The sequence below is a fragment of the Chionomys nivalis genome, chromosome 5 (assembly GCF_950005125.1).
Source record: "Chionomys nivalis chromosome 5, mChiNiv1.1, whole genome shotgun sequence".
NCBI classification, from domain to species: domain Eukaryota; kingdom Metazoa; phylum Chordata; class Mammalia; order Rodentia; family Cricetidae; genus Chionomys; species Chionomys nivalis.
The window spans coordinates 88,469,616-88,541,704 of NC_080090.1; the positions used below are offsets into that span (position 1 = coordinate 88,469,616).

A 72,089-nucleotide genomic window follows, 5' to 3' on the forward strand; every position below is an offset into this window, starting at 1 on the left:
CTACCTTCTAACTCATCAAAGTGATGGCCACATTGTCCTAGAGATGCCTCCAACTTCTCTCTGTTACTACTATGTCTACACTTGGTTTCCATTTTAAAATAAAGTATTCTGGACCCACCATGTTAGATTTGAGAGCAACACTTACCACATAGGGAGCCGCTTCCAGAAGCCTTACACTTATCTCTCCATATAGAATTAACTGGTCTTCTGAGTAAGTTCCTGGGGTATATTATGCCAATAGAAGCTGCTGTGTGTTGTAAATATTTGTATTCGATATGTTTTCTTGTAGACTCAGTTACAATTCTTTGAAGACAGTTCCTATGTTATTTTCAGCGTCTGACCAATGACTATGAGTTTTCCTGGTAGAAGCATCCTGGAAAGGCATCAGATCATGTGCTCTCCAAGAGCTTCGCATCCACTCACCAAGAGCTCCACCCTCGGCAGAAAGGGGGTAAAGACAGCTTGGTCCTTCCTAGAACTGTGGAGAACCTCTCATTCAATTCTCTTCCAACTGACCTTGGCCACAGTTCTGATGGCTCCTGTTCTTGGTAAGTAATGGATAAGGGTGGGGGAGAGGGGGGACAAGCCAGATGTCACTACACCATGAGTCCGTCACATACCTGCCTTAAGCAGTGTCTAGTGGAAACACATTTTTTACATTGTAGAGTATATTAGATGTCTTGGGATTTCGGAAAATTTGCTATAATCCTGACTAAAGATGGTTTCATAGGTGCTTTCGATATTTATTTAGATCTACAAATAATCTAAATTCAAAGCAACTATGACCAGAAATAAATATATATTATGTGCCAGTCTGACCACAAAAATTCCCCACTGTTTAATTGACTATTTATATAGAATAAATACAGATAATTCCACTGGGCCATGTAAAAGGTATTTTATTTAATAATTTTTACTAAGAAAGTAGGATTAAGACTATTTTTTACCTATGGGTTTATTGTAGTCTTCACATTGTGACGATTTAGAAAAGCATTTTTGAAGCAGACAATTCATACAAAATTCAAAAGCTCCAAGAGAACAGAAATGAAACACTTCCTTCTCATCTCTGCTTCCTGAGACAGCTTATCTTGCATAATTAAATATATTCTTACAAAGTCAGCAAGAAATATGATTTGGCATGACATAGATGACTATATTTTGAATAGGCAGATGTAAACAATGAAAAAATAATAAGTTTACTTATACTACTGAATAGGAAAGAGTGGGTGAAATTTCTATGCCTTCTTCATTGTCATCACTATTGTTGGAAAGCACATGTCAGTGGTTATCTGTTATGTTCCTTGAGATTTGGGGTAGTGAGAGTCAAGATGAAAAAGAAACACGGTCCTTGCTTTGTAAACATTACTACTCAAATGCTGAGGGTGTGTCTCCCAAGATGCAGCTTGTGGTGTCCCTTGTATTTTGGTCCAGGTGATTGTGGACTCCCACCAAATTTACCATTTGCTGCTCCAATCAACCAGTTGTATGGGACAACCTTCTCCACTGGAACTGTTCTGAAATATGCCTGCCGTCATGGCTTCAGGAAAATCAATTCAAGCCATCTTACTTGTGATGAGAATGGTTCGTGGGTCTACGCTGTCTTCTGTGCCAGTGAGTATCCACCTGGATCCTCACCTGTACTTACTCTTCTCAGGAAGTGCTTGTAGAAATGTAATAAATCCCTCAAGTCGGAAAAAAAAACATTTGAACAAAATTATGTTAAAAATTAATATTGCCTGAGGCTGGAGAGGTGGCACAGCCTTCAAAAGGATTGGGGTGGATCCCAGCACTGGTATAACAAGCCTGGTGCCCAGTTAATACCTCTAACTCTAATTCCTAGGACACTCCACCATCTTCTCTTAGCCTCAATGTACATTGTTGTGTACATCATGCACACACGTGCGTGCACACACACACATGTTGTAATAAGAGCGGCGTGGCTGCGTCCCCGGCACCCAGCTGCCCGCATGGCTTTACCCAAAATAATTACATGGAAACTGTATTCTTTTAAACACTGCCTGGCCCATTAGTTCCATCCTCTTATTGGCTAGCTCTTACATATTGATCTAACCCATTTCTAATATTCTATGTAGCACCACGAGCTGGTGACTTACCAGGGAGGATCTTAACCTACGTCTGTCTGGAGTGAGAGAATCATGGTGACTCCTGACTCGGCTCCTTTCTCCCAGCATTCTGTTCTGTTTACTCTGCCTATCTAAATTCTACCCTACAGAGGCAAAGCAGTTTCTTTATTAATTAACCAATGAAAGCAACAGACAGATACAAGTCCCACCTCCATCACACACACACTACTGAAATGATTGAAATAAATACTTTTAAAGATAAACATTAACTATACTATTTGGTAAAAGGAAGTTGGGAGTGTTCCATATCCTATTTGTAAAACACTAAGGATTTAAAATTCTATTTTCCATTTTCTTCTGACTGTGAATAAGGGTAAACATTTTAAGTATATATTCAGGTATAAAACCCACCAAATGTGTTATATTCTATATTACATTAGTGGTTTAATAAAGCAAATTAAACCAGTACAATTTTTTCTTTTCAATGTGTCTCATAACAATTGGCAATATATTCGTTTTTATTTTTCCTCAAAATAACAATTCAGTGAGTCAGGGAAAGAAACAAGCATTGGAATATACTATCAGTGCTATCTGGAAACAGGAGCTGAAATTAATTAAGTAGCCTTCTACATTTATTTTATTCTCTGAGTTTTGTATATGGCTACCCTGGGGTCACATCCACCCCAGTTCCTCTCGAGAGTTCCCATTTCCCTCCCACAGCTCGCTCATCTTCCTGTCATCTTTTCTACAACCCATGGAGCCCAGTTATCTCTGTATGTGCACGTGTGTGAGGCGTGGACTGATGTATGAGAACTTATCAATGGACACCACCCAGAGTAAAATGGTTCCCCTTGCCTCACTAGCCATAAACTTCCTCAGTCAGGGTGGAGCAACTCCATACTGGATTTTTTTTAACTGGCATCTATCTATCTATCTATCTATCTATCTATCTATCTATCTATCTATCTATCTATTTATGTATTTTTGGGTTTTTCAAGACAAGCTTTCTCTGTAGCTTTAAAGTCAGTCCTGGAACTAGCTCTTGCAGACCAGGCTGGCCTCAAACTCACAGAGATCCACCTGCCTCTGCCTCCCGAGTGTTGGGATTAAAGGCGTGTGTCATCACCGCCCCCGGCAACTGGCTTAATCTTGTGCAGGTCACCATAGCTGCTATGAGTTCATGTGTCCAATAGCTATCATGTCAAGAAGATAGACTTTCACAGTCCTCTTCCCTGTCCTCCAGCTCTTACATTCTTTCTGACATTTCTTTACTAATGTCCCCTAAGTCTTTTTCAAGACAGGGTTTCTCTGTAGCTTTGGAGTTGGAGCCCATCTTGGAACTAGCTCTTGTAGACCAGGATGGCCTTGAACTTACAGAGATCTGCCTGCTTCTGCCTCCTGAGTGCTGGGATTAAAGGCGTGTGTCACTACTGCCCGACGATCCCCTAAGTTTTAAGGGGTGAGTTTGTAGGCTGATATAAATGCTCCATCTATCATAAATGGAGACTACTTCTTTGTTTCCCGACCGCCAGACCCAAATAATCACATAGAAACTATATTAATTACAACACTGTTTGGCCAATAGCTTAGGTGTATTTCTAGCTAGCTCTTATATATTAAATTAACCCATTTCTATTAGTTTGTGTATCACCATGCTGTTGTGGCCTACCAGTAAGGTTCTAGTGTCTTTCTCTTTTGGCAGCTACATGGTGTCTCCCTGACTCTGCCTTCTTTCTCCCAGCAATCAGTTTAGTTTTCCCACTTAGTTCTATTCTGCCCTTCCCTATGCCAAAGCAGCTTCTTTATTAACCAACAGTAATAAAACATATTCACAGCATCCAGAGGGTCATCTCACATCAGCCAGGCACTCACACTCATTTACTGTTAATACTTCACACAGTTATGAGTCTCTGTATTAACCACTTCCCTCTTCAACAAAAAGCTCCTCTGATCACAGTTCAGAGTAGCACAAGTTTATGGGTATAAACATAAGTATTTAGAAAGCAGTTTGACAACATGACTATTTAGCCAAAAAACAATAGTAGATTCTACCCTATAACTCTCTCCTAGCCATGGACTTTTAACCAAGTTTACAATACCAGGGATGAAGTCTCTTCTGGAGAGTAGAACTCAGATCCACTTTATCTAGGTTACCCCCTAACAGTCATGCTATTTTTATAGTAGTGGGCAAATCATGCCTACTGCAAGGCCAGTACTACAGTCCCAGTGCTGGGAAAGAGAAGCAATGTCTTCTCTGTATAGCACCTTGAAAGCTAGCCAGCAGGGAAGAAGTTTCCTACTTTATTTGAGATTTATTTCTTTTATATCCTGTTGCCAGTGTGTGTGGTATCTTCAGCAATAGGGTCTTGGTTATGGTGGGCCTATATTGTTTAGGACGCCTCTGGGATTTTCTAACCTATAACTCACAGGAAGTTTCACTCAGCCTGGCGTTGAGATGTTCACCTAATAACCCATGTGTTCTGGGGACAGCATTGTCCACTCACTTGGGGTAATTCTGTTTAAGCTCCTTTAAAGTTATGTTCACTTACAAATTAGTGGGGTTTTGCAAGGCTTCTCCATACGTCCTTAGTTACGATTAAACTACTCCATAGCCCTTCTTTCCTCCACCCACTGGTCACCACCTGCACTTGAACCATTTGCTCCCAGAATACCTGTTCTTTCCCTAGCATGTGTTATACTGTTTTCCTTGATTATATTTTTACTTGGGTTGCGAGGTCATAGTTTCCCGTGTAATTCCTCCATGCACTCTTCACTTTGGTTAACCCTCCCTTGACTTCCCCACTCCCATCACTCACTAGCCACTGGGACCTTTCTGTCCCTATTACTTCCCCCTTCTTTCACTACCTGTATTCTACTATCATCCTCCCTAAATGCATCCCTCAGTGGTCTGTTTCTGGTTTCCTGGCTTCCACATGTACTTGGACTAAACACACATGAGAGCACATCTGATACTAGCACATGCATTTGAGAGAAGACATGTTTCGTTTTTTGGGGAAGGAGACTTGGCAAACTTCACTCGGTAGGATTTTTCCCAGTTCCACGCGTTTAACTGCAAATCTCATCACTTTGTTTTTCTCTACAGCTGAGTAACATCCCGTGGTGTATATGTACTACACTTTCATTATCCTTTCAGCAGCTGATGGATGTCAAGGTTGATTCTGCTTCCTTGCTGCTGTGCATAGAGAGACACTGAATGCGGTTGTGACTGTATCTCTGCAGGAAGATAGAAAAGTGTGTGGGGTGTATGCCTGAGAGTGACAGAACTGAGTCCTTTGCTCACCCTGTTTCTAGTTCTATGACAAAACCCAACACTGATATCCAAAACTAAGTCCTCCCTTTCCCCTAATTTTATATCTTGTGGGTATTTCAAACCACTAATCACCAGCTTAATTTTCCTCCAGAGAAACGGTGCAGAAACCCGGGCGAGTTGGCCAATGGGAACGTAGAAATCACGACTGATCTTTTCTTAGGTTCGACCGTAGATTTCAGCTGTGGAAAGGGGTAAGTGAGAATAAGGCAAGTTGGAAGCAATGTTTTTAATTAGTATTTTAAGGCATAAGTGTATACATCTAGAAAGTTCTTGCTTCAACTCAGTGGTATTTATCCTTTCTTCTCTGTCTCCTGACAAGAAATGACTTTGGCTAGTTTGTGATTGTCTTTTCAGTATTTATTATATGAACACAACTGAGGACAAATACTTTCACCAATGTCTTGTCCCCTTTTATACACTGTTACTTGACTTTACATGCTGTTTTGAACTTTGGCTTCCCTCCTCTTAACTGCATTGCTTTGTGCTGAATGTGACTTGACTTACGCACACCCATATCTTCATTTGCAAGATTTTTGGAGATGAGTCCCTCTGGATGTAGGCCCCCTCCCTGCTTAAAAGAAGATGTATGTGAGAACTGGTTTCCTCTGTATTTTTTTGCAACCTGGGAAGCCACTAGAACTCAGCCCCAGCTCCTAAGCTTCCAGCCTCCAGAACCATAAGAATGAAATATTTATTAAGCCATAGGGCATATTATGAAGCTAAATATATACCAGAGATACTTGCTCCTCCTGTTCCCACTGTTTGCTCATTCCCTGTTTGTAATTTGTGTTTGCTTGTGTGTAGTACATGAGTTTTCCATTGTTGTGACAGAAAAAACTGTGATTAACAATTTAAAAGGAGGAAAGAGCTGTTTGGCATTGACTCTAGAGGCTTCAGTTTATAGTCTCTAGGCATCATCATCATGGTGTGCTGGGTGTGTGCAGAAAACTGGTCACCCCATAGTGTGAGAAGGGATTAGGTGTTCATATATCCTTCAAGGGCCTGGCACTATGGACCTATATACTCCCATTAGATTCTAAATTATCCATCTCTCCTAGTAGATCGACCAGCTCAGAACCACACCTTCAATATACTGTTCTCAGATTCACTTTTCTCTAGATATGACATCACACACACACACACACACACACACACACACACACACACACACACTTCTAAAGGTTACAGCTCCCAGAATGGGATGGTTGTTCTAAACTAGTGCTTCTTAACCCATGGGACGTTACCCCTTTGGGGGCAAAACAACCCTTTTACAGGGGTTGCCTAAGGCTATTGGAAAGCACCAATATTTACATTATGATTCATAACAGTAACAAAATTAGAGTTATGAAGTAGCAAAGGAAATAATTTGGGGTTTGAGGGTCAGCACAATATGAGGAACTGTATTAAAGTTTGCAGCGTTAGGGAGTTTGAGAACCACTGTTTCTACACAAAAGACACACTGACATTGGATAAAGCTTGGCAAGGGACTCTTCATAGACTGTTAACATTTTTATAATGAAAATCAATGTCTAGGGCTGGAGAGATGGCTCAGTGGTTAAGAGCATTGCGTGCTCTTCCAAAGGACCCGAGTTCTATTCCCAGCAACCACATGGTGGCTCATAACCATCTGTAATGAGGTCTGGTGTCCTCTTCTAGCCTGCAGGCATATATGCAAACAGAATATTGTATCCATAATAAATAAATAAATATTAAAAAAAGGAAAATCAATGTCTATTTATAAGACAAGCTTCCAATTCACTTCTCAGAGTGAACATTTCATACAAGTTTAGAATGTTTGCTTACTGAGGTGATAAAGCCAAACACTCATCCACTCAAACCATTTGTTTATAAGAAATGACAGTACAAAATTTTCATATACTGTTTTCACTGCCTCCCAAAGTTACATTCCCAACAGGAAAATAAACTTTCGTCTAATCTGTTGGACACATTGAGTCCACCTCCTTTACATGCACGTTTCTGGGAGAACATGGCTCATAACTTCTGACAAATGTGTGCACTTGTGTAACCATTGCACAGTCAAGGGATGGATGGCTATGTCGTAATTGTCAGCCCCTTGTCTCCAGCACTCACCCTCCCTTCTCCCCCTCTTCCTCACTTCTGCCATCTGCTGATGTCTGTGTCTTCAATTGCATCATTTCAAGAATCACATAGTATGTAATCTTTCGAGGCTGCTTTTAGTATGAAGGATAATTCTCTGGACACCCACCAAGGTTATTTTGTGCACGCACACTTCCCCCGTCCTGCTGCGGAGGTAGTATTCCACAGCCTAGAAGGGCTATCACTACCCGACCATTGATGGACACTTGACTGTTTGTTTCCCTCAATGAAGAAAGTTATGTAACCATTCATACATATATTTGTTTGTTTTTGGCTTGAACTTGGGTGTTCTATCTCTTGAATACAATTCTAGGTTAACAATATAGTGTTTAAGTTTTAAGTCACCATTATTATCCACACCAGCATTTGTTGGTGCCATGGCATTGTATTGTTACAAGTGTCATAGGGCTTTAAACGTGCATTTCTGTAGGAGGTAATGGTCTTTTTTTTCTCTGCTACGTCCCATGGGCATATTTCAGTAAAGTATCTGGCTATCTCTCTCTCCCATTTTCCAATGGGATTGTTTGATGCTTTCCTTTTATGCTCAGAATTCTTTGCATATTCCAGAATTTACTATGTAAAATTTGAAGTTTCCTTCCAGATTCTGAGGTCCCCCCCCCCATCCTTTTCACAAGATCTTTTACAAAGAATGGGATTTTAATTTTGTTGAGATCCAGTTTAGCAATGTTTCTTTCACGAAACAGTATTTTGGTATCAATTTTGAATTCTTCCCTCAGATCTACCTTACCCAGTAGGACCTAAGGCACAGACTGCCTGTCTTTTGAGCTGTACTGAGAACTTTGCACAGGAAACCAGGGGTACTTCCAGCACCACATGGACAAAAAGTACCATGTAACCCAGTGGCCTGCCACTCCCACCCAGAGCTGCAAAACAGAGCTTTGGTCCACTATCTTCTGGGTCCAAATGTGTACTTGTGGCTCTCCATATGTTTCTTGTTTTTCCTAAACATTCTATAGGTTTATATTTTACAGTTAATTTTATGATGATAATTTTTGGAGAAGTTGATGTTATGGAGTTACACTCCCCAAAAGTAATAGATTTTGTGATATTTTTATGTATATTTGTATCGATATCTTTTTCTAATATGTCTACAGAACCAACATGGTAGAAGGACAGAGCTTATTCCTGAAAGTTGTCCTCTTATCTCCAGATTTATATGCATGATTCCCCACAGATAAATAAATAAAATGTTTTCTAAAAGTAAACATTTATTTTAATAATATAAAATGAAACCTTTTAAGACAATATCTTAACTTTAAGATATATCCGGGCCTACTTAGAGGCTTCTTATTCAACAATTTTAGTGTGTTTATATAGTCACACAATAAGTTTCTTGTTTTTATTTTTATAATTCTTGTTTTCACATTCATTTCCTCATACTCTTCCTCCTACTATCACTTACGTGCAAATAAAATATATGGGATATTTGTGTTTCTGAGGCTTAATTTGCATATTGCTTAATTTAACGTTCTTCATTTCAATCTAATTTCCTGCAATTGAAATAATTCCAATCATTAGGACTGATTAAAACTCAATTTGTTGAACACACACACACTTCCTCACTATAACAGTTATTCTCATTAGGATGGGGTGGAATCTTAGTGTAGTTTTAATTGGTATTTCTCGATGGTTAAGCATGTGGGACAAGCTCTCATAGCTATTGATTATTTGTACTTCATCCTTTGAAGATGAATTTATTTGCCCATTTATGGATTTGAATCCCCTATTGAATGTACAATTGCCCGAGATCCTCTCACATCCTCTCTTCAGCCAGCTGTCTGTACTATACTGCCGTCACTGTACAGCATAAAGTTGATTAAAACTACACTAAAGTTGATTATTGTCTTCTCCAGATCTGTGAAGAATTTTGATGGGATTTTGATGGGGATTGCATTGAATCTATAGACTGCTTTTGGTAGAATTGCCATTTTTACTACGTTGATCCTCCCAATCCAAGAGCAAGGGAGGTCCTTCCATTTTCTGGTGTCCTCTTCAATTTCTTTCTTCAAAGACTTAAAATTCTTGTCAAATAGATTTTTCACTTCCTTGGTCAGAGTTACCCCAAGATATTTTATGCTATTTGTGGCTATCGTGAAAGGTGATGCTTCTCTGATTTCCCTCTCTGCTTCCTTATCTTAGTGTATAGGAATCAACTGATATTTTGGAGTTGATCTTGTATCCTGCCATATTACTAAAGGTGTTTATCAGCTGTAGGAGTTCTTTGGTAGAGTTTTTGGGGTTGCTTATATATACTATCATATCATTTGCAAATAATGAAAGCTTAACTTCTTCCTTTCCAATACGAATCCCCTTGATCCCCTTATGTTGTCTTATTGCTATTGCTAGAACTTCAAGCACTATATTGAAGAGGTATGGAGAGAGTTGACAGCCTTGTCGTGTTCCTGATTTTAGTGGGATGACTTTGAGTTTTTCTCCGTTTAATTTAATGTTAGTTGTCGGCTTGCTGTAAATAGCTTTTATTATATTTAGGTATGACCCTTGTATCCCTAATCTCTCCAAGACCTTTATCATAAAGGGGTGTTGAATTTTGTCGAATGCTTTTTCAGCATCTAATGAAATGATCATATGTTTTTTTTCTTTATATGGTGGATTACATTGGTAGATTTGCATATGTTGAACCAGCCCTGCATCTCTGGGATGAAGCCTACTTGATCATAATGGATAATTTTTCTAATGTGTTCTTGGATTCGGTTTGCCAGTATTTTATTGAGAATTTTTGCGTCCATGTTCATGAGTGAGATAGGCCTGTAATTCTCTTTCTTGGTTGGGTCTTTGTGTGGTTTTGGTATCAGGGTAACTGTAGCTTCATAAAAGGAATTTGGTAATAACTCTTCTATTTCTATATTGTGAAATACATTAAGGAGTATAGGTATTAGCTCTTCTTGGAAGTTCTGGTAGAATTCTGCATTGAAACCATCTGGTCCTGGGCTTTTTTTAGAAAGGAGGTTTTTGATAACAATTTCTAATTCTTCGCAACTAACAGGTCTATTTAGATCGTTCACCTGGTCTTGGTTTATTTTTGGTATATGGTACTTATCTAAAAAAAATGTCCATTTCTTTTGCATTTTCCAGTTTTGTGGCATACAGGCTTTTGTAGTAAGATCTAATGATTCTCTGAATTTCCTCTGTGTCTGTGGTTATGTCCCCGTTTTCATTTCTGATCTTATTTGTTTGCGCGTTCTCTCTCTGTCGTTTAATTAGTTTGGATAGGTGTTTGTCGATCTTGTTGATTTTCTCCAAGAACCAACTTTTTGTTTCATTGATTCTTTGGACTTTTTTCTGTGTTTCTATTTTGTTGATTTCCACCCTCAGTTTGATTATTTCCAGTCTGCTACTCCTCCTGGGCGCGTCTGCTTTTTTTTTTTCTAGAGCTTTCAGGTGTGCTGTTAAGTCCCCAATGTATGCTTTCTCCGTTTTCTTTAAGTAGGCACTTAGTGCTATGAACTTTCCTCTTAGCACTGCTTTCATCGTGTCCCATAGGTTTGAATATATTGTCTCTTTATTTTCATTAAATTCAAGGAAGACTTTAATTTCTTTCTTAATTTCTTCCTTGACCCAGGTGTGGTTCAGTATCTGACTGTTCAGTTTCCATGAGCTTGTCAGCTTTCTGGGGGTAGCATTGTTGTTGCCTTCTAACTTTAATCTGTGGTGACCTGATAAGACACAGGTGGACACTGATATATATATATATATTTTTTTGTATCTGTGGAGGTTTCCTTTGTTTCCGAGTATGTGGTCAATTTTTGAGAAGGTTCCATGAGCTGCAGAGAAGAAGGTATATTCTTTCCTATTTGGGTGGAGTATTCTATAGATGTCTGTTAAGTCCATTTGCTTCATTACCTCCAACAAGTCTCTTAATTCTCTATTAGGTTTCTGTCTGATTGACTTGTCCATTGGTGAGAGAGGTGTGTTGAAGTCACCTACTACTAGTGTGTGTGGTTTGATGTCTGCCTTAAGTTCTAGTAATATTTCTTTTACGTAAGTGGGTGCTTTTATATTAGGGGCATAGATATTCAGGATTGAGACTTCATCCTGATGAATTGTTCCTGTTATGAGTATAAAGTGTCCATCTCTTCTGATTGATTTTAGTTTGAAGTCAGTTTTGTTAGAAATTAGTATGACCACACCTGCTTTTTTCTTAGGACCATTTGCTTGAAAAACCTTTTCCCAACCCTTTACTCTAAGTAGATGCCTGTCTTTGTGGTTGAGATGTGTTTCTTGCAAACAACAGAATGTTGGATCCTGTTTTCGTATCCAATCTCTTAGCCTGTGCCTTTTTATAGGTGAATTGGGACCATTAATATTAAGTGATATTAATGACCAGTGGTTGTTTACTCCGGTTATTCCTATTATTTTTGGTAGTAGAGTTTGTGTGTCTCCCTTCTTTGAGTCGTGCTGGTGAAGGGTCACTAGATGCCTGGGTTATTGTAGGCAGTGTTGGCTATGTTGGATTCCTTGGGTTGTGATTTTCCTTCTATTACTTTCTGTAGGGCTGCATTTGTGGCTATGTATTGTTTAAATTTGTTCTTATCCTGGAATGTCTTGTTTTCTCTATTGATAGTGAACGATAGCTTGGCTGAGTATAGTAGTTTGGGTTTGCATCCATGGTCTCTTAGTTTCTGCAGTATCTCTATCCAGGACCTTCTGGCTTTCATGGTTTCCATAGAGAAGTCAGGTGTAAGTCTGATCGGTTTACCTTTATAAGTTACTTGCCCTTTTTCCTTTGCAGCTCTTAATATTCTTTCTTTAATCTGTATATTTTGTGTTTTGATTATTATATGGTGAGGGGATTTTTTTTTGATCCAGTCTGTTTGGTGTTCTGTATGTTTCATGAATATTCAAAGGAATATCTTTCTATAATTTTGTTAAAAATATTTTCTGGGCCTTTGAGCTGTGACTCTTCTCCTTCTTCTATCCCTATTATTCTTAGGTTTGGTCTTTTTATTGTGTCCCATATTTCCTGAATGTTTTGTGATGAGAATTTGTTGGCTTTGCTGTTTTCTTTGATCAGTGCGTTTATTTTCTCTATGGTGTCCTCAGAATCTGAGATTCTTTCTTCTATCTCTTGTATTCTATTGATTATGTTTGTTTCTGTAGTCTCTGCTCGTTGACCTAGATTTCCCACATCCAGCTGGTCCTCAGTTTGTGTTTTCTTCCTTGCTTCCATTTCAGCTTTCAATTCTTGAACTGTTTCCATTACCTGTTTGATCGTTTTTTCTTGGTTTCCCAGGTTATAATTTACGTATTTATTCATTTCTTCAAACTTTTTGTTATACTTCTCATCCATTTCTATAATGGTGTTTTTTACATGTTTAAGGGACTCTATTGCTTTCATAAAGTCAATTTTTTCCACTTCTTCTGTGTTAGAGTGTTCAAGTCCTTCTGTTGTAAGATCATTGGGTTCTGGTGTTTTCATGTTGTTTTTCAGAGTGTTGGGTGAATTCTTGCCTTGGCACCTGCCCATCTCCTCCTATCGATGCTATCTAATGGGTCTTTTAAAGCAGGATCAGGTTTCCCTGCTGGCCAAGGGCCCCACTTACAAAGTGCCTTCGGTCAGTTTCCTGGCTCCCACTGTGGGCTGAGATCCCTCTTACCACTCAGAAGGGTCTTCAGGAACAGGACCAGGCTCCCCATTCGCCAGGGACCTCGTCCAACAAAAGGTCTACTACTCTGCAAGCCAGCCACCAAAACAGAGAAACTCCCGCTGCCCTCTGTCCCGAGCTCCCGACCCAGAGCCCAAGCAGGCTAAACTGGGTGATCCCGCAGCCCCACTGAAGGGAGGGAGAGTAAAGGAGGCCCCTGGCCACAAGCTGGGATGGGCCAGGGAGAGAGAGGTCGCAGCAGAGGAGGAGCAGCACCAGCAGAGTGGACCAGCCCTGGCAGACTAACCAGAGGGTCAAGGGGTCGGGTAATGCCCCTGCTCCGTTTCCTGTGTCCCGCTGCGGGCTAAGAACACTCTCCCCACCAAGGAAGGTCTTCAGGGACGGACCAGTCTTCCCGTTCGCCAGAGGACCTCGCCAATAAAAGGCCTCCCACTCTGCAGGTTAGGCCCCAAGAAACCTACTTGATTTAATTATAGTGGGGCGATCTGCTCACAGTGTGGGCTTCACTGTTTCATGCTTGGACTATCCCACATCAGCCACGTCTGCACGCCGGTCTCCGACGCATGCGTGCGTCTGCCAGCCGGTCCTGCTTTTGGTTTTAAAAGACATACTTTTGGTTTTCTCCCTTTTAATAAGATGTTGGCTGCAGATTTCCCACACATAGACTTCATTCACTGAAATATGCTCTTTGTATTTTTAGTTTCTTTTGATGTTTTTATTATTAAGGAAAGTCAAGAACATTTTTAGCATCTTTTGAGACAATCATATGATTTCTGTTCTTGGTTCCCTTCTGTATTTAATTGCATTTATTGATTTATGTATGTTGAACCAGCCTTTAATTCCTGAAATGAAACCAATGTGGCCATGATGTTGGATATTTAATGTGTTTTCAATTTCATTTATGAATGTTTTATTGAGGAAAATTTCACCTAAGTTCAACAAGGGAATTGGTCCCTAGATTCTTTTGTGTGTCTTTTGCTGGGTTTAGTATCCCATCTTTTAAGTTTTACTGTATGATATTTGTCAGTATTCATAGAAATAATTTACTTGTTCTCTTTTCTATGTAACTTTTAAATTGGTTGCTTTCTTCTTTTGAAGAATAAATACATTGTGATGTTCAGTTTTTGTAGTCAAAAGTTAGCTATGTCCATTTTTCTAGCCTAATTTTTTGTTTGTGTTTGTATGTGTTTCAGAATAATTTAAAAAGATTTCTCTACATCTATTCTGCAGTTTTCACATACCTATGCTGGTTCTATAATTTAATTGTTATGAATAGTGATGCTCTAGACATTGATGTAAAAATATCACTGTATGTTGACTTGGAGACTTTTGGGTAAATACCCAGTAGTGATACAGCTGGGTGGTGTGACAGTTTGAGGAATTGTCTACACTGATTGTCATGGTGGCTGGGGCAGCTGATGTTCCCACTGATGTATTTTCATCTTCATCCACATTGGTTTTTTTTCTTTTCTTGACAATACCCCTTTTGACCAGGAAGAGATGAAATCTCAGTGTAGCTTCAATTTGCATTTCCCTGATTGCTAGTGATGCTGGACATTTTTTTTCACTTGATTATTGTCTTGGCTTCTTATAAAGACCTTAATCTTGTTGGTTTAAAACTCTTATCCTCATGGATCATAATTGCTTGGTTATTCAAACTCACCAATAATTGCCTGCACCATGTGACGATGAGGGACAGGCCTGTACATTTAGTTTGTGATACTGTAATACAGAATTCTCTTTCCTACTTTTTTTCTTTTTATTGATTTTTATTGAGCTCTACAATTTTCTCTGCTCCCCTCCCTGTCTCATCCCTTTCCACTTCAAACCTCCCCCAAAGTCCCCATGCTCTCAATTTACTCAGGATATCTTGTCTTTTTCTACTTCCCATGTAGATTAGATATATCTAAGTCTTTCTTAGTGTCCTCATTGTTGTCTTACTTCTCTGGGATTGTAGTTTGTAGGCTGGTTTTCTTTGCTTTATGTTTAAAAAACACCTATGAGTGAGTACATGTGATAATTGTCTTTTCTGTGTCTGGGTTACCTCACTCAAAAAAATGTTTTCTAGCTCCATCCATTTTCCTGCAAATTTCAAGATATCGTTATTTTTTTCTGCTGTGTAGTATTCCATTGTGTAAATATACCACATTTTCCTTATCCATTCTTTGGTCAAGGGGCATTTAGTTTGTTTCCAGGTTCTGGCTATGACAAACAAAGCTGCTATGAACATAGTTGATCACATGTCCTTGTGACATGATTGAGTATCCTTTGGATATATACCCAAAAGTGGTATTACTGGGTCTTGAGGAAGGTTGTTTCCTAATTTTCTGAGAAATCGCCACACTGACATCCACTCTTTCCTACTTTTAAACCTCTGCCTTATCCTCAAAATAAACCCATTTAGTCATAGTATACTTTTCTTTCAAAGCAGTTCTCCTTTCTGGTGGATAATATTTTGTTCATAAAAGTTCATTGATATTCAGGGTAAATGGACGTTTTCAATGTCTTAAAGGAGTAGGAATTGTCAAGAGCAAACATGATGTGATAACAACTATAAAGTAAATGGTTTATAAGGGTATGTGAAACTTCAAAATCAGAAAATTCAAATCATCTGTCAAAATAGTTTATATCAGTGATATGTTTTGTTCATGTATTACAAAGGAAATATTTAGCAAGCATAACTAAACTATGCATCTATTATACACCGTTTGATTTGCAGCTTGTTCTTAAACAAATGTATGATAAGCAAAATATTAAGATTTTAGGTGCAGGCTACACAGATACCGTCAGTAGGCTGGCCTTCAACTTGGATGGCAGCCCGGTCACTACTGCCCCCACGAACATTTGCATGAGGTCCTGGGACACCAGGAACATGTGCTTCCGTAGGAAGGGTAAGGGCTCCTCAGGAAAGCTCCTGGACCTGACAGATAGGCAACAGCCTGAGCATGCAGTCGAGGGCCTGCAACCTCCTCTAACGGCCAGACTCACACGGAAAGTGAGGAACACTACATTTTTTATCAAGGTGGCAGAGTGAAGAGGACAATGGCCTCTGGCCACATCCCAGACCATACTGAGACTGGACCATTGATTACAAAAGAACTCTCCTTCCTACTTCCTCCAGAGAACTTGCTAAAGAGTATCCTTCTCTCCTCCCCCCACTCCTGCCTTCTCCAGGGCCCTTGCTCTGTTCTACCTTGCATGGAGCCCAGTGTACAGGACACCTGGTAAGAACCAGGGTACTCTTAAAGAAAACATAAAATTCTCTGACAAAAGAGAAGTCACAAGATAGTTATGGCGAGTTTTAAATTCCTGATGCTTGGATGGAGCTTTTTGTTATTTCGCTCCCTCCTTTCACTACAGTTTAATGAAACTGTGAAGGAATCAAGATCCTGTACACATACATATCAAACTATGCTCTGAGAACAAATTATGTTCTAATGTGTGGGAAAATTTCAATATTTTTTAAGTTTCTAGCTAGTTGTACTTCGTTTAAAAACAATTCTAGCAACAAAACTGACATGTGGTCTTTCATTGGCTGCATTATAAACACTTAGAAAACTTAGTGTCACAAATGGGTGAGAGAAGGTTTAGCATGAGAAGATGAACCCCTGTTCCATATGATGAAATTGAGGAGCCTCGAGATGGCTCTAATGGCGATTAGTGATCAATAGAACAACCATTGCTTTATTTTAAAATGACGAATAAAATTGTATTTGTTCAAAACCTTGAGTCTAGAGTAAACTAAAGATTCCAGATAAACCTTTGACCTGTCTTTCAGATACCTTTTGATTGGCTCAGCAACTAGTCGGTGTGTGGTCCAAGGTAAAGGAGTTGACTGGAGTGATCCTCTCCCAGAATGTGTAAGTAAGTAAAGACTTTTTTTTCTGGCAAGATGATACGACACTTACACTGCATTATACACTAACTGCTGTGTCTCTGTGGCCCCCCTGACCTCCATTTGCAATTGACAGACTTTTGGATGTACAGTGAAACCTTTCCTGATCACTCCTTTCTCTCTCCTTATTCATCTAAGTTGTCACGTGTGAGTCCCCTCCAGACATCAGCAATGGGAAACACAGCGGCCGAGATGACGATCTTTACACATTTGGCTCCTCCGTCACCTACAGCTGTGACCCCAACTTCACACTCCTTGGCAATGCCTCCATAGTCTGCTCTGTGGTCAACAAAACAGTAGGTGTTTGGAGCCCAAGCCCTCCCGCCTGTCAAAGTAAGTCCTGGGTGAATCCTACACTCAGCTGTTCTCGTTTATTTATAAGAATAAGAAACATCTATGGGGGTAGTGACAGTCATTAAATATAAAGTAATGATTGGAAGAATGAGGCAATTCATTTGTTCAGCCATTATGTTACGTTCATCAGAATGATATAGATTATATGATAATAATCTACATTACAATCCTGTACCTTTTACAGAAAAAGATTTCTGCAGAACCTCTATTACTGCATTGCTAACCCAGGGAAACTTCTTACACAAGCTCACATTTACATAGTGACCAGCCTTCTTTAGATGATTCTCAGGCCTCGATGGCAAAACTTCCACAACCAAATACAATCAGAACACTGCAGAAGGAGAACAGACAGAAGCTGAGACTGCAAGTGTTGGCAAGAAGCAGATGAGGAGACGCCTGGTGTGTCACAGAGTTGTACAGACACACATTTGTTCACCCCAGATGGGCACCAATGGACACAAAATGTGACTTCACCAACATCAAACTCTGTGGAACCAATAGGAGCTTACTAGGCGTGCTTACAGAGTGGCTACAGAGCCTTGGGAAGAAGTTACCCATAGAGGGCCATTGTCCCCATAACAGCTGTATCACGACCAAGTCCCACCCCATTCTGAATGGCGACCTCATGGAAGCCAGGTCACGCAGTACTGTTTTCAATTAATCGTTCACTTCCTATATCCTCTATCTGCAAGATCACGTGCAGCTGGGGAGGGGACCCAGGAACAGCGGCTGGAGTCTCCAGCGAGTCTTGTGACCTTGTACTTGAGCGTGTCAATAGCTCCTTCACTACCACCTCTGTATGTTCTGCTCTAGTTCCACCATGGGGCGCGAAGTCAGATATGGGGTTGTGTTAAGTCATCAGCAAAGCATCTCTCTAGAGCCCACTCTCTGAAGGTGAAGGGAAGGCATGACAGGGACAGTTGGAAGTGGGACAGAATGCGGCTGACAGACGTCTGTCACCATCACCTAAAAGAGAAGGGGCTTCTGTTGCATCCCTGCGGTGGTATGGAGAGAATAGGGAGGCATAGGTGGCAGAAATGACAGGATTTGGTTGGGTGGGGACTGGGATGTGGGGTGGTGTTTGTCCTCTGCTGTGAGGGGCAGGTGTCTGATGCTCTGTCACTTCCTGACCTGTGCCATCACTATAGGCTGGTGATCTCCCACCAAGACATTCTGGAAACAACACTATATACCACAATATGGGAAAGATTTGAAAACTTGGAGTCTAAGCTTCAATATTTAGCTATTTCTAAACTTTTTTTTTAATTGAGAAAATCAACTATCACAATAACTAGCAAGGTGGGCTCTCAGTTCTTTTTTAGGTGCCTAGAGAATATATAATTTTTAAACATGTTCCTTGCATGTATCTGACATAAACTTATATTATAAACTGAGTTAAAATGTTATAGACCAGAGCCATATTATCTTGGGCTATCTTTAGTCCTTTGAAAGCCATCCATTGCCCACCCTATGTCTGACTTAGCATTCTTGTGACTATCAGAAACAGTATCCTTAGCAAACAGCTAGCTTTCATGAATTTAGAGTTTAAGAATTTCATCGGATATTATATAAAGTCCACAGCATAGTTTCCCCACTGTGATCATCTACCTGTGGCCCCACCAGCATGTTTGGTAAGTACATTGATCTATGACTTTCTTTGTTCGGTCACTGACAAAATCTCCCATAATCACTTCCACAGTGGAGCATGGTGTATAGGGAGGCCTGAGTCTGTGTTCCCAGGGCTTGCTCACCCATACTGGGCTCCAGAGAGGAACTGTCTTTTATTTCTTTTAAGGTGAGAACTGGGTCAACCACTTTTCGGGGAACTGTAACACTCCCCTCCCCCCTCGCCACCTCTCAACTATCATTTCTCTTTCGCAGCCTAGATGTCTTTTCCTGTGCTTCTCTAGAAATCATCTGTCATCAGCCACAGATTCCGGGGGGAGGGGACTTGGCCCCTGGATTTCGACAGTTCTATATTTATAAAGACTCTGTTGAGATCAGATGCAAGAAGGGTTCTGTTCTCAGAGGCAGCAGCGTCATCCGCTGTGAAGCTAATAGCGAGTGGTGCCCTTCTGTCCCCACTTGTGAGGCCAGTGAGTAAGGACCTTGAAGGGGCTGCAGTGTTTGCAACTAAGGTTATCCAGAATATGGGTGGGATACGTTTATAGGTACAAGCCCACTTTGAATTTCATGTGTTTATTTGGTTGCACACACACACACGCACACACACACACACACCACTGTACACAACTTCCTGGAGCTTGTTTTCTTTTGTCATATGGGTCTAGGGAATGGAACTCAGGTTTTTAGTCTTAGTAGCAAGCACCTGAGCCCACGGAACAGTCTCAGTGACTCCCCAAACCTACCTTAATGCAATAATTGCACACGTTAAATTTCTATTATACTTTTCTCCCCCACTTTTTTGTTAGAAGGAAGACATTCGTGTCAGTAATATTTTACTGTTATTTAACATGTGTATTAAATAGATTTCATGCCCTGAGTCCATTGGTAATAAGAATTAAGTAATTGCTCTAAGAATAAATGGTGGGATTGCCAGCAGGATGGCTCAGTGACTAAATGTGCCTGCCTCCAAACATATTGAATGACGTTTGATCTCCAAAACTCACTTTCCAGAAGGTGTTAGAAACAGCTCTCATCTCAAAGGAATGCAGGTGACAGTTTACTCTAGGGCTGTCTATGAGTGACCATGGCCTGAGAACACAGATGTTAGTTTCCTCAAATCCCATGTTCTAATGAGGCAACAGTTCCATTAAGTTATTATAGAAACAGAAGGGCATAAATCATGCCGGTTGTTCCCTCTGGTAGTCCAGTTCCATCGAAATGGGAAACCTCTGTTACTGTCTTGGATGCTGTAGGATTGCATCCCCAGCCCTTTAGAAGGTATGGAACTAGGGATCTGTTGAGCTGTGGAGTTGACCATGATTGCATTTCAGGTATCAGCTTTATTAAGAGAAAGGGACTTTAGGGGAGAGAGCATTAGAGAGGGACAGTATACTCAATTAAAAACAGTATGGCAGTACCTTAAGGGACAGAAAAGTTTTTCAATTAAAACTAGAGAGGGGCTTCTTTACGAGGAATAGTGTAAAATGTGTGTGTGTGAGACACACACAGAGAGAGAGAGAGAGAGAGAGAGAGAGAGGAAGAGACAGACAGACACAGTGATAAATGATAGATGATAATAGAGATATAGAGATAGATAGGTAGATGATAAGTAGATAGAAAGATAGATGATAGGGATAGATTATAGAGACAGACAGATGATAGAGATAGAGAGATGGGTAGATATATAGATACTAGATATATGATAGAGATAAATAATAGATAGGTAGACAGATGAAAAAGATAGATGGATGGATGATATAGATAGAGATGGATAAATAGAGATGGATGGATAGACAGACAGACAGACAGACAGATAGATATGGATGGAGAGAGAGAGAGCTGCAATGAGAGGGATGGAACAGCGAGGCACAGATGCATTTTTTATAAGTCCTAGGGGTTTTGTGGGAAGTTGTACACCTTGTGATTTAGTTTGGGACCCTTTATATGACAAGGAGCATGGAGGAGCCAGGCACTGCTCAGGACCAAATATTAGGAGTTGTAAAATCATAGCACTACAAGGTCTCTGAACTCCTAAGAAGAAAGGTGCCACAGATGAAGTGGTAAGGCTGATTTCTCAGACTGTGGGATCACGGGAGCAGGCCATGAGATAACATTTCCAAAAAGAATGAATTTATACATAAAGAAATCAGAGGAGGAGACATGAAGAATAATGGACAATGGACATCAAATTTGAGTCTCTGGTTTCCTCAAGCTGACTAGAAACAGAGGACTGGATTGTAGCCTCCTCCATTGAGCTGTAGTCAGGGGTGGGCTTTGGGGCAGAGGCTGACATCTGCTAGACTCATGTATCAGGAAGACATGGCCCATTCAAGTCTGTGTAGTGTGTCAAACAGCAGTTCGGGTGAATGAGTCAACAGGCAGAATACAGAGGATACGAACATAAGGATGCCATGTCTGGGGATCTATGAAGAGCTTTAAAATCCATTTTAAAAATGAATTTGATAAGACGAGGTGAACTTCATAGTTTGGTGAACGGTATATTTTTGATATTTTAAGGTAGGTTAGGAAAGACTGTTGAGAAGGCATCAGAGGATAAAGGCAGGCTTTAGTATGATTGGGCTTGTTCCAGATGTGTCTAAAGTTAATGTTATTAAGTAGTTTTAGAGCCCCAGTCACAAGAATGCTGTCACACACAGAGGAAGGTAATAGCTTAACAAATGTTTTTAAAAGGGCTAAAATATTCATCCCAGAATAACTTTGGCTTTGGATCTGTAATGTTGTAATTCTTAGAGATGCCTGTCACAGACATTCTACCTGCATAGGTAGAGCTTGTTGAAGCTTTGGCACAGATGTGGCCTCTTACTGGTGACATCACATTTTTCTGTGCATAGCACTATTATCTTACATCTCACATGGTCAGGAGCTGACCCCAGCCCTCATGACTGAGGCTGAGGAACCAGGAAAGTCTTCAGAAAGAGAAATGATACCAGAACCATTGAGGAAGAAATTCCTGGATCATATGAATCTATTAATCATTATGACCTGGTGTGATTTTTTTTTGTCCTCTTCATTTCAAATAACATTTTATATGTGAAATTTAAAAATTAGAATAATCCAGAGCTCAATACGTCCTAAAGAAGTAATCAACAAAGGAAACAAGTATTTAGAATTAAATATAGAAGAGACCTAATCTAATTGTCTGTACCAAGTAATACAGGAAGTTTGGTAAGCACTTGTATAGATGAATGTCCCAGGGAGGATTAATTCTGTAAATAAAACTTTCTGCTGTCCATCAGGCAAAGGCTATGCAGCAGGTGTTTTACCCTGTAGAAAGAGATATAAAAATTCACCTAAATATTATGAAGGCACAGCTCAACTCTTTAAAAAAATTCAATAACCTTAGCGTGGCATTTAGAAATAGCTCAGACACAATGCCCAGACAATTTTCCATAGATCTCAAATTTGACGATTTCCCAGGAAGCAATCTTGATTGAACTGGTTCAGATCTCCTAGACTAGTGTTTGCTGGTCACAGTGATCAAACCAAAATGACCTTTAATCCTCTAAAGAATTCCAACTCAGCCTCAGTTACTGCAGCATGGACCCTCCACCCTTTGCTTGGGCTTTCTGATTCTAGCTTAGGACAGTCTTGTCATGCTCCTTTTGTAACCATTTCCTTGTTCTTACATCATGCTAACATCGAACTTTCTGGTTTTATTTTGTTTTGTTTTGTTTTGTTTTGTCTTAACATCATGAGATACTAAAAATAAAATTTACCAACCTGGTAAGAGAGAATTACACTCAAATTACATTTGTAGCTCTAGTTGTAAGGGAGCGGTTAGGTGATTTTAGATCCTAAATTTTCCCACTAACTAAGGTTTTAGATCATAAAATTTCCCAAGAAAGGCAGAAAACTTTGTCTGTTAACCCTTTAACCGCTGGTTACTTTTAATACACTGTAAGCAACTGTTCTGAATAAAATTATGTTTAAAGGGAAACCCAAGAAGTTTGTTCTGAATCACAAACATGTGCCGGTCATCACAATAAGTTACTCTTGCTAAGTAAAGCTGTGACAGCCATCTTAAATCCCATTCTCATGGCTCTCTTTGCCAGTTCCAATAACATTCTTCATAATGTTTTTCATGGCCAGATGGTTGTACTGACGTACCAGATATTCCCTATGCTTCCTGGGAGGGCAATAAGTTTCCCTTAAGAAATTTTGAAATATTTGAGATTGGGACCAAATTGAAATACCGGTGCAAGCCTGGCTACCGACCGGTTCTCATGGAGCCCCAGATCGTGACATGTCAAGAGAATCTGACGTGGACGCCTTCCAAAGGCTGTGAACGTAAGTGACCTTGAGCTAGAAAAAGCCGTTTGTTGCACACGTCTTTCAGGTTATCTATTGAATGGGTTGAGCACAATCTTTGAAATTTCTTGGGGCCCATTTCAGAACATAAGATATGATTAGTTTTTATAAAAATTCAGTGCACATTTGAATATATGCCTTATTTTGTGATTATTAAGTGTTCTATGTTTGTCAATTACTTCTGATTCTGTGATTGTGAGGTTAGGATTGAAATCTCTATACCGTTTCCACTGAAGGACCGATGACATGTTTATGCTTTATCTTTTAATCTTTAAAATATTTTTTGGTATCTTGAGATGACATTAATAAATGTGTACATGTTTGAAATGGCATATCTTACTGATGTATTTCACATTTATTATTATGAAATGACCCTTTACAGCTGTAGTTTTTTGTCTTTAAGTTATATTTTTATATCAATACAGCTCACAGCTAATTTAAATTTGTATTGAATGACTTAGTTTTAAGATTTCTATTGTTCAATATTTTAAATATGTTTTTCAAGCAGGTGAATGTGCAATTGATGTAATTAGTATTGCACTTGAAATTATAACATAGTTGTATGACATATCATAGTAAAATATGTTTTCTGCCTTTTGTATTGTTATCTCCTTGACTTCTTTTGAATTAGTAATTTCTTTGTGTGTCTCTCCCTTTGTTTATTTTTCTACACACACAGAGACACAGACACACACACACACACACACACACATACACATACCTAGCTTTTATTTGCTTTAGTATACAATGAAAATTATAGCATGCATTTTTAGTTTTTGCTATAATGCCTTCACCTCTTTCAAGGTTAGAAAGACATAGAGCTCTAATTAACTTATACTCCATTTAGATGCTATTTTTAATACATTTTAACTCTATGTAAGTTTTCAATGCCACGTAACTATTTTTATTGATACCTGCCATTGAATCTCTTCTGATTCTTTTTTTGTGTGTGTTAATGAATTTTATTTGCAAATTAAAAACAATGTTTCAAAGCCATTATCTCCTGTATGTGTTCAAAAACAAAATTAACTATTTATGTCCTTTTAACCTCCTAAAATCACTAGTTTCTTTTTTCTGAATTAATTTCTTTTTCTTTTTTTTTTCTATTAAAAATTTTCACCTCCTCCCATTTCCCTCCTCCTCCCTCCCTTCCCCTCCCTCTCCAGTCCAAAGAGCAGTCAGGTTTCCCTGTGGGCAGTCCAAGGTCCTCCCCCCTCCATCCAGGTCTAGGAAGGTGAGCATCCAAACAGACTAGGCTCTCACAAAGCCAGTACCTGCAGTAGAACCAAAACCCAGTGCCATTGTCCTTGGTTTCTCAGTCAGCCCTCATTGTCAGCCACGTTCAGAGCATGTGATCAAACCGGACTCTCTTCAGATTCTTTAGATAACTTACCATGCCATATTCCTTTCCCCAACGGATACTCTAGTCTCCTTTAGGAAGGATCTACTGGTGATGAAATGTCCTTTGTCTGTCTCTTGCTACGTCTTCACCTTACTATTTGGGGATATGTTTTAAGGGCAGACAAGTCTAGACAGACAACTGTTTTCTTCGGTCATATAAATTTTATTCCATCTTGGTTTATTTTTGACATGAATTTTACTATTGTTTACACTCATGATTATTTCAAAGGCTTTTTTCCTTACTACTTGCTAGAAGCTTCCTTTCCTCAGTTTTTCAACACTTTTTCTAGGTGTGTATGCTTCTGCTGCACAAACCTGGTGATCTGCATTGAACCCCTGGAACCAACAAAGGTGAAAGAGAAAAACTGACTTCCTTGAGTCTCAGGGGCTAATTTTAGATTATTAGGTTTGTGCATCAAATGCCTTTACTCACTGAGCTTTCTCTCTGGAACCCAAGCATATTGATTTTAACCGATAACCTTTTACCTCTTGTCCCTGCACGCTCTTGGTAACCTCAGAATACAAAACCCAACTTTAAATTATAGAAAACCACAGCTAATCAAAATGCAGGGTTGTTGAGCCCAGTCCCAGTGGATATATCTACAAAACACTCCCACACTTAAGGCTCTGGGAACATTGCCAAGAAGGCAGGGTGGAAAGAGTGTAAGAGCAAGAGGATCAGGGACTGTGCTGTGAGATTGTGTCTCCTAGGGATGTAAGAGGCTACACCCATAAAGTCTCTCCCACATGACTGCCTACACATGAGCGGAAGAAGGAAAATACTGACGGACATGCCAAGAAGGGACAGTGAAAATCCCATGAGGTCTCAACACTACACAAAGATCTACAGGCAACTAAGGAATGCTGCCAATGGAATAGGTAGTCTTCCCCAGGGAAAAACACACCGATTGGTTATCTAATATCAAATGGTCAGCCTTGATAACACCACACACACACACACACACACACACATGCTTGTAACAATTATTAATGACAAAAGAGGCCCCAAATTTAAAAAACAGCAAAGAAAGGTATATGGGAGTGTTTGGAGAGAGAAAAGGAAAGGGAGAAATGATGTAAGTACATTCTCAAAAATAAAAGAAAACAAGAAGTCTCCTCGTCTTTAACAGCTTCAATTTCAACACTCTTTCAAAGTCTAAGCCCAGAATCCAGGCAGTCTTTCAACTGTGAGCCCCTGTAAGATATAAGTGACTTGGTTCTAATATCAATGGCACATAATAATAATTTCCGTTTTAAATGGAGAAAACAGAGATGTCGAAAGGAAAGATTAGAGTCACGTGAGACTGAGACCCAGTATTGGAAACACTAAATCTCGTAGCTGTGCGTCTGGCATCTGGGACACATGAAGGAATCAGCTGGGCTCCCAGGGGCTTCATCCTCACCGTTTCACACAGGGGCCTCTCAGTGAACTCCTCGTAGAGACTCCAGCCCTGTTACATACTGACCGACCTTAGTGACTCCCTGAAACTTCTAAACAAGTCTTGCATCTGTCGTGTTTCGAAACAAATGCCACGTGGATGCTGCTGCTAAGTTTATGTTTGTGAAGGATGGAGCGTGGCCTTTTGGACCACAGCTATTGTGGGTTTTGCTGCTTTGTTGGCTAAATCAGCCACTTTCCTAAGCAGTCAGTTTAGATGGGGGCCCCTGAGGCTGCAGTGTTGGATCCCAACATCTCATTTCACGTGCATTTGCATTTTCACAAATTGGCTCCTTTGATGGGTGTGGTCTTGCTTCCCAGGAGCCTTTCCTATTATTCCAATGGAAAGAGCGGGGTTTCTTTCCGATTATTCCAATGGGAAGAGTGGGATTTCTTTCCTATTATTCCAATGGAAAGAGTGGGGTTTCTTTTAAACATTTGTAGATGTTTTGTCCTATGTATTTTCCTTGCCTGCAGTTTTAAACTTGTGTGTGCAACTTTCCTTGCTACATTTCACAATCTTTTTAATATTTTTAATTTCTTCCTTTCCTCCTCCTTCTCCCTCCGTCCCTCCCTCGGTCCCTCCCTCCGTCCCTCCCTCCGTCCCTCCCTCCCACCTCTCTCTGTCTCTCTCTGTTGTAGATCTGGACAAGAATGCTGAAAATTAATCATGTCATAGATTGAACATTAGGATGTCTTGAAATTTCCTGTACCAAAGACATTAGTTGCTTACTCATGAGTTCAGCATTGCTCAGTTTCTCAAGACACAGGCAGGATGAAGCCAGATTCTTGGCCAGAATAGCAAAAATGGCCTCTTGGCCAGTTCCCAATAGAGCTGTTAATTGTTCCCCTCTGAAACTTCATAAACTGGCTTCCAGAGTCTGCATTTGACATTCTGGTTTTACAGCCCCCACCATAATTGTTCTTTAAGTTCTGTTTGCAGGGCTCTGGGTCTGATGTTCCAAACTTTTCCACATTGCTCTCGAAACCAGTTCTAAAACCCCAAGAATCATATGTTCACATTATAACCGCAAAGAACCTACTTCTTAGTACCAATTTTCTGCACTGTTTTCTTTTCTGATTGCTGAAACAAAGTACTTTATGAAAGCAACATATAAGGTTAGAAAGGTTTGTTTTGGCTTACAGGTCTAGGAGCCTCCATACTGCATGCATAGGCAGGAACCGGAGAACCTTGAATGCTGGTGCTCAACCTGTTCCTCCTTTATCCAGTCCAGCACCTAGGGGATAGAATGGTGTTGCCGGTATCCACAGGGTGTGTGTCCATATCAGCTAACCAAATTTAGATAATTTCTCACAGACATGCCTTGTCTGGATAATCTCTCAAAGGTCTGAGGAGAGATTTATCTCCTGGGGGATTCCAGAGCTCATCAAGTTACCAATACTAACCATTACAATTTGCCTAATATTTCTAATGGTTTCCTAATTGAGCCATCAAGATTTTCCTGTAAATGTGATAACATCATCTGTGGACAGTGGTGACAACTTCCTCTTACAACTTTACATTTTAATAAACTTTTCACTTGCTTGTTTGCTGTGGTTAGGTCTTCCAGTACTGTCTTGACTCAAAATGGTGAACATGGATGTTTTGTCTTATTTTGGATCCTATAGAGAAATATTTCAGCTTTACTCACTTAGGATGATGTTGACTGTAGGTATATTTCATATGGCATATAGTTTTTATACCTGCTTTTCTCAGAGATATTTGCACACAAGTGTCTTTAGTTTTATCAAAAAATTCATCTATATACTCCAGTTTATTTATTTCATTCTATTAATGTAGTGTATTGTGATTGTTGATTTGCCTGTGTTAAACCATCTTTCCATTATTGGGATAGCTCTCAATAGATAATGGTCAATAGTCTTTTCAAGGTGCTATTGGACTTGGCTTGATAAAATTTTGTTGAGGATTTTTGTCTCTTTTTTCAGGGATATTATCCTGTAACTTTCTTTTCTTGTGTGTCGTTCTCTGACTTAGGAATGAGCATTTTATAAAAAGAGTTTGAAAGAACTCTTTTTGTTTTAGCTCTTACATTAGCCAAGAACTGGTATTAGTGAAAACGCCGAACTGTTCATGCCTTTCATAGGAGAGATGTTATTGCTGGCTCAGTCTCATTATTTATTGGTCTTCTCTCTCTTCATGACTCAATCCTTGCAAGGTCATGTATTCAGAATCGTATCTCCGAATGTGAGCATTTATTATGTGACTATTTTCCCTGCTGAGGCAGAATGATCACAAATTTAAGACCTGCCTGAACTACAGAGCAAGTTCAAAGCATTTATTATGTTCTTTGGGCTGGTGGTGACTGCTAAAATTTCAACATTATTTACCTTCCCAAGTCAAGGTTTACCATGGTCGTAGACCCAGTCTTTATCAGCGTCTTAGCAGTCGAGGCGCTCCAAGTCCACACTTGTCACAACCTGCAGGTAGTCTGAAGCTCAGGATGGTTGATGAAGGTTCTGAGGAAGGTATTCCACTCCTATTAGGTCCTGAAGACTTTGATTTCAGCTGGGGAAGACCTAGAATCTTCATTCACAGCCACTGGCCTGTAATTTGGTGCCATAGATTATGCTTGAGGTGGACAGTGCTGCGGTCACCTGGCTAGCGGATCACTGGATCATCCTGGATTCTATTGCTTGTTGTGACCAGCACAGCACTGCATAGGACCAGGACCAAGGACCGAGACCCCATCTTCTAAGACTGCCTGCTCTTGACTGTTTTTGGCCAGAGAGCACACAGCCCGACAGAAATGAGCTCTCTTGTACGTTCTACCCAAGCTTTGCTTGTGTCTTCAACCATTCCCTTGGCAACAGTGAACCTAACTATGGATACTACCTATCGACCAAAGATTCTGCCCATTGTATTCTGCCCATACTGGGTTTTAGCATATCAGGAATTACACAATAAAGTTTTGAGCTTAGTTTCTTATCCTGCCTTCAGCAGATAGAGTCTTTCCTTATTGAAGGTTAAGATAGTCCAAGGTTAAGAAAGGAAAATTAGGGCCGGGCGGTGGTGGCGCACGCTTTTAATCCCAGCACTTGGGAGGCAGAGGCAGGCAGATCTCTGTGAATTCGAGGCCCACCTGGTCTACAAGAGCTAGTTCCAAGACAGGAACCAAAAGCTACGGAGAAACCCTGTCTCAAAAATCCAAAAAAGAAATAAAAAAGAAAAAAAAAGGAAAATTAAAATTAAAAGACCCCTTGGTCATTAAATCTGATACTAATCTAGGTCGCACTGGAATTTTATACCTGAACAGAGCTCTGAGAGACTGTTCTCAGGTCCATACTATGGCAGACAACAGAAAGAAAACTGAGATGAAGGAGTTTGTCCTTCAGAGGTCTCAGATTTTCTATTGTCTATGGAGATTCTGTCCACAGATGCTGGTCTAGAAGTAGGGGCCATGGAGCCCTGCCCAGTAGTGGTCACTGAGGTAAACCTGGTACTGGTTGTAGGGCATATGTCTAGTTGCGTCTCTTTCTTCCAAGTAAAACATGGCTCTCTCCCTATTAGAAGTGCTTAGGGGGAGAGGGAATAGGGTAAGCTGGGAGTGGCTATGATACAGGCAACTCTTTCCCCCTTTCTTTTCTTCTTCAACACATTTTTTCTTTTTACTAGGCTCAAACTTATTACAATGCCCTCCTGCCAGATTCTCCTAACTTTTTGTGAAGGTATTTTTATAATAATTGGGTTTGAGATTGTCCTTCCAATAAGTATTATGCAGAAGACCACAGATATTTATCCTAGAACCACCAAGGCTATTGATAGCATTATGGACAGAGGACTTACAAAAGTTTTTGTCAGAGAACCTAGCATATTGCCTAGCAGTTCCAGGTATACATGTGGTGGTTTGAATACTCAGTCCCTGGTTGGTGGAACTGTTTGGGAACAATGAGGAGGCGTGGCTTTGTTGAAGGAGGTGCATCACGGGAGGAAGGCTTTGAGGTTTCAAAAGACTCACACCATTTCCAGTGTGCCCTCTTCTTCCCGTTTATGAGTTAAAGTAAGAGTTCTCACCTGCTGCTGCAGCCACCTGTCACCATGCCCCCCTCTGCCATCATAGTCTCTAACCCCATGGGGCCATAAGTCCAACTAGACTCTTCCTTTTTAAAATTGACTTCATCATGGTATCTCATCACAGGAATGGAAAAGCAACCAACAATACGTTTTAACAGGGGAAATGATCAAATAAAGACTTATCCTGCCATCTTGACACAGCCCTTCTTTCTCTTTTCTTCTGAATCATGGTTATAAACACTAAAAGTTAAATATACTCCACTGATCAGTGTGTAGTGTTGTAATCATCAACTACATTGCTCTACTGTTTTGCACTGAATGTTTCTAGAATTTATTCAACTGAAACTTTATACCTTAAAAATTTTTTCATCTCCCCTGAAAGCAACATTTCATCCTGTCACCAGGAGTTTGATTATTAATGTCTTCCATGAGATAGAGCCACAGCTTCAAAGATGTCTTTCCCATAAGATGAAGCATGTGCATTTTCTTTTGTCTCCCAGGAGCATGTTGCCCAACACCAAATATGGATAAAATCAGGATTGTAAGTGAAAGGAGAGATTTAACTGGCATATGCCTCTATGCCTATGGAGACTATGTTTTCTATATCTGTGCTGAAGGCTCTTACCCTATGTCGACTGATGGGAGGAGTTCATGTCAAGCGGATGGAAGGTGGGAACCTGCAATGCCATCATGTCAGGGAGGTAAGACTGCTGAGGGAACTTGTTGTCATCATTCCCCAGATATCCCAAGTTGTAGTGATGAGGCAAGCAGGCCTGCTTTTGTCCCGCCTGGCTCCTGCATGGCTAGCTTAGCCCCAGAAATAATAACATGGAAACTGTATTTATTTAAACACTGCCTGGCCCATTATATCTAGCCTCTTCTTGGCTAATTCTCACATCTTGCTTTAACCCGTATCTAGTAATCTGTGTATCACCACGGGGTTGTGGCTTACAGGGAAGATTCTAACTTATATCCATCTCAGGCCAGAGCTTCATGGCGTCTGCCTGACTCTGCTTTCTTCCTCCCAGCATTCTGTTCTGTCTACTTCACCCACCTAAGGGTTGACCTATCAAAAGGCCAAGGCAGTTTCCTTATTTGACCAATGAAAGTAACATATAGACAGAAGACCCTCCTACATCACCAAGTGATTCTATGCAGTTTCATAAAGAATAATCTTCTTAAAAAAATAATTGAGTTTGGGCCAGGTGGTGGTGGCACATGCCTTTAATCAGGAGGCAGAGACAGGTGGATCTCTGTGAGTTCGAGGCCAGCCTGGTCTACAAGAGCTAGTTCCAGGACAGGATCCAAAGCTATAAAGAAACCCTATCTTGAAAAACAAAAAAAACCAAACAAACAAAAAAAAGTAATTGAGTTTGGGATTGTCCTTCCAATAAGTATTATGTGGAAGATCACAGATATTTATTCTAGCACCACCAAGGCTATTGATAGAGTTATGGATCAAGATATACTGACAGAGGACTTACAAAAGTTTTTGTTAGAGAACCTAGCACATTGAATAAAATCCTTCAATGTTGCAGTTTGCTAATGTTTCTGTATATATTATTTGTTAATGTTATGGCCAATATTTTAGTAATATAAAAGACTAATCCATGAGTCTCTGTATTTATACACCAAGGGGAAAAGAATGGCTTATAGAATTATGAATCAAAGGAGATTTCTTATGGGCAGGAAGATTGTGTACTAGTGACTGACATCAACCTTATCCTTTTTCTCATTCTGACTCAGAAATGCAGACCCATGTTGCTGTTACCTCACCAAGTGTAGCAGAAACAGTCACGAAGAGCAATAAATATCTATCTGATAATGGTAAGACACTGAAAATATCATTGTAGAGCAATGTGGCTATCTTACTAAGAATGATTCCTTACCTCAACATGACAGTCTATTGCATGCCATAGTTTGGGTTAATATAAAAGCAAAGTTTAAGAAGATATAATGAGATCTAGTATAATTTTGTAGGATGTCATAGGAAATAGGGGTGGGATGTGAGAAAGAATCATGATTAAAATAATATCCATCATAGTCTTCAAGAACACTATAAAGGAGAGTTGAAAGTAATTTACCTCTGCTCTGGGGTTGTAATTAATATGACTAGTCTTTCACTACTGCCCATTCTGTTTCCTTCAGTCAGCACTCCAGTAGGCGTGGGCTTTTTGACAGCTATGATATCTCTAGCTGTTATTCCTGGTGAACAGAATTTCTTCATGCCTCAAAATTGCCTACTTAGTCAAATCCCACTGGTGGAACTCAACAGCGATTGTCTTGAGCTCCAGATATACTATTTCCCGAACCAGTATATATCAGACATCCTGACTTCTTCATCATGATATATCTTCATCATGATCACAGCTTATTGCCACAAAGTATGGTAACACTTCCCCTCATCCAAGCTGTCCCAGTAGGTAAAGAAGTCCAGAGAAATTTGCTGAGAGCTATAGCTTAAATATCAATGGTCAGCTTCAGTGTCCAAGCTTCAGTGTCCACTGCTTGGATTGCTTATATCAATGAACAGCTTCAGTGTCCACTGCTTGGACTGCTTATATCGATGGTCAGCTTCAGTGTCCACTGCTTGGATTGCTTATATCAATGGACAGCTTCAGTGTCCACTGCTGGGATTGTTTATATCAATGGACAGCTTCAGTGTCCACTGCTGGGATTGTTTATATCAATGGACAGCTTCAGTGTCCACTAGTTGGATTGTTTTGCTTCTGGTCTTAGAAAGCAGGATGCATAGTCTACTGATCTAAAGATACAAGAAGAAAAGTAAGTTATGAAAATATTAGGCAAGTGGCTTGGTAGGATTAATTTTGAGTGGCATGAACCATACTGGTCCTCTGTTTCCCCCCTATTGGTCACATATACAGAGATACTGATCAACATCCTGCATGTAGCATCTTTATTCTGTTAAATGTGTGTGTGTTGTATGTATATATGTATGCATGCATATGTTTCCTGTTTTATTAATTTTTGAGGTTAGAATGCAAATCTATGTATGAGCTTGATTATGGAACTTCTTTTTATTTATGGGACATCATACTTTGTTCTAATTTGTATCTTTCTTCTATTATTCTCTCCCTACCACATACTTTTCTTTGACCAGCTCTGTTTGTTCCCCTGAGAGTATCCCTGCTATGCTTTCATGTCACAAATATGATATTATTTTCTTTTTACCTCTATTTTAAGAACTCTTCTTCCCCGTCATGACTCCCTTTCTAGTTGCACAACTTACACACACATACACACGCATGCACACACACACACACTTAAATAAAGAAAAGTCAAGATAAAAATCACCAATGCAGAAACAAGAGAAAATAGGAGTAAGCCTACATTGGCTTTTCTTTTTTTTAACAGAGCACATACCATGCTAAATGGTGTGTGTGGAGAAGAATTCTACCAGAGAAGTGTCCTGAAAGACTCAAAGCATCTGGTGCAGGGAAAGCTACAGACATACAGACAATCTGTGCTACTGGAAACCCACGCCAGAGGACAAATATCACAACCACGGAAGACAGCAGAACCTGAAATGGAAGATTGCCAATGTCCGAACTCCCCTGTCGTCTCTATTATTGTATGGAAGGGCAGGTGGTTGGATTGTAGGACCATAGGACTAGCAGAACTGTTCGCCAAAGACTTAAACACAACCTGTTTGGATCCCCCAAGCAGGGTCAGTGCCACAGCACCCCATAGACACAGCCTAGGACTGAGAGATCAGCGCTGCTCAGTATCGTCCTATCCCACTGTGCCCCGTGGAGCAGGGCATCCATCCTAGTGCATCAGCACTCAGAAGATGTGTCCTCCCGATACAACCTACTACAACCTGCAAAGGCTGTGGAGATCAGCAGAAGTGAGAGGGTCTGATGCTCACAGACTCACAGCAACCTCATCCTTGCTGTGGCAGGGAGGAACCGGACAGATGACAGGAAGTTTTTTATGCAATGTGTGGCAGAAACCTGATGGACAAAACTGAGGTCAAAACAGGCATTGAACTTTCTCCCAGCCATCAAGAAGCATTGACAGAGAACATAATACTTTTTAAAATAAAAAATTATTAATTTATAATAACTTCTCAAAATTACGTACCCATATTTACTAAACCTAGACACTGTGCATCTTGACAAACTTCTATACATGTAGAATAGCTGTTTTGAAGCTATTAAACCTCATATGTGATTTATACTTTAGTAATCAAATATATTTTATGCATTTATCCACCAACAGAAAATGAAATCAGTAGCTTTTCTACATACCAGTAATGAACTTTCTGAAAAATTATATAAAATATCCCATTCACAATAGCTAAAAATAATAAGATATCTAGGAATATGGGGCTGAAGAGATGGGTCAATGGTTAAGAGCTCTGTTGCTCTCTTACAGTATCTGGGTTCAGCTCCTAGCACCCTCCATTCCTCTAGTTTGGGTAGGATACAAGATGTCCTCTTTTGACCCTCAGGAATCAGGCAAAGCATGTGGTTCACAAACATACATGCAGGCAAAACACACATATGAAATAAAATTAACTAATTAAGAATAAAATTGAATATATGTAGGACTAAACCTAACCAAGAAGATGAAAAACCTTAAAACGATGAAAAAAAGAAATTGAAGAAGACATTAGGTGTTGAGAAAAAAACCCTTTGTCCTGGACTGGCAGAATTAACTTTATGAAAATAGCTATCCTCTCCAAAGAAATTTATAGATTCAGTGCAATATCCATGGAAATGCCAATGAAATTCTTCACAGAACTTTAAAAACATTTTAAAATTCACATGGAAACACATATAGAAATTTACACGTAGCCAAAGTAATCCTAAGCAACCAGAACACAGTCAGAGATTTATTACCTGACCTCAAACTGTGCTATGGAGCCTTAGTGACAAACATAGCATGGTGCCAGTCCAAAGGCAGACACATAGACCAACAGAACACAAGGGGCCTGGAAGCAAACTCACACGATATGCACTCATGCATGTACTATATATAAACTCACATGATATGCACTCATGCATGCACTATATATAAACTCACACGATATGCACTCATGTATACATTATATATAAACTCACGATATGCACTACATATAAACTCACATGATATGTACTCGTTATGCACTATATGTAAACTCTTATACTATGTGCTCACGTATGCACTATATATAAACTCATACAGATATGCACACCTAATTTTTGAGAAAAGAGTTAAAATTTGTTTAAAAAAATCCAATTCAAGAAATAGTGCTATCTGGCAAGACTGGACAAGTACCCGTGGAAGAAGGGAATTAGGCCCCTATTTCTCTCCCTGTACAAAAGTTAATCCAATGTAGATCAAATGTCTTAATTTAACACCAGAAATGCTTAGACAATTATAGAAAAGCATGCTGAAAACATTTCAGAATACAGACAATGGAATTCTGCCAGAAATAGCCACAGCTGTTGGCTCAGTGAAGGAAAGTATCAGCAGAGCAAACAGACAGCAAAGAAAATAGAAAAGCCTTTCCAGCTACACTTCAGAGAAAGGGTTAATTTAGAGAATTTTTTAAAGCTACAAAAATTAAACAATGATAAAACAAACTTCCATTCAGCAAGTAGGCAATGAACTGGACAGACAGCTCTCAGAAGAAAAATACAAATGGCCAATATATTTCAAATACACATTCAGCATAGCCATCAGGGAAATACAAGTTAAGAGTATTTTGATATTTAGCCTCACCCATCAGAACAGCTTTCATCAAGAAAACACAAAAGCAATGCCTGAGGCTGTAGAGAAAGAAGAAACTTTGTTTCCTATTAGTAGGGGTCTAGACTAGTGTCATCACCATGGCAGCATGGAGGTTCTTAAAAAATAAAAATAGGTTGGGGGTCGTGCATGCCTGTAGTCCCAGCACTCGGGAGGCAGAGGCAGGCGGATCTCTGTGAGTTTGAGGCCAGCCTGGTTAACAGAGTGAGTTCCAGGATAGGCTCCAAAGCTACAGAGAAACCCTGTCTTGGAAAACCAAATAGAACTAATATATGACCCAGCTAAACCACCTCTGAGCATACCCTCAAAGGAGTCCATATTTTACCACAGAGATACTTGCACATCCACATTTATTGAATCCCAAAGACACAGAATCAGCCTGGATGGCCATCAACAGCTGGATGGATAGTGAAAATGTGCTACTTAGACACAAAGAAATTTTATTTGGCTGTAAAGAGAGATGAAGTTCATAGTTAAATGGCTTGAACTAGAAAAAAATGCTGTGAGTTAACAGGCTCAGGGAACCAAATTCTGTGTGTGCTCGTAGTGTGACTTCAACTTGTTCTTTTGTGTACTGATGTGTGAGTGAGTCTAAGTAGAGACCAGGAAACTAGTAAGGTGCCCAGTAGAAGGGAGAATGGGCTTTTAGGTTGTAGACCGCAGGGGCATGAAAATGGAAGGGGAAGGACAGAAGCTGAAGGGAGAAAATAGGATGGGAGGACCTAGATGGAGAAGAGTGGAAAAACCAATTCAGTGCATTTCCCCTACTGGCTTAGTTTTCCTTTGGTCCCATGTCTTCTTTTTCATACCTGTGTTCTCCCTTTCGTTTGAGAGCGTCTTCTCTCTGCTGGTCCTACACCCCATGTTTGATGTAGAGAAACTGATTTTAGAAGCTCACAGATGAGGGGATTTGCCTCAGGTTGTGTAATGCCTTGAGTCTCAAATGAAGCTCTGGACTTTGTATTTTTAAGTTGGGACAAGTAAGACTTTGTAGTCGTTTGTGTGGAATGATTTCAGTCTTCAGTGGAAGAGACACGAACTTATAAAAAAGGGGAAAGGTATTATTCAAATCCATCCCCTGTGCTTAAGTCCTGTGCTCGAAACCAGAGGTGAATGAGCCCTTATGACGAGATCCTGCGCTAGCCCTGGGAGTGGCTCAGCTATGCCAGGGTGGGTTGTGGTTCATGTGAGCTGTTTGTCTGGTCTCTCTGGGTGCTTTATCTTTTCAAACTCACCACTAAAGCACAAAGGAGCCAAATCCAAACCCTATTCCTTCAGATTGCGTGAATCAGACTCTAAGGAAACTCACTTCTCTGTAGATTACCCAGAGTACAGTGTTCTGTTATAGGAACAGAAAACAGACAGCCACCTCCTTACTCTGAAGCTTGGATGTCTGAGTGTGTTGAAGCATATATTTGTTGGCCATGTTATGTGTCTTGATGTCTTTTCATTGGGAACCTTTGCCTCTTCAATGTTACACCAGGCCCACTAGCAATGCGGGGAAGATAGGGTTACAAAGTAAGGACATGCAATATTTTCTGTCGGTCAAGGCCTACCTAAATCTTATCTTTTCTCTATTTATTTAATAACATTTAAGATATGAATAGTAAGCTTAAAAAACTTGGCAAAAAGAACGTTAAAAATGAATACTAGTTTTCTTTCCTGAGCCCTAAAAGCACAGGTAAGCCCCATTGCCGGAGACAGCCTCTACTGTTCAGCTGTTCTATGTTTTCCTAGATACTTAGAGGCAAGACTTGATGACTTTGGTCTAAGAATCTATTTGCGCCTCTAGTAAACTTTCTACAACAACCCTCATTTCTTTCCAAGTATTCAAGAAAGAGGAATTGCAAGGGTTAATACCTAGCTCATAAAGTGTTGCAAATTCCCACTGAAATATTATGATGGCCACGATCTGTCCCTGGCCTTTCTGGGTCTGTGGGCCGATGATGCTCCTGGTCGATGAGCTGATGTAGAATGGAGATGAGGTAAGAACGTGGCTTCCTCTTCAGTGTCCTTGGTTCCTTCATCATTTTCCTAGCAACCAAAAGTCACTGTTTCTGTTGAACCCTGCATCATTAAAAGATGAGGACATCCTTAGCATCTTGCATTAGATCAAGGTTGTGGGGAAGAAACGCAAGCATAGGTTATAACACTTGAGGTATATGAGGTTTAGAGGCTTAACTTTCTCAGTTTTGTTGTTGGTCAAATGTTAATAACAATAAAAACTAATTCATAAAAGTGTAGTAAAATTTATAAGACAGCAAAAATTTAGCATATAAATATACATAGCACTTTTCTCAATAGATATCAGGACCATTATAATTATTATTGAAATCAGTAAGTTTTGCTGAAACCAAATGCAAGTATACGCAAAGTTTCTCATTATTTTCATTGTCTAATTCAATTTTGACATCTTCTTGAAAGGAGAAAGCTCAAGGTACGTTTCTGCTAGAGGTGTGTGCTCCAAACCGGTGGTCATGCACGGAAGCCTGTCTGTGGAGAAAGAGCACTACACAGAGACGGAAAACGTCACCATTCAGTGTGACACCGGATATGACTTAGTTGGCTCCCCGAACATCATCTGTTCGGAAAACAGAACATGGGACCCTGAGATACCCAAATGTAAGACGGTGAGTGGCGCAATTCGGGGAACTTCTGTGATGTCACCCTTAAATATAGCAGTCTCTTCCCAAGGTTCTGTCCCAGACTATGATGGTAGCACCTGGCACCTACCAGGATGCCCAGTTTACTAAATATGCACTTATAACCTTGAAGCATCATGGTGAGCTTGAAAGGAACAGATTTTTCTGCTCTATGGCTGCATCCAGAACTTTAGGATTGAGGGTTTCCTAGACCTAGTGCCCTGACCATAACTTTCCATGTTTGTGGTCTGTATACATTTGCTCTGCTTCTGGGGTGTGTGCAAGACTCCCCCCCCCACCTCTCGTTATGGGGCCACTCTGGATCCTTGGAGCTCTGCATCTTTTCTTCTTCAACTATACTTTTCTGTTCCTTAAGAGGCATGTGTCTTATAGTCCTAGCAACCTGGTGGTGGGCATCAAAGGTCCTAAGCTCAAATCTCTCTTGGGTTGTAAAATCCTGCCTTGTTGTACGGAGCTGCCGGCTGCATTCCTGCCACCCAGCTCCTGGCCGCCTGGCTAGTTTATGCCCCAAAATAACAACACACAAACTGTATTCTTTTAAACACTGCCTGGCCCATTATATCTAGCCTCTTCTAGGCTAATTCTCACGTATTAATTTAGCCCATTTCTAATAATCTGTGTAGCACTACTAGGTGCGCTTACCGGGAAAGATTCAGCATGTCTGGCTGGCGGCTGGCTGCATCGCATCTGCCCTGAGAGGAGCTGCCCTGCATCTGAGCTCACTTCCTCTTCCTCCCAGCATTCTGTTCTGTTTACTCCACCCACCTATGTTCAAACCTATGGGGCCAAGTAGTTTTTTTATTAATTAACCAATGACCTTCCTCCATCACTGCCTGCACGCTCATGCATGCGCACACACACACACCCCTCTTTCTCATGGTGTGTGGCCTTCATGGGAACACCTGCTGGGGATGCAAAGTCCTGATTTTCTCTATGTCCATCAATTATATCAACCTCACTTTTGCCAGGAATCCCTCTCAGACTGTACCCTCCCCCATTGATTTCTTTAAATTACCTGTAGGAGGCCCTTGAAGAATGTGAACAAGTGAATGAAGGCAGAAAGCTCTTGCAGTGCCTCACAAGCCCAGATGAAGTGCAAAAGGCCCTGGAGGTGTACAAGCTGTCTCTGGAGATCGAACGGTTAGAACTGGAGAAAGGGAAGTGGACACAAAGCCACAGGAAGCCTTCTAAACATGTTAAAATGAAGGGGCCCCTTAGGCCTTTTGGTTAACACACAGGATCTCCATGCAGCAGCTGGACTGGCCCCTAAGCGCTACCACTCCTGTTATGAAGTTTCTGGGACAGAAGAACTTAGGTGGGTTTTTCTCGTTTTGTTTTTGAAGCTATGTCAGTGCTTATAGGCTAGTTATTGCAGTTCAGTTGCCTTCTCGGCTCGACTCACGGGAATGGGTAAATATAAACTATTAAATGCCAAATGTTTGCGTTGTCATTCTGTTCATTATGTCACATGAATATGACAGACCCGGAACACACATTCACTCTCTAACATGTCTGTAGGTAATTTTATTTCTCCTTTATTTTCTACCTTGCAAAGAATACAGTTCAGACTATCCCAACCCTATTCCTGCTGACTAGTCACAGAATGCCGTGACTCTGTGACTCATGTGTTGTAGGAGGCCACTTGTTTGTTCCCGGCTGCTCGGCCCTGAAATAACCACACAGACACTATATTATTTGCAATACAGTTTGGCCAATAGCTTAAGCGTATTTCTGGCTAACTCTTATATTATAAATTAACCCATCTCGGGCTGGAGAGATGGCTCAGTGGTTAAGAGCACTGCTTGCTCTTCCAAAGGTCCTGAGTTCAATTCCCAGCAACCACATGGTGGCTCACAACCATCTGTAATGAGATCTGGTGCCCTCTTCTGGCCTGCAGGCATACATGCAGACAGAATACTGAGAATACTGTATACATAATAAATAAATAAATTAAAAAAATTAACCCATCTCCATTGATCTGTATATTGCCATAAGGCTGTGGTTTAATGGCAAAGTTTCAGCATGTCTATGGTGGCGGCTCCATAGCTTCTCCCTGACTTTGCCTCCTTTCTTCCGGCATTCAGTTTAGTTCCCCCCCACCCCGCCCTAGCTCTGTTTTACTCTATCACGGGGCTCAAGACAGTTTCTTTATTAACCAATAGTATTCACAGCATACAGAGGGAAATCTCACATCACTCATGAGCCCAGCACCTGCCAATTCTAAACCTGCAGATCAAGATCTGAATTTAAGGAACATTTTTCTGGGAAAAAAAGAAAGAAACAAGCAAAAAACCAGAACCATATGGGACTGAAGAGGTTCTTTGGTGCCCCCTTCTGGTCACTTTTCACACTAACAAGTACTTCTGGTCTCCCTTTAAAGAAATGAAATCAGATATATGTCCTGGCTTGTTATTTGTTTATTTTTGTTGAGCTGACACAAGTTATAGTTATCTTAGAAGATGGAGCCACAACTGAGAAAATACTTCCGTAAGACTGACCTGTATGCAATAAGACCTACAGGCATTTTCCTGATCAGTGATGAGGTGGAAAGGCTCAGCACACCCCTGGGCCGCGGTTCTGGGTATATAAGAAAGGAAACTGAGAAAGCCAGGAGAGTGAGCAAGTAAGCAACATTTCTCCTCCACTCGGAATCAATTCCTGGCTCCAGGTTCCTGCCCTGAGCTCCTGTCCTGACTTCCATGGATGATGCAATAAGATGAAATAAAACCTCCTCCGTCCCAGGTTGCATTGATCATGGCATTGTGTCCCAGCAATAGAAACCTTAAGTAAGACAGACACAATAAGTTATCTCAATTTCACCTTTTTCCATGAACATTTGTGCATGTGTGTATTTTGCCTTTAGTTGAAGTTCATTTGCTATCGATGACATTCAGTTTTGTGGCACTTAGGACTATGTCACATTTTCCTTGCCTCAGGTAGACAGATACTACTAGGAATATTCTTGCATGTGTCTTCCACTAAACATATGGATGAAACTGCTGGCTAACCACGAAGATGCATGCATTCTCTCAGCAGTTTTCCAAAAGGGTTTCACCAAAGACTTTCCTCACAGAAAACCAGCGTCCAGTGAAACACTTACATTCTTCTGCTCTTTCTTCTCAGGAAAGGCACTGGTGTCACCACATTGAGCTTCTAATGTGTTCTTTCCTAAAGATTAATGAGTTTGAACAACACATGTTCACTGCACCTCAGTGCACAGCGGGGCCTCCATTCCAGACCCTTGGATTGGGCAGAGACCACACAAACACCTGCTTTCATAGAGAGATCCTTTATTAAGCCAGGAAGAAAAGTTAAAGTGGCTACTTTCTGTCAGGAAAGCAGCAGCAAATAACAGCTGGCATGATTTTTAAGAAGAGAAAGCCGGGAGGTCTGTGTCGGAACGGGCTAGGATGCTGCGGTAGAGGAGAACAGGGGATGAGAGAGAAGGGGAAGGGGTTGGGGTATATTTATCCCCAAAGGACAAGGACTGTATCTGGACAGAGGGGAGACAGACATGGCACATAGGCAAATGGTGGGTTATAAAGGTAAAGGGGGAAACCCTGAGTTAGGATGAGGTGTTTAATTTTAATTGGTCCTATTAATTGGGTAAACCAAAGGGGACTTTTGATTGCTGGACTTTGGAAGTCAGCTTCAGGAAAAAGAAGTGGCCAAGGGAATTGTCATTGGTGGCTAGCTTTAGGAATGCAATCTAACAGTTTTTTAGCAAGGTTGAGGGAATTGGAAGAAGGGCAAGGCCTGCCAGAGCCGAGCTCGCCACACCTGTGTTGACCAGAGCTGAGCTCGCCACACCTGTGCTGGTCAGGGTCGAGCTCGCCACACCTGTGCTGGCCAGGGTCGAGCTCGCCACACCTGTGCTGGCCAGAGCCGAGCTCGCCACACCTGTGCTGGCCAGGGTTGAGCTCGCCACACCTGTGCTGGCCAGGGTCGAGCTCGCCACACCTGTGCTGGCCAGGGTTGAGCTCGCCCCACCTGTGCTGACCAGGGTCGAGCTCGCCCCACCTGTGCTGGCCAGGTCCCTTCATTCACTATTCTTTCAGACATTATTTTCTCATAAAGTCTTTTTTAAATTTTATTTAATTAAAAATTTCCACCTCCTCCTCCCTCCCATTTCCCTCCCCTTCCCTCTAACCCCTCTCCCTCCCTCTCCAGCCCAAAGAGCAGTCGGGGTTCCCTGCCCTGTGGGAAATCCCTCCTTCATCCAGGACTAGAAAGGTGAGCATCCAAACAGACTAGGTTCCCACAAAGTCATTACATGCAGTAGGATCAAAACTCAGTGCCATTGTCCTTGGCTTCTCAGTCAGCCCTCCTCTTCAGCCACGTTTAGAGAGTCTGGTTTGATCACATGCTCCATCATCCAGCTGGCCTTGGTGAGCTCCCATTAGATCAGCCCCACCGTCTCAGTGGGTGGGCGCACCCCTCGCGGTCCTGACTTCCTTGCTCATGTTCTCCCTCCTTCTGCTCCTCATTTGGACCTTAGGAGCTCAGTCTAGTGCTCCAATGTGGGTCTCTGTCTCTAGCTTCATCCATGGCCAGATGAAGTTTCTATGGTGATATGCAAGATATTCATCAGTATGGGTATAGGATCGGGCCATTTCAGGCTCTCTCTCCTCAGCTGCCTAAGGATCTAGCTGGGGACATCTCGATGGACACTTGGGGACACCTCTAGAGTTAAGTCTCTTGCCAACCCTAAAATGGCTCTCTTAATTAAGATATATACTTCCCTGCTCCCATATCCACCCTTCCTCCATCCCAACCGTCCCATTCCCCCAAGCTCTCCCCATCCTCCCCTTCTCACTTTTTTCTCCCCATCTTCCCTTACCCCCACTCCACCCTTACAGCCAAATTTCCAATTTTTGCCTGGCAATCTTGTCTCCTTCCAATATCCAGGAGGATAACTATGTTTTTTCTTTGGGTTCACCTTCTTATTTAGCTTCTCTAGGATCATGGATTATAGGCTCAATGTCCTTTATTTATGGCTAGAATCCACTTATGAGTGAGTATATACCATATTCATCTTTTTGAGTCTGGGTTACCTCACTCAGGATAGTGTTTTCTATTTTCATCCATTTGCATGCAAAATTCAAGAAGTCATTGTTTTTTACAGCTGAGTAATACTCTAATGTGTACATATTCCACACTTTCTTTATCCATTCTTCCACTGAGGGGCATCTAGGTTGTTTCCAGGTTCTGGCTATTACAAATAATGCTGCTATGAACATAGTTGAACAAATGCTTTTGTAGTATGATAGAGCATTTCTTGGATATATTCCCAAGAGTGGTATTGCTGGGTCTTGGGGTAGGTTGATCCCGATTTTCCTAAGAAACTGCCACACTGATTTCCAAAGTGGTTGCACAAGTTTGTATTCCCACCAGCAATGGTTTTCTATTGATTTGTTCATTTACTTGTAATTCAATGTTCAGATGTTTATGAATCCCGGATAACAGTCTGCTCTGGGGTGGACATTAAGGCTCCTGATTCCACACTATGGTGTGTCTTTTTCTTTCACAAGGTTTTATCCCTATATAAACATAAACTCAGAACGTAAGTGCAATGCAGTGAACTCTGCAAACATATCATTTACATTGTATTAGGTGTTCTAAGAAATGTAGAAAATTAAGACATACAAGAACATGTGTACAGCTCATGCACAAATATTTTGTTTTTATGTGATGTCATCTAAGTTATTTGAGTTGATTTTTTTTGGTACCTGTGATGAATCCCACAACTATCACAAAATACCTGCATTTCACATTTTGCTTTGACCACAAAAGCCCACACCAGGCCCAGTCCAAGTCCGTGTCTGCCTGTTGCCTGCAGATCAGGACATGAGCTCTCAGCCATGGCTGCTTGCCTCCCACCACACTCTCCATGATGACAGTCATGGGCTAATCTCTGAAACTCTGGGTAAGGGCTCAGACAAATGCTTTCTTTTAAAGGTTGCCTTGGTCATGATGCATTACTACAACAATAGTAACTAAGGTAGAAATGTGTAATTTTACACGTTTCATAGGCATAAATGTGAAAGTAAATTACACATTTCTGTCTTAGTTACTATTGCCAAATACAAATCTAAATACATGTGGTTGATCTGTTTGTACTGAAATGATTTGTCCTTTGGCTTTTGCTTGGTGATGTTTGATATGTTTGATGACTACAATAATATCACAGTGTATTATCTACTACGGCTTCATGATATTACAGTGGAATGCTAGTTAGGACCTGTGAAGCTCCACAATATCAAGCTATTGACCTTTTCTGATGTCAACTGAATTCCCAAAGTGGTTGTGTAGCAGTTTCCTTAGAGATTGAAACATTCCATTTCTTAAGGAAACTTCTTGAGATAGAAGGTAAACTACACAAACTAGCTTCAGGAAGTTCACAAGGCCCTCTTCCCTCCCAGAGTAAGCAATAAAGACCACTGGGGGTCACTTTCAGACAAGCAATAAAGACCACTGGGGATCATTTTCAGACAAGCCACACTGCAAAGAATATTCTGAGACAGACAACGTTACCCAGAAGAATCTGAAACCAGTCGAGCTCCCTGAAAGAGGTTTAGACTCACAGACTCTCCTGGGAAGGACACTCTCCAACAAGATGAGATGCCTGTAGACTGTGCAGTGCTCCAGGCTCCTACCTTTGTGAGCTGTCATCCATGCTAGTGTGGGCTTTGATCATGTGGTCACCTTTGAGCCATTTCTGCCCCTGTTAGTAACCCCTCACCTGTATTCCTGTAATGAACACCAATAAAACTCATTAGTTCACCAAGTTGGACTTTGGTGGTATCCATACTTTGATCTGTTGTGGGTTCCCTATTTGGGGTAAGTAAACATGTGTTGTGTCTCCCCAGGGAAAGTCTTGTCACACAATAGTGTATCCTATTATATGACAGAGAAACAACTGCTCAGTAAGTCCACAGATGATACATGTAGAAGAAGCCTGGTCACCAGAATATACTCCAAATGCAGATGGGACTCCATTGCCGAAAAGGCCAATCACTGTATCCTCCGTGATGGGAAGTTAAGTGATTGACTGGCTTCCCTTGGACATGGCCCTCTAATGGTTTCTGGTAGATAAGAATGTCAGTTCTCCTTCTGGAGGCATCTCAATCCCTGACTTCAAACTCTACTACAGAACTACAATACTGAAAACAGCCTGATATTGTCATAAAAACAGACAGGAGGACCAATGGAACAGAATAGAGGACCCAGATATTAATTCACACATCTTCAAACATCTGATTTTTGACAAAGAAGCAAGAAAAAATTTCAAATGGAAAAAAGAAAGCATTTTTGACAAATGGTGCTGATATAACTGGATATCAACATGTAGAAAAATGAAAATAGACTCATATCTATCACTATGCACAAAACTCAAGTCCAAATGGATCAAAGACCTCAACATAAAGCCAGTCACATTGAACCTTATAGAAGAAAAAGTGGGAAGTGCACTTGAACGCATTGACTCAGGGAACCACTTCCTAAATATGATCCCAGTAGCACAGACACTGAGAGAAACAATTAATAAAATGACCTCCTCAAACTGAAAAACATCTGTAAAGCAAAGGACAAGGTCAACAAGACAAAACGACAGCCTACAGAATGGTAAAAGATTTTCACTAACCCCACATCGGACAGAAGTCTGATCTCCAAAATATACAAAGAACTCAAGAAATTGACACCAAAAGATCACATAATCCAATAAAAAAATGGAGTACAGACCTAAACAGAGAACTCTCAACAGAGGAATCTAAAATGGCTGAAAGACACTTAAGGAAATGTTCAACATCCTTAGTCATCAGAGAAATGCAAATAAAAACAACTCTGAGATTCCATCTTACACCTGTAAGAATGGCCAAGATCAAAACACTAATGACAACTTATGCTGGAGAGGTTGTGGGGAAATGGGAACACTCCTCCATTGCTGGTGTGAATGCAAGCTGGTACAACCCCTTTGGATGTCAGTGTGGTGATTTCTCAGAAAATTAGAAAACAACTTGACTCAAGACCCAGTAATACCACTTTGGGGTATATATCCAAAGGATGCTCAATCATACCACAAGGACATGTGCTTAACTACATTCATAGCAGCATTGTTTGTTATAGCCAGAACCTGGAAACAACCTAAATGCCCTTCTACTGAATAATGGATAAGAAAAATGTGGTACATTTACACAATGGAGTACTACACAGCAGAAAAAAATAATGACATCTTGAATTTTTCAGGCAAGTGGATGGAGCTAGAAAACATTATTTTGAGTGAGGTAACCCATACCCAGAAAGACAATTATTGCATTTACTCACTCATAAGTGTTTTTTAAACACAAAGCAAAGAAAATCAGCTCACAAGTCACAATCCCAGAAAACCTAGACAACAATGAGGATCTTAAGAGAGACATATATAGATCTAATCTACATGGGTAGTAGAAAAAGACAAGATCTCCTGAGTTAATTGGGAGCATGGGGACCTTGGGAGAGGGTTGAAGGGGAGGGGAAAGGTAAGGTAAGGAGAGGAGCAGAGAAAAATGTAGAGCTCAACAAAAATCAATAAAAAAAAGAATGTCAGTTCTCATTTCTTGCAGATAAACAGAATGTTGTAGTGGCATCTTTCTCCTTCAGTGGCTACGTGGCATCGCCAGATTTTTTTCTTCTTTCTGTCTTGAGAAAGGAAGATAAAAATCTGGAGATGCCACGTAGTCACAGAAGGAGAAAGATGCCAGTACAAAATGTTTCCCTCTGGAGTTCCCTAAGAAATGTAGCTCAGTCTACAGGTAATTGTTCACCAATGCAAACTCTGTTTCCTTCTCTTCTTTTATGCATATCTAGTATATTCTGGGTTGCTTTTTATGATATTTGTTTGCAATCAATTTCAAGGACTTCTTGGTAAACTAAGAAAGACCAGCAAGCTATTTTTCCATTTACAAATAGATACTTTAAAGAAAACATTTTTGTTTTTAATGTTTTTGAACATTGAATGCACACACATGTATACACTTTTAATTTACTCACTATGTATGTGTGTGGGTGTGTGGGTGAGTGAGTGTGTGTTGTGGCACACACGTGGAGGTGGAGGACAACTTGTAGGAGCTGATTCTCTTCTTGCTCTCTGGGAGTCCTGCAGACCAAGCTCAGGTTTTAAGGTTTGACAGTAGTCACCTTTACCAGATGAACAACACTGTAGAACCTCCATGGATACATTTTCTCATTCAGCGTATATCAATATGATCATCTGGGTCAGGGCATTCATGAGATGGACACCATCCACTGGTATCTCGACCTTTTCATGTGCTTCAAGGAAACATACCTATTACTATTTATAATGTTCTCATTAGCATAAAACAGACTTTCTGCACTGAAAAACTGAGATTATTTTAGTTTCAAACTCCCTTCAACATACTTGTAGCTAAAGGCCTGGGTGACTTGTCCTTGTGGCTGAGCCACAGGACTCTCCGTAGGTTTATTGGCGATTTGGTCTCCCAGTAAAGCCACAGTCTGTGGTCATTCCTACCACAGCAGAAGTGTGAGGCTTCTAGGAACACTGACCTAAGTGTCTGTCTCTCTCAGGGATCCATCCAGGAAACATCTGTAATTTAGTTCAACGAAATGTGAAGAGCTTGCTGCAGGCGAGTTTAGGATCGGATTTGGCAAGTCAGAAGAAAGCTAAGCCGGGCCTTCTGTCTTTCTCTCCCGTCTGCAAAGCATGCTAATAGCATATGTAATTTTCCAGGAAACCAATACAGTAATATGTGGAAAGCTTTGGAACCTTATTAATAAGCAGAATTGACACCTTGTTAAAATTATCCTGGTTCTTCCTTGGAAGATGAAGTAATCACAAGGCTTTGCTCGCCTTTCTTTTGAGGGAGGTTGACATTTGATCACTGATATTTCAGAGAGGAGGGTCAGCCCACTGACTTCCGGGTAGTGTTCCTCTTTGTTTCTGGGAGCTATGCACTTGGTTGTCAGGATTGTAGTGGACTTTGTGAGAGCTTAGTGTTCATCGTTGTCTCTGGAAAGTCAGGTAACAAATGTTCACTGCTGGTCCAAATGGCAAATCCTAGGAAATACACGTTCATAATGCCCTCCTCCACTTCAAACAAGCTCAAAACTATGGTCCGGGCATAAGATGCCTGGCAGGTAGTCGTGAAGTAATTTTAGCTCAGAGAATGATTACTGAATTAAGTTTGGGAGCTAACAAATGAGCCCTCTAAAGCTTTTCTCTTAGTGCATTTGTGGGAGGTTTAATGTTGGGATAAAAAGGTCTTCGTCATGATCTAGCCACCAGCAAACATTGCTGTAAGTTGACATGTTCCTGTCTGTGTTAATGGTGTGGTGTTTGTTACCCTTTAAGGTCCATGTGTAGTTTGCCTGTGTTTTAAACAGAACCACAACATATCCCTTTAGTTTTCAACTGATGTATCCCCAGGGTTGATTACTGTCATGTCATCAATGCATCAAGAATCCACACTACTCCTGAAGAGCTCCCTAGTCTGAATGTCGGTATAGAATACACCAGAGATGCATAGGGGGAAAGGGGCCAGTAAGTGTCCCTGTTGGAAGGAGGAGGAGACAGTGAGAAAGTCTTGGAACTGGCTCTATGACATGGCTCAGTGAATTAACAAATCTGCAGCCAAGCCTTGGGACCTGAGTTTGACCCTTAGGACCCACATGGTAGAAGGAGAGAACCCAGTCCTGTCTCCACACCGTGATTCTTATGCCAGCTCATGTCTCTGCCAGATTTGGGGTGTCATTGGATGACCCAGTTCAGCTCTCTTCTGTACTTGACCTGGTCAACTCTGCCCTTCCCCTTCAGTGACTTAAAGTGCTGGTCCTACTGGATTTTAGTCACTTGACTCAGTATCAACTCATTAATGATTTCAAGTTCCGCCTTTAATCTGACCCAAGGTATCTGAGAATGCTGTCTAAGGACTTTTTGTCTCTGAGACTCAGCAGCCTGTAAATTACAAACAGGTCATTTCCCCAGACCCACAGTTCCTCAGAGCCTTGTGCTCTACTTGGCTGGCCTCCTGTCCTTTCTGCTTAAGTATGAAGTTACGGGAACTAGTAACTGGTTTAAATTAAGGAATGAGGAAGAATTCTTAAGAAGTAGTTAGCCAGTGGCTGCAATTCAGTTTCATGTTAACTACAATTAAATATGTTTTTAAGGAATACACTTAACTATATAATTATAGAATCATTTGGAAGCCAAATATTATAACCATTAAGGTACTTACTTAGCAGAAACAATTTTGTATTAATGTATGATATTTAGGTGAATACTCCTAAATGATGAAAAGATAGTTCTTCGATAGGCCTTATTTTTTTCTAGTGTGGTAGTCATTAAGTAGAATATTTTTCTATTAATATGGCAAAGCATCACATTATTATAAAAATAAATGAGTTCAGTAGTGTGAAGTTATAAATCATGGTATAAAGAAAAGGCATTGCACAATGCATTGCTTCATAATTTGGAGAATAATTGTCTCTTGCTCACAGGCAATTCTCAATAGTTTGTAAGAATAAACTTGTCCCACCAGAATAGAGCCAGTTATAAATGCAGATGTGAGTTATTGTTTTAATTTATAAATGGGATGATATTTCAAGAATGTTGCTCATTGTTCCCCAAACAGTCTTTTGGGGGTAAGTTATGTAAATATCTATTAGGTTAATTCAAAAAGGGTATTTTTCCAATGAATATGTTTAATTTTATGTTGACTGAGGTTTTCTGTCCCCCCCTGGTCCCGCAGTCATTTAGTTCCAAAGAAACACACAGAGGTTTACATAAATTATAAACTGGTTGGTCTATTGGCTCAGGCTTCTTATTAACTAATTCTTATACCTTATATTAGCCTATAATTCTTGTCTGTGTTAGCCACGTGTCTTGGTACATTTTATCAACGAGGCGTTCTCATCTTGCTCCTTCTGCGGCTGAGCCACGACTGCAGACTGACTCTTTCCTCTTCCCAGAATTCTCCCGTTCTCATCGCTTCCCATCTACTTCTTGCATTGTTGCCCTGCCTATACTTCCTGCCTGGCTACTGGTCAATCAGAGTTTTATTAAAAATAATACGAATGACAGGATAAAAGACCATTGTCCCCCAGGAATTTTATATTTCAAGCCTTGGGGTATTACATAAGTAAATATTATTTAAGTCCTATAACTTCAAGAGTGAAGATGTTATAATGTTTGACACTTATCCCTGCTCATACAACAGAAAGGTTTCCAATATAGATGGACAAGCTGTCTATGAGGTATTAGCTGCCAAGGAATGACTGGAGCCATGGAGAACGAAAGTTCATCTTAACTGTTGTTGCTGTTTTCATTATCCCTGTGCATGCAGCCAGAGACGGGGAATGGAAAGCTGTTTGTTGTGTGAGATTTGTACGCTGAGTGAAGATGTATTACTGTGATTGGTGTAATAAATAGCTGAACTACCAATAGCTAGGCAGGAGAGGATAGGTGGGATTTCCAAGGAGAGAAATTGGGAGGAAGAATCTCGGCACATGATTTGGAGCTAGTCGCACGTGCTGTACTAAGAAGAGGTAACAACCACGTGACAAAATGTAGATTTAAAAAAATTGGTTAATTAAGCTATTAATTAGCTAGTGGAGAACAAGCCTAAGCTAAGGCCAAGCTTTCATAATTAATAAGTTTCCATGTCATTATTTGGGGGCTGGCGATCCAAAACTAGATAAGTAGATTGATTGTGAAAGTGTCACCCTCCAGTGTGACTCTGGCTTTGATGTGCTGGATCCTCAAAGTGTCTCCTGCTCAGAGAATAGAAACTTGTATACAGAGATTTCTAAGTCATAAACTTAGGATTCATTTGTGAGTCACGGTCTCCCCTGCCCCTCTCAAAGCACTAAGGTGAGTTAAGGGGAGCAAGTTTCCTCTTCTCAATGAGAACAAGAAAATCAGAGGCCCTTAGAGAACAGAGTCCCATATACATAAGAATACTGACTCCTAACTTTGAATAAACCATACAGGACACTGCTGTTCTGAATGGTCACCAGAGAGAGCATGTCTCCAGTGTGACAGAACAGGCTCATAATCTGGGAGACTCAGGCCAGAGGACTGTGGAATGAACTCTATTCAGGGTCACACAGTGAGTTCCAGGGCAGCCTGGGTTTACCCCCTGCCCCCTCTGCTTATTCTACTGTGCAACAGAAACAACAGCAGCACATAAAACCCGACAAGCCTGTGCTGGAGCTGAGAGTTCTACATCTCACAAGCAACAGGAAGTCAACTGACTGTCACAATGAGGGATGCTTAAGCAAAAGAGGCCTCAAAGTCCACTCCCACAGTGACACACTTCCTCCAACAAGGTCACACCTCCTAATAGTGCCACTCCCTTTGGGGGGCATCTTCTTTTAAACCACTACAGAAGGTATACAAACATTACCTGGAGATTAACCGCCAGAGCTACAGAGAGACAAGGCAAGATACCCTGCCCAGAGAAGGAAAGGGGATGTGCCTGGCTTGCTTGTTGCTCTCTGAGTTAATGTGTACTTGCTGTGCATATCTGGTATTTGCTCACTGTTTCCACCACCTGCTCATACCCTTTCATCTTTCTAGTTTCTACCACACCCCACTCTGGTCTCTAATCATTCAATAACTTATAAAAAGTAAATTTTAGTCCTTACTTTTATATCTTCATGAAGCTACTTTATTACTCATTTACAGTAGACTATATTTTAAAGAGTAGACATGAAACCTAATTTGTAGCTTATATTGTGTTGTTATTTTTGCATGCAAAATCACTCATGAGTTTTTTGCAAATGGATAATTAGTATTTTATATTCAGACTTCCATAGTTGGCATATATTCAATACTGTCTTTAGGATGATGAGTGAGACAGTAAAATGGAAGACAGTCAAGATCACCTCCCACTGTGGGAGATCAACGTCTATCCCTAGTGTGAAGAGGAGTCAACACATATGTAAGGCCACCCCACAGGCACACGGGAACTTCACCATGGACACAGCAGTTCCCATCACTCATGTGAACTGAGTTCTGCTTCAGGAGGTGCTAAGTGTTTGATTTTCTGGCCTTTGAAAATTTCAAAGCATATTTGTTTTTTAATTTTCTTGTTTTTTAAAAATTCTTTTGCATTGTTTTAAACATGAAATTTGTCGTGTTTATTTAAGGCTTTGGCACATAAACAAATGCTTCAGTGGTTAGTGTGGCGAGGCAGATTAAAGCATCTTCCCCATTCATTCTTATCAGTGTGTTCATAATAAGAATAGCTAAAAATTTGATTTATTTAATTAAAAAGTCATAATTTCCTTAGCCTGGTTTGTGTTGCACATTCCTTCGACAGAACTGGTGAGACTAGGGGTCATCTAGCATGTGTCATTTGACTTACACCTCTCCATTTCCTGTGGGTTCCTCATGCCCCATGCTAACTGCAGTCCACGTGTGTATGTGCTGTCCACAAATACATGAGATCATGCACCATTTGTTAGGTTTAAAAGGAGGTCCTATATTAGCTGGCACCATGTAAGTGGAAATTCACAAATTCCCTGATATCTGATCCTAAGGAAACACAGTGAGAGAAGAAAATCCAGAGGATGATTAATGAAAGAAGTCATGGTTTGAATAAGAAAATTCAACAATTAAATAGAACAATGACCAAAAGATCATCAGAACAAAAATTCTGGAACTAAAAGTTTCAGTGAATGAAATTTAAAATATATATATATATATATATATATATATATATATATATATATGGTCAAGACTGTCAGCAGGAAAAAAAACAAGAACATCTGAGCCAGAAACAGCTTACTAGAGAGAGAAAATGGAAACAGAAAGGGTAAAGAAAGCTTGTGGGACTTGCACAGCATCAGTAAGCCAACAGAGATTCACAGTTTGAGTTTTTGGAAGAAGAAAAGATGATGGGAAAAGTCGCAGGAAGCATATGTTATAAAACAATTGTAGAAAATGTCTGAAAGCTTGGAGAGAGACAAATACTTAAGTCTAGCAGCTCTCAAGAAAGAGTACACACACACACACACACACACACACACACACACACTAATGATAGAAGGCACATAAGAAAGCTGTAAAAAAACAAAAGACATCTAGGTTGTTTCCAGGTTCTGGCTATAAGAAACAATGCTGCCACGAACACAGCTGAGCACATGTCCTTGTAGTATGAGTGTGTATCCTTTGGGTATATGCCCAAGATTGGTATTGCTGGATCTTGAGGTTGGTTGATCCCCAATTTTCTGAGAAACTGCCATACTGATTTCCAAAGTGACTGTACAAATTTGCACTCCCACCAGCAATTGAGGAGTTTCCCCTTTACTCTGTATCCTCTCTAGCATAAGTTATCATCGGTGTTTTTTATCTTAGCCATTCTGACTAGTGTAAGATGGTACCTCAGAGTTGTTTTGATTTGCATTTCCCTGATGGCTAAGGATGCTGAGCAGTTCCTTAAGTGTCTTTGGGCCATTTGCCCCTCCACTGAAGAAAGGGTAAAAGAAATGTGGTACAGTTACACAATGGAGTACTACTCTGCAATAAAAAGCAATGGAATCTTGAAATTTGCAGGCAAATGAATGGAATTAGGAAAAAAAAAACCCATTCTGAATGAGGTAACCCAGATCCAGAAAGACAAACATGGTGTGTACTCACTCATAGTGTGTATTAGATATAAAGCAAAGGATAAACAGCCTGCAGGCCAAGACCCCAGAGGAGCTAGGAAACAAGGAGAACCCTAACAGAAATGTACATGAATCCCTCTGAGAAAGGGGAAATAGACAAGATCTTTTGAGAAAATTGGGAGTGTGGTGGGGGGGAGAAGGTAGAGTGGAAGGGGAGGAGAAGGAGAGAAGGGGAAGGGGAGGAGGACATGGGGGAATAGGATGATTGAGATGGGGGAAGGACAGAAAGTGGGAGCAAGGAAAGAGATATCTTAATTGAGGGAACCATTATGGAGCTAGCAAGAGACATGGCACTAGGGAGATTCCCAGGAATCCATAAGGATGACCCTAGTTAAGACCCTAAGCAGAGAGTTATCTATGGACTCCCATTGTGCTACCAGTGAATGTCCCAAGAGAAACCTAGGATGAGAAAAAGCAGATTTATATGTTCAGAGTAAAAGAGAATCAAGAATTGTCAGCCTGAATGCTATACCCAGGTAGGATGGCTTTCAGAAATAAAGGGGAAATGAAGTTTTTCACAAATAAGCAAAAACTGAAGGATTTCCTCATGAAGTCTTTCACAAAGAAGCAAAAACTGAAGGACTTCCTCACTACCCACCCAGCCTCCCCTGAAATACCACAGGCTATGCTTCAACCAGAAGTGAAAGTGTGCTAATTATTTCCTTATAAACATGCATTTATAGAATACTACCAGAGTATCATAATCATATTCAGAAAGCTTTCCAACTGTAATAGTGGCTTGTAAGTATTTCAGATTTCTAGTATAAAGAGTAAGCTTCTAGTATAAAGATTAAAATTAAAATGGTTAAAAATAATTGTAACTACATAAGTTATTATAGATATGGATCAGTGACAGGGCTCAGCAGTTAAAGACACCTGCTGCCAGTTCTGACATTCTGAGTTTGATCCCTTGACCCATACAGTAGGAGGAGAGAACCTATTCCTTCAAGTTATCATTTGACTCCACACACACACACACACACACACACACACACACTCACACACTCACATACATACACCACACACACTCACACACCACACACACACACACCACTATACTCACCCTCCCAGAAGATTAAAAATAAAGTCTTTTTATAAAAAAGAATATACAATGTACACTGATGTAAATTGTAGAGACATAAATGTAAATTATGGAGACAAGTAATTAGTATAAATCACCATGTAAGGAAGTAAATAACACCATGTTAGTAAGGTGGCACCACATTCACAGTTTATCTTAAGGTATTTTATATAAGCTACATGGCAATCACGAAGCTGAGCTCTATTGCTGGAACACAAAACAGCGAAAGAAGAAATCAGTATCTAACACAATAGAAAAAATAGAAAAGTTAGCAAATCACAAAGGTAAAAAAGAAGAAAATGCTCCAGAAAATAAAACTGTTCCACAAAAGTAAGAACTTTACAATAATTGAATTGGTAAACGTTCTTACCTACCAATCGTTAAAATCGTGAATGTAAGTGGATTAAGCTCTTCAATCTAAAGTCATAGTGAGCCTGGCTTGGTAGCATGTGCTTGTAGCCCTAACACTTAGGAGGAAGAGGGGCAGGGAGGTCAGGAGCATAAGTTCAGCCTCAGATTTGTAGAGAGTTTGAGGCCAGCTTGGGTACATAAAACTGGCACAAGCAAGCAAGCAAAGAGAGTGGTTGAATGGTGTGATGGCTATTCTTGGTTGTCAGTTTGACTACATCTGGAATTAACTAAAACCCAAGCAGATGGGCACACCTGTGAGGAATTTCTTTTTTTTTTTTAATTAAATTATTTGAGAGGGAAGTACCACTTTTACTCTGAGCCACACCTTCTGCAAGCAACCTATGTAAGGGACATAGAAGAAGAAAGTTCTCTCTCTCTCCTCTCTCTCTCCTCTCTCTCTCTCTCTCTCTCTCTCTCTCTCTCTCTCTCTCTCTCTCTCTCTCTCTCTCTCTCTCTCTCTCTGCCTGATTGCTCTTGCCCTAGTTAACAAGTCCATTCCTTCACTGGCACTAGAGCCCACTTCTTCATGATTTGGGCATATACTAAAGACCAGCTGAGACATTGAGAGACTGAAAAACTATTGGATTCTTGAACTTTCATTTCATAGGCAGCCATGACTGGATTCGCTAGACTTGTAAATTAGGTTAGTGGCCTACGAGCAACTCTAATAAGTCCCCTTTCTCTCCACATATCGATTCCATAAGTTCTGTTCCTCTTGAGAATTCCGACTAAAACAAGTGGATAAAGAAAGATTCCAGACATGTGCTACCTAGAAGGAATCCATTTTAGCTTTAAGGTCGCACCTAGACAGAAAGTGAAGTTGTAATACTCTGGCGACAATCCTAGTGAGTTGTGGCCAGGAAGAAAGGCCCATTGTAGGTGTCGGTCACTTCACAGCAAGTGGTTCCTGGATGGAGAGGAAGAATAAACAGTCTCAAGCAACCTCTGGAGCCACTCTGTTCCAGGGACTCTTTCTTCTCTTCCGGTCTCAACATCAGCTACTTTCTGACTGAAGCAGAGAAACAAGTATTTGAACTTTATTTTAGATCCTCGAGAAGGTTTGAGCTGTATAAGTTCCTCTAAAGCTTTTTCTTTACTTCTGGCCTGGAGATTTTCCTGAGTCTTGAGACTCTGAGGAAACTGTCTATACTGTTATACCATTTGTACGACAGGTGTCTGTGTCAATAAAACTTTATGAAAATATCTTTTACATTCAAAGAGACTATAGTTTTTACTGGAGCTCACGACTAGAGTTAATAATACACCTTGATGTTACTTAAGACTGCAAGCATGCTATATAATCAGCCTGTTTGTTCAACCTGCCTTTCAGAGAACAATGGAACAACCAACCTTACTTACCTTGGGTTTTCCCAAATGATCAGCATTTACAATTTAAGTTAATGCACAGCTTTGTTTGTTTTGTCTTTTTGAGACAGGGTCTCTCTATGTAGCCCTGGCTGGCCTAGAACTGGCTATGTAGACCAGCCTGGCATCAAACTCACAGAGATCTGCCTTCCTTTGACTCTCAGGTGATGGGATGGAAGATGTGTCACTATTCCAGGCTCAGAGTTTAGAGAGCAATTTATGTGTGTCCATGTGTACAATGATAATCATTTGCTGAAAAGAGCAGACAGGCCAAAAGCGACCCTATAAAGCAAACATCCCCCATCCACGTTAAGGGCAGTGTGGAGAGAGTCCATTTGCAATGACGTTTGCAGCACTGCTTCTCATCTGTCCACTGGGGACAGTTGAGACTCTGATGTCTCATCCTCTGGAAAAGCCTGTTAACGATTTTCTGCAAAGTAACCCCCACTTCTTCACCCACGGGATGTTTTCTGTGCTATCAATGAAAGAGAAAACCAACAAAAGAAAAAACAAAGTCTTTACCAGATACAGATTCACAAGACAGCATTAGGCAGCCATAGATTCCTACAGCAGGCAAGTCACAGATAGACCCAGAGCCATCCACTATAGACAGAAGGAAGACACAGAAAGACAATTCAATTCAATTCAATCTTGGGCAAGGAAGTGCTTGATTTCCCTCCCTAATGCGGCAAAGCCACGTTTTGGCGACTCCAAGCTTTTCTTTAGGGTGTTTAACCACATAGTTGTCAAATTGAAACTCTTGAGGAAATGTTAATTTCTGTTGTGCCCTTCCAGCACTTTTTCTACAACACGGAAGGCAGAAATATGTCTGTCCTCATGACTTTGCTGAACCAGGAAGGGTCTGTGTCTTAAACAGAGACAGGGTAACAACTGAGATCTCTGTTGTGGATTTGTTAAGCACGGAACACATTGACACTGCTGTCCTGGTGGCCACAGAGATAAAATTCTAGCTGATGAGGTTTTCATAAGCTTCTCTAAGTTCATCTAGAAGCTCACCCTGAATTAATGTTATTGTGTTTGTGTCTTGTGTTTAAGCAGATTAAATTTAATCTCTATTTAGAGTCCAGAAATCACTCATTAACTAACCTCTCAACACTCATTTTTGAATTTTAAAAAATTTACTGTATGATAAAATTACTGCTGGTAGCATGCAGACTTTGAATGTATATGTCCGTGTGTGTATGTGTGCGTGTGCCTGTGTGTGTGTTGTGAAGATGGTTTTTGGACTCCATTATTATGTAGGAGCTGTTGCTTCTGTTCACCTTTTTCTATCTTTATTTTAAAAAATGGGTAAAATGCAGGAATTTAACTGTTAAGTATAGCATTAGAGACTAAAGAAACACAGGTAGTATAAGACTTCACAGAAGGTAGGCCTAACTACAATGGCAGATAACAGAAATGCCAATTTTTAACTTTTTCCTTTTTTCATGTGTGTGTATGTGTGTGGGGTTTGTGCATGCCATGGCCATACATGTAAAGGTTGGAGGCCAACTTCCAGGGGTCTGTTCTCTCCTTCCACTATGTAGGTCACAGGGATCAAACCCAGGTCATCAGAATTGGAAGCAGATGTCTTTACCTGATGAACCATCTTACGTCCCCAAACTGGATATTTTAATGCTGAATTTGATAAGTATGTGCCTTGTGGAATTACCAAGATGTTATGCTTTATTAAGACAATCATTTGTGTCTTCTGATGGACTTCTCAGACTTTGGGCTTCTTAGAAACTATCTTACCAAAGTAGAAGAAAATATTACTTAAGTGTCTGTCTAAGCTAAAGCCTTTTAGACAACCATTTTATGAGAAAATATTTAAAGGAAGTTTAATACATTTAATACCCGTCTGTCTGATCAGAAATGTGTTTAGCTACATCTGAATTTTATGCATAAGTTTGCAAAGGTAAAGTCACGTAAGTTTAATAAAGGCCAAGTGATCATTAAGTAATCTTATTTACATACAATGTACGGTGGCCAGAGAAATTCTTTTGACAGGTCTACTTTTAATTAGTACTATTCAGATGTAAAGAAAAGACAGCCCTACCATTTGGGAAGTCCTGCTGTCGAGACACTGGCCCACACGTATTTGCGTCTATTAAATAAACATCACTGTATGTGGCAGATGCACTTGTACCTCACAAAAGTAATTTGCCTGTGCTCACCAGCGCTATTTTTAAATTTGTACAAGTTTGACAATTTTAGTTTTTGTCAGTGCTATTAATCTATTGCCCTACTGGGATCAAGATTCTGAATTAGCCTGTTGATCACTAATTGAGAAAATGCCTTACAGCTGGCTCTCATTTCCTCAACTGAGGCTCCTTCCTCTCTGATGACTCTAGCTTGTGTCAAATTGACACGTGAAACCAGCCAGTAAAGGACGTTCCGCCTCAATACCATGTGCACCATGTGTGCGCCTAGTGTCCTCTGATACAACGAAGGACATCTGATTCCCTGGAACCAGAGTTACAGATGGTTATGGGTGGCCTCATGGGTACCGGGAATCAAAACCAAGTCCTCTGGAAGAGCAGCCAGCGCTCTTAACTACTGAGCCCTCCCTCCATCCCTGTTTCCATATTCTTATTTAAACTAAGTGTGATGACATATATGTGTAATTCCTGAATTTAGGAGTCTGAGGTTTGGAAGGTCCTAAGTTTGAGGCTACACAGCAAATTGAACATCAGTCTGACCTATAAAGTAAGAGACATTGTCTCAATAAATAAATAAATAAACAAAACCAAAACAAACCATGTACAGTCCTCCATTCTACCAACTAAGCTATCGAACCCCTAAGGATTCAATAAAGAAGTTTAAAAAAAGCAAATAGTGACACACTTCCTCCAACAAGACCATACCCGTTCCAACAAGGCTGCACCTACTCCAAGGAGGCCACTCCCAACGAGGTTATGGGGGCCATTTTCTTTTAAAACACCACAGTTCTAACCAATTTTTAAAATTGTTTTTATTGAACTATACATTTTTCTCCCCTCTCCTCCCTTCCTCCCTTCTCCCTTCCACTCTCTCCCATGGCCCCCATGATCCCAGTTTACTCAGATCTTGTCTTTTTCTCCTTCCTATATAGATCCATGAATGTCTCTCTTAGGATTCTCTTTGCTGTCTAGGTTCTCTGGGGTTTGAGGTCTTCTATGCTAAAGATTCCATCCAGTTTCTCAGCTCACTTCCTGTTGTCTGTGCAAGATGTGGAACTCTCAGCTCCTCCTCCACCGCCATGTCTGCCTGCATGCTCCCACGTCCCACCATGACAATAATGGACTGAACCTCTGAACTGTAAGCCTGCCCAAGTAAGTATTTTCCTTCATAAGAGTTATCATTGTCATGGTGTCTCTTCACAGCAACTGAAACTCTAACTAAGACAGTAATTCAACACCTCTAATTCCAGAATTGGCGATTGAAGTCATGAGTCTGAAATGAGCATTGGCCAGATGGCAAGTTCCAGGCCAGCCAGTGATACAGAGCGAGACCCTGTCTTAGAAAATAAATCAAAATAAAAACAATAAATAAAGTTTCTTAAGAAAAAACAGAACAAAACAAACTTTCCTATTATTTAATTAAAATAACAATTAGACTGAGTTAATTTTCAACCCCAAATGGGGAATATAATAGATCAGATATTTACTTTAATCATCAAAGCATATCAGTTTTAACAAGCAAGAGGCCAGTCTGGCCCACAGAGCAAGATCCTCCTGCAAATAAAGGAGGAAAAGGGAAACACTTAGGTTTACATTATCCTTGAATTCTGTCTCATACTTCCTCTTCCAGCTTGTTTCCAGCCCAGTGTTCGTCTTGCAGTACCAAGCCCATCTGTGTTCTTTCCTGAAGGAATGCCGCCCCGGCAGATGGGAGACTATTTGTGTTCACCAAGTTGTTTCCAGGGAAATTCATTTCCCGTCGCTGTGATCATTTCATCACTGTGTTCCCTCAGCACTGATGAATTATTATATCATGAGCACAGAGACTGTGTAGGTACGTACTCAATCTCACAGAACACCAGTTACAAATTTCTATTACTAAATATTTCCCTAAAACTACAGAGGAACAATTCTGTGTGGTCAGAAGTGACTTCTGGTTTAATGAAAGAGGCTGGAGAGAAGGAAATTGGAGAACGAAACACTACCAAAGTTACCTACGAGCCGGGCGGTGGTGGAGCACCTTTAATCCCAGCACTGGGGAGGCAGAAGCAGACGGATCTCTGTGAGTTCAAGATCAGCCTGCTCTACAGAGTGAATTCCTGGACAGCCAGAGCTGTTACACAGAGAAACTTTGTCTGGAAAAATCAAAAGTTACCTATTGCTTTTTTAGGTATTAATTGAATAGGATTGATTGCTATTTGTTTGTTTGCTTGCTTTTGTTTTTTCGAGTCAGGGTTTCTCAGTGTAGCCTTGACTATGAAGAAAGAAAACATGAAGAGGCTGAAGAGATGATGGTTCCATGGCGCAGAATGCTTATTGCTCCTGCGGAGGACCAGGGTTTGCTTCTCAGCTCCCACATGGTGACTCAGAATTATAACTCTAATTCCCGATTATCCAACACACATTTCCGGCCTTCGTGGACTCCAGGCATGAATGTAATGCACATACATGCATGTAAACAAGCACTCACACATGAAATAAAATGAAATAAATGATTTTAGGAAACATATAGAAATTCCCCAAATTTAAATTTAAATAGAAATAAGAATGATCTCATATTTAGTCCACCTAAAATAAGAAATACAATGGAATAGATATTTCCAGTTTTGAAAAAATAAGAAACAAATAAACACATCAGTTCTATGGGAAATCCATTTTTCTGTTATGAAAATAGAAACTTATGGTATGGAATACTTTACAAGGAACATTGAATCTCATTATCAGTAATGTCTATAGCTTTATTTGATAAATTTCTCAGAAATCCAAAGATCTCATATGTGCAAACTACAAAATAAACACAGTAAAATATCATATGATATTTGGCAGAAGTTAGCTATTGAGAATATATATATGTGTATATACATATATGTGTGTGTATGTATATATATGTGCTAAATATGCTTTAACAAAATATAGATCCTGTACAGTCTTTCAAACTGCTGATTTCTAAGTTAGTTTTATCTTTTATTCTTGCATATGGATATCACTCACCAAACAGCGTTTCCTGGAATCATTTATCTAAAGCACTATCATTTCCCAATTGAAACTACAATACTTGAAAGTCTTGAATCAGGAAATACAAGTTCTTGAACCTTTATTTCCCTTGCGAAATTGTTCCGGCTACTTGAAACCTTTACTTATTTTTCATTTTATTTTATTTATAAGTTCTTTTTGATTTGCCATATAATTGTCTCATCTACAAATAAACACAATTTTGTTTCTATCTTTTCAAATCTATGCCTTTTACTTTTTTGCCTTATTACAAAGTCTATGACCTATGACTTCTACATATTTTCTAATAAAAATAGAGACAGCCTTGCCTTCATGACCATGAAGAGGGAAAAAGTTCAACATTTCAGCATTAAGTCACACTCTTTGTGCTTTCCATAAGCATTCTTACCGCTCATTCTAAGGGTCAATGAGCCATTTGGAAGCCATAGGAATGGTCCCGGCTGGGTCCACAGGCTCAATGGACCACTGTAAGACATCCTTGTGTTGTTTGCTCTCTGTCCTCAACGGACCACTGTAAGACATCCTTGTGTTGTTTGCTCTCTGTCCTCAATGGACCACTGTAAGACATCCTTGTGTTGTTTGCTCTCTGTCCTCAATGGACCACTGTAAGACATCCTTGTGTTGTTTGCTCTCTGTCCTCAATGGACCACTGTAAGACATCCTTGTGTTGTTTGCTCTCTGTCCTTTAGCTCGGGTCATGGTGATGGCCCATTGTGATGTCTCCAGGAAGCAGAACTAGATCAAATCCAGTAGATTTCTAAAGACTGCAAACCAATTGCTGAGGGTTCCTTTGGGGCAGAACTGAAGAATTTCTACTGTATATGCCTCATATTGACCTGCCCCTGTTTTTGGTTCAACAATTAGAAAATTATCAAGAGAAAAAGTCATTAACAAGGTAAAAGGCAAGGGATGCTGTCTTTCTATTAGAGTTTTGATCTCCTTTTTCTATACATCAAGCCATGCCCAGGTTGGCTGATACTTTTAGTCACACACAGGGTCCTACAGGTCAGAACACTCCCGTCTACCCACATCTCACTCCTTCTATTCAAAAAGAAACAAAACAAATAAAAATCTGTAAGGACCAGAAGCTGCAAGATAGGGAGGAAAATGAACTAAGTAAAGGCAAGTTTTCAGGAAAAGGACAATGTTTACTAAACCACGAGCCATGAAGCATAGCATAGAGTCATCCAGAATTGAGTCAAGAGATTCCTCTGCCATTGACCAATTGGGGAGAGGGAGGTATAACTTCCTAGTGATGAGATAGAACTTCCTACCAGGATGGTTCTGGTCCTTCTAGAACATTCTCTGAGCAGTAACCGGGGAATGGGGCAGCAGTCTGCTAGGAAAAACTCAACAACATTAGTTTGCTACAAAGTCAGTGGGGTCAGTGTACGGACGGTAATCACGATCGTCCAGTAGTATAAAGATGCTTGGAGTTTGCATGTTGTTTTGGGAATTAAGATTTGTCTTATCTGCTATCTAGAGATTTGGGGTAGTTTACCCAATCTATTGAAATTTGTTTCTTCATCGATACAATACTGAAGATAAGAACCACATCAGGGGGTTTTATGAGGTCAATTATAATTTATGTTAAGTTCTGGTATATTGTATGGTTAAAAGTAGAAGTACTATAAAATCCTTCTGATGATTTCATGATGTTTGCAGGTAAATACAGCTCTCCCTCTCCTTGAAGAAGATTCCTCCAGAGACAGATGGAGATGATTGCAAACACCCACACCTGGTCAAATGCAGAGACCTAACCGTGGATGCCCAATGACAACTGACACAGCTCTAGCATGACCTTGGATTTGTACGGCTCAGGGAACACTGAGGGGAGTGGTGAAGACTGAAGAGACAGAAGCAGGTGTCTGCTGCTCCAGAGTGCTTTCTGTGTGTGACAGAGAAGCTGTGCCCATCGCCTCTAAGCAATATGGTCGCTTAAACAAGACTTTTATAACGACAATACCAACTGACATGCCAACAAGGATGGGGGGAATCTCACAGGGCCCCATGCCCTGTTGAAGTTCTATAGATAACTTTTAGTTGTTCAGAGGAGAATCACACCAGCATCATGATGGGTTATCTGATCTCGGAGTCAGACTAGACATGCACATACAAGCAAAACTATGTGGACTCAGCACTGTGTGTGTGTGTGTGAACACAACAATTAAAGAGGAAGAAATCATGAGTTAGGGAGTGGGGGACAGGATGGAGTCAGAGGGGGAAATGATATTTACATATAAATATGTAGAGAACTCTCAAAGATGTTTTAAATAAAAAGTGTTTGCTTCACTAAAAATATCTGTCCCCTTTTATTTATTCTCTCTCTGGTATCCAGTCACAGACTTCTTAAGCTTTGTTGACTTAGGTACATTAAGAACAAAGTTACATACATTTAAAAATCATAAGTATTCTTTCATTCATTTTTAAGAAAAAATAATTTATACTACTAAAATTTAATCATTATATACAGGGACTAAGTTTTGGAACATCATTTTTCTGCCAATTAATCTGTTATATACATTTCTGAAAGAAAAGTCTATTAAAATGTTAAAGTATTCTAGTATTTAGAATTTAAAATCATGAAACAACCATCTATCTGATTAGTACTTTGAAACTATCTTTTTATTGTAGTTCCCCTTTCTAAGGACTGGAACCTCAGTAAATCAGGATTCGATTTGTTCCATTGTTTTCTTAGAAGTTGAAAGATGACTCTATTTTCATCAATATTTTGAAGAAATTTTCTCGGTTACATTTTGAGAATACTTCCCATTTCTCTTTGAGAGATAAGCATTTTAGCTACTGTCAGAATGTAGTAGTCTCTCTTCATAGCAATCGAACAGTGACTAAGACATCTACCAAATATTGTGGCTCCCAATTTCAAAAAAACAAACACAAAGTATAGGAGATTTAAATACTCCACTCCTCTTGAGTCATCCAAACTCAAAATTAACAAGCAACAAACTCTAGAATTTTACACCATCAGACAAAGTAATTTAATAGATGTATACAGAATATTCCATCAAACACATAAATGAAGATACATCCTTCTGGAAAACCCATTGATCCAACTTTATAAAATAATAATTGGTGACTTCAGCAGCCAAATTTTACCTCTATATGGGCTACTCAAACTCAGTGCAACAAAGAAACCCGGATATAAACTATCCCAAGAACCAAACTTAAGAGGATGTATAGAGAACATTCTATCCAATACAAAAGGAATTAACATTATTTTCATCCTTAACAAGGACCACATTCTAGGCCCCAAAGCAAGTCTTATTAAAATAGAATGGATATAATTTCCTATTTTATGGAAGACTAAAGCTAGACAGCAGTGGCAAGAGAAACTACATCGAATGACACAATTCCAAATGAACAGGAGTGAGTCATGAAGAAGTCATGAAGGAAATGAAATACTCCTAGAATCAAATGAAAACTAGCATACAACTTCCTAAACACTGGGGACACAGGTTAGAGCAAAGTATACAGCTGAGTGCTTCCGTGAGCATCTCAGAGAGTCCTCAAGAAAGTGGCATAATGATGACCTGAGGCCTTAGGAAACAAGAGCCAGCTAAACCCCAAAGCAGGAGGCGGCAGTCAGTTATAAAGGTATGAAATGTATTAATGAACAGACAGTAAAGAACAATAAATAAGATCAATCAAATGAGAGTTTGTTCTTTAAAAAGATAAACAAGATTGCCTAGGCAAACTAGACAAAATAGAGGACCTTAATCAATAGAATTAGAAACCTAAGAGATCCCAATAGATTCCAATAGAATCCATAGGACCATGAGGTAAGTCCTTGAAAACGTAGAATGAACGGACACACGTGGCCTAGTAAAATAAAGTCTAGAAGGTACAAATGACCCAAACAGATCCATAACAGGCTGGAAGCAGCTTCAAGGAGCCCCTGTGGCTCTGTGGATCAGATGGGTTCATGACTGAATTCCACCAACCTTTCTAAGAGTGAGCTATTGTCAATGCTCTTTTTTTTTTTTATTCTTTTTTAATTAAAATTTCCAACTGCTCCCCGTTTCCCATTTCCCTCCCCTCCTCCCACACATTGCCCCCTTCCCCCACTCCCCTCCCCACTCCTCTTCTCCTCCCCCCAGTCCATTCCCCCTCCCTCTCGATACTGAAGAGCAGTCCAAATTCCCTGCCCTACAGGAAGACCAAGGTCCTCCCACTTCCATCCAGGCCCAGGAAGGTGAGCATCAAAACAGGCTAAGCTCCCACAAAGCCAGTTCATGTATTAGGATCGAAACCTAGTGCCATTGTCCTTGGCTTCTCATCAGCCTTCATTGTCCGCCATGTTCAGAGAGTCCAGTTTCAACCCATGCTTATTCAGTCCCAGTCCAGCTGGCCTTGAAGAGCTCCCAATAGATCAGTTCCACTGTCACAGTGGGTGGGTGCACGCCTCGTCAATGCTCTTGAAATTCTTTTTTTTTAAAATGCAAAATAATTTTTATTTTATTTTATTTTATTCTTTTTTAATTAAAATTTCCACCTGCTCCCCGTTTCCCATTTCCCTCCCCTCCTCCCAAATATTGCCCCCTCCCCCCACTCCCCTCCCCCTATCCCCACTCCTCTTCTCCTCCCCCCACACCATTCCCCCTCCCTCTCGATACTGAAGAGCAGTCCAAATTCTCTGCCCTGCGGGAAGACGAAGGTCTTCTATCTACGTCCAGGAAGGTGAGCGTCTAATCAGGCTAAGCTCCCACAAAGCCAGTTCATGTATTAGGATCAAAACCTAGTGCCATTGTCCTTGGCTTCTCATCAGCCTTCATTGTCCGCCATGCTCAGAGAGTCCAGAATCAACCCATGCTTATTCAGTCCCAGACCAGCTGGCCTTGGTGGGCTCCCAATAAATCAGTTCCACTGTCACAGTGGGTGGGTGCATCCCTCGTGGTCCTGATTTCCTTGCTCATGTTCTCCCTCCTTCTGCTCCTCATTTGGAACTTAAGAGCTCAGACCGTTGCTCCAAATTGAGACTCTGTCTCTACCTCGATCCATCGCCAGATGAAGGTTCTAAGGTGATATGCAAGATATTCATCAGTATAGGATAGGGTCATTTCAGGTTCCCTCTCCTTAGTTGCCCAAGGTACCAGCTGGGGACATATTCCTGGACACCTGCGAACCACTCAAGAGTCAAGTTTCTTGCCAACCCTAAGATGGCTCCCTTAGATAGGATATATACTTCGCTGCTCCCGTATCCTCCCTTCCTATATCCCAACCATCCCAATCGCCCGAGCTCCTCCCATCCTCCCCTTCTCATGTTTCTCATCCCATTTCCCCTTTGCCCCATGCCACCTCACCTGCAAGTTCCCAGTTTTTGCCCTGCAATCTTGTCTACTTCCCCTCTCCATGCGGATGACTATATGATTTTCTTTGGGTTCACTTTCTTATTTAACTTCTCTAGGATCACAAATTATATGCTTAATGTCTTTTATTTATGGCTAGAAACCGATTATGAGTGAGTACATCCCATGTTCCTCTTTTTGGGTCTGGGATACCTCACTCAGGATAGTGTTTTCTATTTCCATCCATTTGCACGCAAAATTCGAGAAGTCATTGTTTTTTACTGCTGAGTAGTACTCTAATATGTATATATTCCACACTTTCTTCATCCATTCCTCCATTGAAGGGCATCTAGGTTGTTTCCAGGTTTTGGCTATTACAAACAATGCTGCTATGAACATAGTTGAACAGATACTTTTGTCATTTGATGGGGTATCTCTTGGGTATATTCCCAAGAGTGGTATTACTGGATCTTGGGGTAGGTTGATCCCAAATTTCCTGAGAAATAACCACACTGATTTCCAAAGTGGTTGCACAAGTTTGCATTCCCACCAGCAATGAATGAGTGTGCCTCTTTCTCCACAACCTCGCCAGCAAAGGCTATCATTGGTGTTTTTGATTTTAGCCATTCTGACAGGTGTAAGATGGTATCTCAAAGTTGTTTTAATTTGCATTTCCCTTATCGCTAAGGAGGTTGAGCATGACCTTAAGTGTCTTTTGGCCATTTGAATTTCTTCTGTTGAGAATTCTCTGTTCAGATCAGTGCCCCATTTTTTATTGGGTTCATTAGCATTTTAAAGTCTAGTTTCTTGAGTTCTTTATATATTTTGGAGATCAGACCTTTGTCTGTTGCAGGGTTGGTGAAGATCTTCTCCCAGTCAGTGGGTTGCCTTTTTGTCTTAGTGACAGTGTCCTTTGCTTTACAGAAGCTACTCAGTTTCAGGAGGTCCCATTTATTCAATGTTGTCCTTAATGTCTGTGCTGCTGGGGATAAACGTAGGAAGTGGTCTCCTGTACCCATATGTTGTAGAGTACTTCCCACTTTTTCTTCTATCAGGTTCAGTGTGTTCAGACTAATATTGAGGTCTTTAATCCATTTGGACTTGAGTTTTGTGCATGGTGATAGATATGGATCTATTTTCATTCTTCTACACATTGACAACCAGTTCTGCCAGCACCATTTGTTGAAGATGCTCTCTTTTTTTCCATTGAATACTTTTAGCTCCTTTATCAAAAATTAGGTGTTCATAAGTTTGTGGGTTAAAATCAGGGTCTTCTACTCGGTTCCATTGATCGACTTCTCTGTTTTTATGCCAATACCAAGCTGTTTTCAATACTGAGGCTCTGTAATAGAGTTTGAGGTCAGGGATGGTAATGCCTCCAGACGATCCTTTATTATATAAGATTGTTTTGGCTATCCTAGGTTTTTTGTTTCTCCATATAAAGTTGATTATTGTCCTCTCAAGATCTGTGAAGAATTTTGATGGGATTTTAATGGGGATTGCATTAAATCTATAAATTGCCCTTGGTAGAATTGCCATTTTTACTATGTTGATCCTCCCAATCCAAGAGCAAGGGAGATCCTTCCATTTTCTGGTATCCTCCTCAATTTCTTTCTTCATTGACTTAAAGTTCTTGTCAAATAGGTCCTTTACTTCCTTGGTTAGAGTTACCCCAAGATATTTTATGCTATTTGTGGCTATCGTGAAGGGTGATGCTTCTCTGATTTCCATCTCTGCTTCCTTATCCTTTGTGTATAGGAGGGCAACTGATTTTTTGGAATTGATCTTGTATCCTGCAACGCTACTAAAGGTGTTTATCAGCTGAAGGAGTTCTTTGCTGGAGTTTTTGGGGTCGCTTATGTACACTATCATATCGTCTGCAAATAATGAAAGTTTAACTTCTTCCTTTCCAATTTGAATCCCTTTGATCCCCTTATGTTGTCTTATTGCTATTGCTAGAATTTCAAGCACTATATTAAAGAGGTATGGAGAGAGTGGACAACCTTGTCGTGTTCCTGATTTTAGTGGAATAGCTTTGAGTTTCTCTCCATTTAATTTGATGTTAGCTGACGGCTTGCTATAAATAGCTTTTATTATACTTAGGAACAACCCTTGTATTCCTAATCTCTCTAAGACCTTTATCATAAAGGGATGTTGAATTTTGTCAAATGCTTTTTCAGCATCTAATGAAATGATCATATGGTTTTTTACTTTCAGTTTCTTTATATGATGGATTACATTGATAGATTTTCGTATGTTGAACCAGCCCTGCATCTCTGGGATGAAGCCTACTTGATCATAATGGATAATTTTTCTAATGTGTTCTTGGATTCGGTTTGCCAGTATTTTATTGAGTATTTTTGCGTCGATGTTCATGAGTGAGATTGGCCTGTAATTCTCTTTCTTGGTTGTGTCTTTGTGTGGTTTTGGTATCAGAGTAACTTCAGCTTCATAAAAGGAATTTGGCAATGACTTCTCTGTTTCAATATTGTGAAATACATTAAGGAGTATAGGTATTAGGTCTTCTTGGAAGTTCTGGTAGAATTCTGCATTGAAGCCGTCTGGACCTGGGCTCTTTTTGGTGGGGAGGTTTTTTATAACAACTTCTAATTCTTCGCGACTAACAGGTCTATTTAGATTGTTCACCTGGTCCTGGTTTAACTTTGGTATATGGTACTTATCTAAAAAAGTGTCCATTTCTATAACATTTTCCAATTTTGTGGCATACAGGTTTTTGTAGTAAGATCTGATGATTATCTGAATTTCCTCTGAGTCTGTGGTTATGTCTCCCTTTTCGTTTCTGATTTTGTTAATTTGCGTATTCTCTCTCCGCCGTTTGATTAGTTTGGATAGGGGTTTATCAATCTTATTGATTTTCTCCATGAACCAGCTTTTTGTTTCATTGATTCTTTGGATTGTTTTCTGTGTTTCTATTTTGTTGATTTCAGCCCTCAATTTGATTATTTCCAGTCTTCTACTTCTCCTAGGTGAGTCTGCTTCTTTTTTCTCTAAAGCTTTCAGGTGGGCTATTAAGTCTCCTATGTGTGCTTTCTCCGTTTTCTTTAAGTGGGCACTTAATGCTATGAACTTTCCTCTTAGCACTGCTTTCATAGTGTCCCATAGGTTTGAGTATGTTGAGTCTTCGTTTTCATTGAATTCAAGAAAGACTTTAATTTCTTTCTTTATTTCTTCCTTGATCCAGGTGTGGTTCAGTAGTTGACTGTCCAGTTTCCATGAGTTCATAGGCTTTCTGGGGATAGCATTGTTGTTGAATTCTAACTTTAATCCATGGTGATCTGATAAGACACAGGTGGTTACCGATATTTTTTTGTAACTGTGTAAGTTTGCTTTGTTACCGAGTATGTGGTCTATTTTTGAGAAGGTTCCATGAGCTGCAGAGAAGAAGGTATATTCTTTCTTATTTGAGTGGAATGTTCTATAGATGTCTGTTAAGTCCATTTGATTCATTACCTCTCTTAATCCTCTTATTTCTCTGTTAGGTTTCTGTCTGATTGACCTGTCCATTGGTGAGAGAGGAGTGTTGAAATCTCCTACTATTAGTGTGTGTGGTTTGATGACTGCCTTGAGTTTTAGTAACGTTTCTTTTACATAAGTGCGTGCTTTTATATTAGGGGCATATATATTCAGGACTGAGACTTCATCCTGGTGAATTGTTCCTGTTATGAGTAAAAAATGTCCATCTCCATCTCTTTTGATTGATTTTAGTTTGAAGTCAACTTTCTTAGAAATTAGTATGGCCATACCTGCTTGTTTCTTAGGTTCGTTTGCTTGATAAACCTTTTCCCAGCCCTTTACTCTGAGTAGATGTCTGTCTTTGTGGTTGAGGTGTGTTTCTTGTAAGCAGCAGAATGTTGGATCCTGTTTTCGTATCCAATCTCTTAGCCTGTGCCTCTTTATAGGTGAGTTGAGACCATTGATATTAAGTGATATTAATGACCAGTGGTTGTTAACTCCGGTCATTTTTCCTTTCTTTCTTTCTTTCTTTTGGTAGTAGAGTTTGTGTGTTTCCCTTCTTCAAGTTGTGCTGGTGAAGGGTCATTAGATGTCTGAGTTATTGTGGGCATTGTTGGACTCCTTGGTTTGTGATTTTCCTTCAATTACTTTCTGAAGGGCTGGATTTGTGGCTACATATTGTTTAAATTTGTTTTTATCCTGGAAAATTTTGTTTTCTCCATGTATAGTGAACGAAAGCTTGGCTGGGTATAGTAGTCTGGGCTTGCATCCATGGTCTCGTAGTTTCTGCAGTATATCTATCCAGGACCTTCTGGCTTTCATGGTTTCCATAGAGAAATCAGGTGTAAGTCTGATAGGTTTACCTTTATAGGTAACTTGACCTTTTTCCTTTGCAGCTCTTAATATTCTTTCTTTATTCTGTA

At 40.3% G+C, this 72,089-nt stretch overlaps 1 protein-coding gene across 1 annotated transcript; it reads left to right on the forward strand.

The window, feature by feature from the left end:
- The first annotated feature begins 391 nt into the window (after positions 1-391).
- LOC130874174 (zona pellucida sperm-binding protein 3 receptor-like) lies at positions 392-39,905 on the forward strand. The gene is made up of 11 exons (XM_057769155.1): positions 392-548; positions 1,432-1,611; positions 5,507-5,606; positions 16,957-17,042; positions 17,212-17,406; positions 19,338-19,523; positions 23,164-23,361; positions 30,755-30,952; positions 31,992-32,081; positions 38,436-38,641; positions 39,696-39,905. The coding sequence occupies exons 1-11, from the start codon at positions 392-394 to the stop codon at positions 39,903-39,905; spliced, it is 1,806 nt and encodes a 601-aa protein (XP_057625138.1).
- The last annotated feature ends 32,184 nt before the right edge of the window (positions 39,906-72,089 follow it).

Coding starts and splice junctions, on each gene's coding strand:
- LOC130874174 (XM_057769155.1), top strand. CDS start 392: ATGTGCTCTCCAAGAGCTTCGCATCCACTCACCAAGAGCTCCACCCTC. Junction 19,524..23,163: donor TGTCCCCACTTGTGAGGCCA/GTGAGTAAGGAC, acceptor TTTCATGGCCAG/ATGGTTGTACTGACGTACCA. Junction 23,362..30,754: donor GCCTTCCAAAGGCTGTGAAC/GTAAGTGACCTT, acceptor TTTGTCTCCCAG/GAGCATGTTGCCCAACACCA.